General features: G+C 45.0%; 2 protein-coding genes, 1 long non-coding RNA gene and 3 pseudogenes across 4 annotated transcripts; 3 read left to right on the forward strand and 3 right to left on the reverse strand.

Annotated features, from left to right (window-relative positions):
- Positions 1-2,719: 2,719 nt before the first annotated feature.
- Positions 2,720-17,821, forward strand: LOC139179066 (liprin-alpha-1-like). The gene is made up of 8 exons (XM_070778333.1): positions 2,720-3,274; positions 4,461-4,556; positions 5,027-5,191; positions 6,290-6,395; positions 10,135-10,262; positions 14,052-14,131; positions 16,709-16,843; positions 17,617-17,821. Exons 1-8 carry the CDS (start codon positions 3,158-3,160, stop codon positions 17,819-17,821), a joined length of 1,032 nt encoding a protein of 343 aa, XP_070634434.1. The 5' UTR covers positions 2,720-3,157.
- Positions 17,822-18,396: 575 nt separating this feature from the next.
- Positions 18,397-39,378, forward strand: LOC139176094 (liprin-alpha-1-like). The gene is made up of 7 exons (XM_070778334.1): positions 18,397-18,571; positions 19,482-19,749; positions 21,534-21,753; positions 26,760-26,840; positions 27,470-27,621; positions 37,053-37,225; positions 38,537-39,378. Exons 1-7 carry the CDS (start codon positions 18,397-18,399, stop codon positions 38,590-38,592), a joined length of 1,125 nt encoding a protein of 374 aa, XP_070634435.1. The 3' UTR covers positions 38,593-39,378.
- A 7,326-nt stretch (positions 39,379-46,704) lies between these two features.
- LOC139179147 (5S ribosomal RNA) lies at positions 46,705-46,823 on the reverse strand (annotated as a pseudogene).
- A 2,529-nt stretch (positions 46,824-49,352) lies between these two features.
- LOC139178921 (uncharacterized) lies at positions 49,353-66,814 on the forward strand. 2 transcript variants are annotated; one of them, XR_011563330.1, is made up of 4 exons: positions 49,353-49,573; positions 50,995-51,137; positions 52,786-52,949; positions 65,962-66,814. It is a non-coding gene; the product is annotated as an uncharacterized lncRNA (long non-coding RNA). The 2 variants fall into 2 exon arrangements; XR_011563329.1 differs by lacking the exon at positions 49,353-49,573 and adding an exon at positions 49,605-49,948.
- LOC139178907 (olfactory receptor 4P4-like) lies at positions 53,332-54,311 on the reverse strand (annotated as a pseudogene).
- On the reverse strand, positions 62,779-63,685 carry LOC139179025 (olfactory receptor 4P4-like; annotated as a pseudogene).
- Positions 66,815-70,855: the final 4,041 nt, after the last annotated feature.

Raw genomic sequence — 70,855 nt, forward strand, 5'->3', positions numbered from 1 at the left:
AGGATTGACTGACTGATTGGATCTCCTAGTAGTCCATGGGGCTCTCAAGAGTCTTCTCCAACTCCCCAGTTCAGAAGCATTGATTCTTCGGCATTCAGCCTTCTTCATGGGCCAACTCTCACATCCATACATGACTACTGGAAAAACCATAGCTTTGACTAAATGAACCTTTGTTGGCAGAGTAATGTCTCTGCTTTTTAATATGCTGTCTAGATTTGTCATAGGTTTCCTTCCGAGGAGCAAGCATCTTTTAATTTCACCATCTGCAGTAATTTCGGAGCCCAAGAAAATAAAGTGTGTCACTGTTTCCACTGTTTCCCCATTTATTTGCCATGAAGTGATGGGGCTGGATGCTATGATCTTCATTTTTTGAATGTTGAGTTTTATGCCAGCTTTTTCACTCTCCCCTTTCACTTTCAGTAAGAGGCTCTTTAGTTTCAACCTCTGGAGGCATTTCTTATTCCCCTTTCTGTCTTTTCTCCACCATGAGGGTCCCCATTTATAGTTTTTAACAACATAGTTTAACAATAGATTCCTTCAATACATTCTATCCCTTTTTCCCTCTTATATATATATTGTAACCGATCTGTCCTTCAGTTCACTGATCGTCTAACGTCCAATCTGATGTTAAGGCCAGAGCCTGAGTTCTTAAATTCAGTCACTGTTATTGTCAAGTTCTAGATTGGTTTTGATTCTCGGAAATTTTTCCTTTTGTCAAGTATATTTTTGAACAGGTGACATTTGCATCTGATACCTCTAGCATACCTCTGATACGCTGATATATATCTCCTACCTCTGGATCTGGTTCAGTTCTTTTTCTCTTGGTCCTGTTTGTTGTTACACCCTCTTTTGCTTCTTTGGTTGCATGTTGGACATTATGTTTGGAAAACCCTAGAGGTTCTGAGTGATGCTGCCTTCTCCAGAGTTTCCTCTGACGCAGACCTCCAGTGGGGACAGAGCTGTCTGTTCACTCAGGGCCTGAGGGACTTGAGGCTTGGGGGTCCTTTTAAGCTCAGTCTCAGCAGCCTTCACCCACCTTCCCCCCTGACCCCAGGGAGGAGCTTTCCAGCGTCTCCAGTGTCTGGAAGCCTGGGGTGCCTCCCAGGGCCCCATGTTCTCGGCAGGTCCTGAAGCCCACCGTCTCTCCTGAGCACCAGGAGGTGACTGATAGTCAGCGCTCAGCCGGTTTGGGCAGAGTGTTGGGTACGTTTTCTGACATCCGGACTGACTCGTCAGGCCTGCGCTTGACTTTTTGTCTCCACAGCCCAAGGAACCCTCCAGAGCTGTGTTAGCCAGCCCCCTCTGCTTGACTTTTTCCCTTCCTTTTCTTCACAGAGTCAGCTTTGCTCAGATGCCCCGAAGGAACAAGCGGCCCTCTCAGTCTCCAGCTCCCTCACTGAGCTTCGCTTTTGTTTGAAATCTTGGATTGTGGCTGCCTAAGGACCTCTTTTAAACCTTATTTAGCTTTTCTAGCTCTTGGTAGGCTGACCTACAAGATGCTTGCGTCTGTCACTGGAAGTGGAGACACCCTGGGGGGGTCTTCTGTCATCTGAAGCCACATGTAACAGTCACAGTAATTGTCTTGATCAAGTTAATTTGATACCAGGGAAAACAAGAACCAGGGGTCCTTGCTTGGTACCCATGGTTGTATTTCTGGTCAGAGTCCCCAGCTTGCCTGGGCTGTTTCAGTGCCACGTGAACTTGGGAAGGAGGTGGAGCAGGCGGCCCACGCGGCCTGGAGACAGAGGAGCTGGTCTCCCCTCTGCCCTTGCCCCTGGCGGCCCAGGGCAGGCCTTGCAATGCCAGGCTGCTGGTGGTGGAGGCCAAGGCTGAAGAGGGAGGGGTTACGTGACCTGTATTCTGTGACATGGTCACATGTGGGTTTTCTTTTTCAGTTTGAAAAAATGACTGCTTTGAGTCTTCCCTCCAGTTTCACTTTAAGGTGGAAAATGAAGATTTTATTCGTAAAGTTGAGCACAGTGACCTTACAGTCTTTTTGAAAGCAACAGTTGATGTTTTAAGAACACATCTCAGAGAACTCCAGTAGATAAAGCTAAAAAAAGAGAACGTGTTCAGGGTGAACTGCGGGCGGGACCCCAGACTGTACCCTGTCTCTCCCAGAGTGTGTAATTGGTGAGATGGGTGGATATAGGTCCCCAAGCACCCTGGGGACCGAGGTCCTCAAATGACAGCAGAGGTCCGGGCTGAGCCAGGAGCAAGTGGCCTGTGCCCTGGTGAGTGGAGAACCGCGAGGGTGGGAGTGGAGCCAGGAGAGGGGTGGGAGACTCAGGCGGGGTCTGGGAGGTGCTGGCTGTCGTGGCTCGAGGCAGGGACACCCCCTGAACCTCCACCATGCAGTCCCCACGGGGCAGAGTCGTCTGGCAGCCGAGGGTCGAAGTAAAGAGGGCGAGTTCACAGCAGGTTGAATGAACCCCTGTACCCACTGTGGGTTCATTTTAAGTGCCTGGAGTGAGGTTGGTCAAGCCCTTGCTGAGCTCGAGTGAGGGAGTCCGACAGGGAGGACCGAGCTCAGGGTGAGAGTGAGGGGCAGCTAGTGTGGTGAGTCCTCCTCAGCCGAGTGGGTTCTGGGGACGCCCTTGAGTTCAGGGCTGCCCTTTCAGTAGCCTCACTGGAGGCTTGTTTGGGGGGTAGAGGGGGCAGAAGCCCACTTAGAAGACGTGCTCATTCCCAGGGATGGTGGTTTCTGAAGGAGTTTATACTGGTTGGTTTGACTGTGACCCAGTACCTTGCAGGGTCATGTTTGACAGGGGGCCTGAGCTGTGGGCACAGCCTGCCTTCTCCTGCACTCCACACTCAATTGTTGTCTTTTTGGCAGCCCCCCCCCCCTCTCTGCACCCTTGAGAGTGGACCTGAGCCCAGCCCCCCTGTTGCCACGGAGCCCCTTGTGACCGAGTGGGTTCCAGTTCTGGGCTCCTGGGAGATGTGCTGGAGGCGGAGCCTTCATGCCATTTGGTGGTCATAGTGTGAGAGCAGTGGTCATAGTGTGAGAACGGTGTGTGTGAGAGTGGTGTGTGAGAGCAGTGTGTGTGAGAGTGGTGGTCGTAGTGTGAGATTGGTGGTGATAGCTCGGTAGCCGAGGTATCCTACCGTGAAACAGCGGTTGCCCCCGAGTGGGGGGCTGCCCCTATCCGTGAGGATGGGTCGCAGAAGGGCCCGCCTTTGGGCGTTATTCCAGCACTGCAACCCCAAGGCAAAGGCGAAGACTAGGAAGGACTTGGCCTCGGCCCACGTCCTGGAAGCAGAGCGGCCTGAGGTGAGAGCAGCCGGGGGCTGGGCCCGTCAGATTGGCCCTCACCCGGCAAAGCATTGGGGTTGTGTTTCATTTTGTTAGCATGGTTGTGGGCCCTGCCGGCCAGGGCATTCTGGCCTTAGTGGGCAGGATCGACCCCAGCAAGTTTACCTTGTAAGAGGTTGTGCAGTTGCTGCATGGAGGATGGGCGGGGGCCCCACAAGAAGGGAAACACTGGCTGGAGAAGTCACTGGGGCACATGGACTGAGCTATAGAGTCAGTCCTTGAAGCAGAAAGGGTAAGGCCCTTAATGTCTCCCTTCTTGCAAAGAAAGGATATACGGGCTGGAGGAATCTCTGGGGCATGAGGATTGAGCTAGAGAGTCAGTCCTTGAAGCAGAACGGCTAAGCCCATTAATGTCTCCCATGTTACAAAGCACAGACCAGTGTGTCCAGTATTTTAATGACAGGTACCTACTGCTTACGTGTATGACATACACCCTCATAGCTACACATGTCTACTGCATGCCTCTTACAAGTGCTGGGCACTGTTCTGGGTGCTGAACACTCAGTATGTAGTAGTGGATACGTAGCCCAGGATTTTTTTAATTTCTGCAAAGAAAAATAGAAGAACGAAAGACTCCGTGTGGTTCAGTTTGAGCAAGTTCACCACGTGGACGGCCCCGCATGCACGCAAATTGTGGTAAAGTACATATAACATAAATTTAACATTTTAACCAGTTGATTGAATGACTGGGTGGCTTCTGTGGAGTCAGGCTAACAGATGGCTTTGAGGTGCCATCCGCCTTTTTCCCAGAGGAACACTCCAAAGCCTCGTGGCCTTGTAGACCTTCCTTTTTTCCTTCACTTTCCCCAGTGGCTCCAGGTCTGTGTGTCGTGTAAGAATCTCTTTATCCACTTTGTTGTTAGGTTTACGTTTTGGAAAGTTTCTCAAATGTCCCTGGGTCTTGAGAAGGCAGGCTTGGATTCCAGGTTCTCTCCTGCCACGTGCCTGCCAGGTCGAGGTGGAGGCTGAAGGCCGGTCTGAGTTGTGGTCTGTGTGGTCTTGGGGTCAGTGGACCCCTCTTCTCTGGAGGGGCATGGAGATCCTTTGTGTGGAGCCTGGAGAGACTTGACAGGGTCAGTCTTCACAGTCTCGCTCTCTTTTAAATTTATGTTTGCATTTAGTTTCTCATTTAACTGTTTTCTAGGAATTTCCAACTCCCGAAGGATACACCTACAGGGAGCAGCTGTGTAAAAGCAAAGAGGAAATCGCTCAGCTGAAAGCTGAAAGAAACAACACCAGGGTCAGTAGGGGGATTCTCGCGTGTTGACATTTGCCCCGCGGGGGTCACCGCTGGCCTCCGTGTGCTGTCTTTAAACTTTGTCTGATTTTCAAGTCATTTTCCACATCTTCCCACTGAACAGACCAGGGTGAATCAGTTCTGGGTTCTCATACCTTGCTTCAAATTTCTGATGAGAGCTAATGTAATTTTAGTACATATGAGGGGGGAGTTCTCTTAACTTACATTTTTGTCCATGCTACACTTTGTGTGGGATCTTAGTTCCCCGACCAGGGGTTAAAACCCATGATCCTTGAAGAAGTGTGGAGTCTTAACTACTGGACCCCTGGGGAGGTCCACTCTAACTTTCGACTGAACTGGCAGGATTCCGACGTGCCTTAGCATGTTTCCGGCTATAGCGTGAGGCTGAGAGGAGTTATCGGCCCGGAATTCAAGCATGAGGTTGAAGGTGTTCCTTTGGCCCTGCCCTGCAGCTGCTGCTGGAGCACCTGGAGTGCCTGGTTTCGCGATATATTCCACCCGTCGGGATGACAGCAGGCAAGCGGCAGGCGCAGTCCCCAGCCGGCATGAGGAGTGAGGTGGAGGTGCTCAGGGCACTGAAATTGCTCTTTGAACACCACAAGGCCCTGGACGAGAAGGTACCAGCCATCTGGCCGTCCTGGATTTGTACACTTGCTGCTTTGTTAGGCAGATGATGCACATATTTATGTAACTAGTTGACTTTTGAGCGTCTTGAATTCTTGTATATACATTTTTTTCTGTAAGAATTCAGAGTTTTATATGGTTAAAAAGCGTTGCCTGCATACATGCTCAGTCGTGTCCGAATCTTTGCAACCCTGTGGACTGTAGCCCACCATGCTCCTCTCTTCATGGGGCTTCCCAGTCATGAATACTGGAGTGGGTGGCCATCTTCTACTCCAGGGAATCTTCCTGACCCAGGGATCAAACCTGCCCTCGTGCATTGGCAGGCAGATTCTTTACCACTGAGCCACCTGGGAAGCCCCCAGTTAAAAAGTATTAGTTGGCATGAATGTCTCAAGATTTATTATATTCTGTATATCAATTTGCAGTTAAAAACTGGGTAATAATTAATTTAGGAGAACATTTTGTTCTCTCAAACTTAGAATTTAAAGCTGTTAACAAGCAGATTCTCTTGACGTTAAGATCAATGAGAGACATTCAAGGTATTCTGTGACAGTATCCATGTATTAGGGTGAGTATACACTAAGAAGTGTACTAACGTATATGCACACATCAACACACAGTGACTCAGCCCCTTTTATTTGAGTTGAGAGCGTGATTACGAGTAGCACTCGAAAGGTGTAGTTTGTTAGAAGAAGAATTAGGTGCCACACATAAAGAGGTAAGTTTGATCAGTCTTTGTGTAATTTCCGTGAAGGGTTTGTCATTTGAATCCTTTCATTTTAAAAAAGAATGAAGGCTGTAGTGGTGGGCATCAGATGTTATTTATCTTTCTGATTGAGGACCTGCCCACCAGGGTTATTTTAATGACTAGTAAACTAGACTTGTGGCTCAGAGTTGCAGGATCTCTTAAGTACCCCTTTGTCCAGTAGAAGACAAATTCTGACTCTAATCACCTGGTGGTATTCGGGATGGATAGCATCACCATGTATTTTCTTTTTATGTTGTGTTTTCAGTTTAGAGTTGAGTTTTCCAGGTGGAGTTTTGCTGTCTTTACTTATTTCTTAACTCTGATTCAATTTTTTTGGTTTTAGCAGATGATTCTTTCAGAGGAGAATAACCAGGAAAAGATACTAACGGACAGGGTGCTTGATGTACATCATGAGCAAGAAAACATGCCAAGCGCCAATGGAAAGGCAAGTCCTTGGTCTCGCTCTCTGTCTGGTTCTCGTCTTACCATCCAGTCTGTGCGGGGCTGTTGGGACCTCTCACCGATGCACCATGTAGGTCTGAGTGGCCACGAGGGTCCTGTGAGCTCCCAGAGCACAGAAGGCAGTTTTGACCTCACAGATTGCCCGGAAGTACTGTGTTCCCTTCCTCCCAAAACCAGGCTGTGTAAGGCTTCCTTTCCCCCTTAGAGACCCTCCGACGGTTCTCTAAGCCACAAGGAAGACATGGTTAAGAAGATAGAGCTCCAGGAAATCATAGAGAGGCAGTTGTGGGAGCAGAGCCAGATGGAGGAGCGCCTGGCAGCCCTCTCTGCCCACGTGAAACATCTGGAGGAGGACCTGGACACGGCCAGGAAGGACCTCCTCAAGTCCAAGGACATGAACAGAAAACTTGAGCAGGACGTCCGTGAAGTGAGTGACTGCAGCTGTGTCTGTTGTCCTGAGGTGGAATGTGGGTTTCTTGTTCTCCCGGGGATCTCAGCCTTGGGATGGCTGCGTGAGTAAGAGCAGAGCACTGGAGAGACCACAACTGGCTTCCTCCCTGCCTCTGCATCGAGGTCTCTGGGGTAGAAGAGGCCTGGTCCAGGCGGTCCGTTGGCAGTGGACCAACATGAGGGCAGCCCTGACGCTGTGCCGCACCCTGGGTGTGGACTCCTCATTTCCACAAGTTCTAGGGGGCCCACTGTGTTCCTTTTTTAAAAATTCATTCATCCATTCATTCATTTATTGGCGTATAGTTGCTTTACACTGCTGTATCAATTTCTGCTGTACAGCAAACTGAATCAGTCATCTATCTATCTATCTATCTATTTACGTATCTGTCTCTCTTTTAGATTTCCTGCCCATTTGCTTCACCACAGAGCACTGAGCAGACTTCCCTGTGCTGTACACTAGGTCCTCACTCGTTGACTTTATGTGTAGTATCAGTGCTGTATATGTCAACCCGAGTCTCCCAGTTCATCCCCGCCCCCCGCCCCCCACTACTGCCTGTCAAATGTGTTCCTGATGATGCTGAAATTTGCTTCTGATTCACTCAGGCGAGTCTGGTGACACCTGTGGAGCCTGTTCTCTCGGAGAGATGGGAGCATGCTGTGTGGGCTCTGCTGAGGCAGCTTGCCTGGCCATCTTCTCGAGTTTTCTGAGGTTCCGCTCCTTGAAGGGATGTGTGACAGTGATACCGGCGGTCAGACAAGTCGAGTGGTGTTTGCTCACCCTCAGATCCTCAGGCCCGAGCTGTGTAACCATGTGGAATCATGATGTCTCTGGCGGTCATGTCTGCGGGTGTCCTGATTTATGAGAAACTCCCTAGCGGTCACTGTGAAAACAGAGAGTGCTGGGGACTCAGGCCTCTTCCTGTGAGCCTCGCCTCTCCTCTGTGCACAGACAGACAGCACCCACCCGGCCCACCCCTCCCCCGTGAGACCGTCTCAGAGAGAACCCCTCCAACATGTGGTACAGCAGGTGTACTTGTTTAGTAGCTTGGTGTGAGTAATTCTGTGTGAGAACTCAAAACAGAAATATTTGCACAGGTTTGCATAAGCTATTCACACTACTCTTTGGCAACAGGAGATTAGGTGGCAGAGTTTAATACGTATAGAATTCTAGAAAACGCGTTTTCAAGACCTTTCACTTTTAAAGTTAGGACTTTGCCCACATTGGTTACTTAGTGACCAGGGAGGGACCTGAAGTGGATTTTGAAGTGGTGGACAGGAGTTGCACCAGCAGCAAGTTCTGGTCCTGGTTTGAGCGTTTCATCCATGTGGTGTAACTCTGCTTTTGAAGAACTAGGCTTGAGAAGGCTGCTCCCAGTTGTGTACAATTTGACTTCTGTTTCCACTCGTTAATATTCTACTTTAATTCTGAGGAAATTGCATGAGACTTTTCCAACTTTCACTCGAGGAAACGAGCCTCAGAGCTCCCCGTTGGATCTGTTGAAGGTCCCTCCTTGTTCTGGGTCAAGCCCGCCTGTATGGTGTAGCAGACAGAGGTCCTGACTTCATGCCAGATACCTTCCCTCCTGGAATTCTTGCAATAACAGGGTAGTTTAGTATACTTTTTGTTTGCTGTTTGGGTTTATTATGTAGAAAAGAAGCTTGGTAAACCAAGTGGCTGGACAGAACATTAAGACAGATGGGTGCCAATCGTGACCTTTGGGATAGGCGCATTTTTGCTCACGTCCGAGAAAACTGCCGTGTCTAGGACTTTTATTCTGAGGACGTTAACTTTATGTTTGATTTGAAACTTAGGACGACATCAGTAATAAACTTGAAAATGAAATTGCAAATAAGGATTCTAGGCATCGACAGGTAATGGCTTTTATGAACTGTGTCTGACTTTTATAGTAGTGAATTACTGAGGAAGGAAGGTAAAGATCTTTTCATGTGACTCCCACATTGGAAATCAAGTCCCAGTGTAAAGTTCTTATGACCCTAAAATACTGTGTTCAAAAGTGTGGATGTACATCATGGTAAATCAGCTGTACTGGAAGGAAATACATTTTTAAAAAATTGCGGGTGACTGCAACTTACAGGTTTGAATTATTTGGGACTTGGTTTAACCATTTTGTGGAATTCCATTCCTGACTCTTTTGTTGTACTTGAAGGTGAATCTGTTGGCTTGTTAGAGTTTTTACCGAAAGAGTAGAGAGCAGCAGGGAACTTCATGGCAGCTGGCTGCCTGTTGGGAACTGGGGTCACTGTGACAAAAGGCAGGGTTAGAGCTCCGGTCTGATTAGGGTTTGTACTTCCTGTGGCGTGGTGAGCCTTACTCGCTCCTGTTCCCGAGTGGTCTCAGATAATCAGGACTTAACCAGGAAAACCAAATCTGGCTTCTCCAAAACAAAGTGAGTCAGTCTGGTGTGTGCCAAAGTGTATCATTGTCCCCACCACAAAAATAAAATACTAGAAAGCCATTGAAAAGTATGATGGGGAATGCTAATTAAAAGCATCACGATATACAAAACAATGGCTGTAAAAGGCAGATCAGAAAATACTATGTACCATATGCTATTATTTTCTGCGGGTTTTAAAGCATAGCATATTGTTTGTGTACGTACATAGAGGAATACGCACACAGAAAAAGTAAGAAAGCTGCTTAGAAACAAATGCTAACCTCTCAGGAACCTGAGCTTATAGATAGTTTAATTTTTTTCTTTTTTAAAAAAGAATCTGTCTAAATGTTCTACATTGAAAGTTTTTCAGAGTAAGAAGATCTGTTAAAAGAATAATCGTGCATTTACGAATACTAGTTGACTGGCATTTCACCAGGCATGCTCTTATCAGGTCTGTATTTCAGAGGAGATGAAAGCCATATTTTGGCTTACACGCCTGTAGCCATCTGCGGTCGGTAGGGTTCCCTCTAAATGATGATTCTGGTGATGTTTTAAGAAGGGTCTGTAGTGAACCCTTCTTCCCTTAACTTGTCAATAAGAATGAATAAGATTCTACAGATCTTCTTTAATATAGAAGAACTTTTTTTTCTTTTAAGATGTCCTTGGGGAATGTTTAGGAAAAGCAAATACTCTGGCAGGAGGTGTTCTGCTCACTGAGACCAAGCCCAGGAACACTGAGAGAAAATTTACCCTGAGGGAGCTTCCGAAACAGAATGAATCCACTAGACACGTGCATTTAGGTTTTGTCTCAGCTTACTTAAAGCGACAGTGGCTACACCTCTCGGCCTGTGTTGATCCTCTGCTCTCCCTTTGTAGACAGAGGATAAGAACCGCCAGTTGCAGGAGCGCCTGGAGCTGGTAGAGAAGCTGCAGCAGAGACTGCGGAGGGCAGAGACGCTGCCTGAGGTGGAGGCGGAGCAGGCGCAGAGGGTGGCCTCGCTCTCCAAGGTGCTGCTCTGGGATCCTGGGGGGCGGGCACAGGGAGGGCCTGTTCCCCTGCTCTCCCACCGCGCCCCTGCCCGTGCTGCTCAGTCCACACAGGAGCGCAGACGTGGGGGTTGTGCTGCCCGTCTGAGATGGGAGCTCTCCCTGAGTGTCAGGCACGCCCCACTTCTGCATCATCCCTACGTTAATTTCCCTCCAGTTTTGTCCCGAGTTCTGTGTGTCCCTAGGACGCTTCAGCTCCGAGTCACTGCTGCTCAGAGTTCAGTCAGCCACTCAAAGCCTAGCAGGATAGAGACCTAGAAAAATCCCATTCTCGTTTAAGAGATGGCCAAAATAGCTCTGTAATGAACACAGTTTTAAGTTGTTATCCATACACTTGTTAAAGAAGTACCAGCAGGGCACGTGCAGACCCGAGGCCCCTCTCCCCACTCGCCGTCCCCAGGAGCCCACGGGTGAGAGGCCATGTCCTTGGGATGTGGCGCTGCTGGGGGCACCGACCCCATTGCCAGCCAGCCAGCCCACCCTGTCCTTCTGACGGGAAAGGTGTTGCCCTGCGCTGCCGGTGGGCACTGGCTGAACATAGAGAGTCGGGCCGGGTCTGTGCTGACGCGGCTGTCGGAAGCCTTGCCAGGAGCTCAGTGAGCTCCCGAGGGGCCATCAGGTCGCGGGAGGCCGCAGGTGGCCTGTGCTCACAGACCCTCCCAGAGCAGGGTCACTAACAGCCGCCAGGGGGCACCCTTCTGCCTGTGATCTTCCTCTCCAGGCTTGGTTTCTCCTCTCCCCTGGCATCTCTGCTGTCCATCCCCAGTCGGCCTTGTAGTCCGACCTTTTGTCTTCCGGAAGCTCTACCACTCAGGAGGCTAAACAGTTCGAACTTCCTTCCCAGTTTAGGAAGGTAGAACGTGTGCCTCGGGTTTGCCGCTGTCTGCTGCCCACGCGGGCTCGCCACAGGCAGTCCGAGGAGGGAGCACAGCGGCCGTGGGTGTGGGGCCTGGGGCACGGGGAGCACGTCTCCTCTCGCGAGCTGGTCACCAGCATCATCCGTGAGCCATGTGTCACACACGAAGCTGCGCAGGCTGTGTGAGCAGGCATGCGGGCGAACCCAGGGCCCGTGGTTCGCACAGAGCATGGCCCGCTTGCCGCCCCTGCGATCACAGCCCGCGTGCTGTCAGGACAGGGTTGTTGTGAGCGGAGCTGACGCTGTTCTTGGCCGACAGGCAGGAGAGAGAGACACAGCAGCATCGAGGATAGGCTGCGCCAGATGGAGGCCCAATTGGAGGCAAAGAACAAGGAGCTGCAGCGGGTGCCTGTGCTGACAGGGAGGCGGCGTCTGGGCAGGAGACGTGGCTTGGGTGGGGGCCAGCACTACCTTTCTCCACCACTCCCGTCTCTGGCATCGAGTGTGTGCCTGTGTGGCCCCATCTGCTGATCCGGGCACCCACCTCCTTGGGAGCAGGGCCAGAGGTGGTCGCCCATAGGCAGTGGGTAGGAGCCAGGGCTTCCCCACATTCAAAGAGGCTGCTTGTTGCTATGACCAGCCAGTCCAGGGAGCTGCTTGGGATACAGGTGGACCTTCCAACTGCCCCTCAGACAAACCTAGGGGTGCCAGCCCGGGGCCCATGAAACTGAAGGCATGGCACCCAGGTGTGGAGCCTGCTTGCCTCGGACGTGGTGCTGGAGTCCCACATGCCAAACCGCTGGTCCAGACACGGTGTGTGTGTAGGATGGCTGCCTCTAGACAGGAGAACCGCAGTTGCGCTGCAACAGAAGGCGCGTCAGGAAAGGGTGATGGTGGAGGCTCACATCACCGAGTCCTGAGAGAGGTTTCCTGGAAAGGTTGGCCACACGGCAATACAGACCATCCAGGAAATGGAGTGGGGATCCCGGGTCCAGCCTCACGTGTCAGTACTGTCCCCACCATACCTGTGTTCTTGGGCCTGGACTGCAGAGCCTCACAGGCGGACTTCCAGGGGGCAGTGGTTCTGACTCCCATCGTGAGACCCGCGGTGAGGCGCCCTCCCCGCTTAGGCAGAGAGCTCAATATTTCCCGATCAGGTGTGCACTTCTTACTTTCATAACTGCTGCTCAGAGGCTGTTGAGATTGGGATGCTGTTTATGACTAGACTAAGCCAATTCAAAGTCAACTTTTGTTTTGCTTTAAAAATCTTTGAATGCCGATGCCTTATTGTGGAAGCTGTGACAGGTTTTGTTTCCTTGGGCTCAAAAATCACTGCAGACGGTGACTGCAGCCATGAGATTAAAAAATGCTTGCTCCTTGGAAAGCTATGACAAACATAGACAGCATATTGGAAAGTAAGAGACATCACTTTGCCGACAAACCATATACTCAAACCATATATGACAAACCATATACTCAAAACTATGGTTTTTCCGGTAGTAACGTATGGGTGTGAGAGTTGGACCATAAAGAAGGCTGAGCACTGAAGAATTGATGCTTTCGAATTGTGTTGCTGGAGAAGACTCTGCTTTAACAGAAAATAAACTTTTTAAATGTATTATGATGGAGAATTGCAAACATGCACAAAAGTGGATGGAGTAGTATAATAAATGCCCATGACCCGTCCCATCAATTAGTCTCAGCAATTTCTCATACAGAGCCAATCTCAAATAGATCATTCTTTTGTCTTCTCTCCATTTTTTTTAATACAGTAGGTCCTAAAACAGCTTTTTAAACCTTGAAATTGATGCTCATCTTATAAAACACAGACTTGGCAACTTTGTTATTGCATTTAAAAATTGCTTGAGGTAATTATTTCCAGTTTTTTAATATGAATTTTCATATTGGAAAAGACCCTGATGCTGGGAAAGATTGAAGTCAGGAAGAGAGTGGATGACAGAGGATGAGATGGTTGGACGGCATCACCAACTCAGTGGACATGAGTTTGAGCAGATGCTTAGCAGAAGTCGAGTTCTATTTTCCTTATGGCTAATCCACTGCTATAACACGTATAGCACTTCTGGTTTTGAACACTGAATGTGTTTGCATTATAGATGGATTTAGAGTGGGTGGCTGTTGTGTGTGGTTCAGAATTCTGAGTAGTCCTTTCAGGGATCACCCAAAAGCTCAGACAAAGCGTGAGCCATTCACGTGGACTGTGCTGTGCGTCAGAAAGATAATACGAGCCACCTACACAATCTAAAATTTCCTAAAAACCAACGGGCTACTCGACGTCCTTCTTTCACCACGAGTCTTGAAATCCTCTGTGTGATTTCCACATCGGGCTTTGCACCAGCCTGTCTCACGTGCTCAGGGGCTGCACGCAGCGAGTGACTGCCGTGGCCGACAGCACAGAGCTTCCAGATTGAGTTGAGTGACTCACAAACTTGGCCCGTTTGACTTGTTTTACCCCATGAGCAAGTGAAGTGGGCTGTAGAGGAATGAATGTGAGGAATGCAGGTGAGCTCCATGGAGACAGTTTAAAGCAGTGAGAGGAGGGAGGGCAATAGAGTGAGTCATGTCCCCCTGACCTGAAACCCCCGCCTGAAGTCTAGCTTCTCTCTACAGACTTCATCGTTGTGAATGGCTTGCCATGTTTCCTCCAGAGAAACCTTTTCTACACCTGAGATGGAACTTCCTCTTCATTATGGTTTATAAGGGTTAATATTGTTCTGAGTGTTTCTATTTGCTAGGGACTCTTAGAGAACATTTTCTCAGAATTAAAATGTTGGGAGTTGATACCTACTGATATAACCTGTTCTGCACATTTTGGTGCAAGTCACTTTACATCCAAAAAGCAAGCGGTGCAGGCTGTGTCATTTGCTGTTTTGTAGGACCAGCTGATTCTAAACCTGGAAACCCTGAGAGCCGAAGTGGACCAGACGAGACTGCGAGGGGCTCCCTTCCACCACAGGTAGGCTGCTCCCCCGGGCAGCTCCCCTCAGCGCTGTCGAGTGTGACAAGGGCCTGTCTGGTGTGTGGACAGTATGACTGGGTGTTGCTCATGGTCGCACCTCAAGGAGCCTGTAGCTTCGTGGCCAGCGAGAGGGAAGAGACAAGCATCGTTCCTTAGGGTCAAACTTGGTACCACGGAGTGGTAGTCACAGGATTGACAACACTCAAAACCACAGGCAGAGGTTTGGAAGTAGGGGGCCGACCAGTTGATATTTGGGCGTATTCATTTGAGAGGCCTGACAGACTGTGACACTGATGTTTCTGAAGAGTCGCAGAAGGTTAATGACCTGTAGTCTTTTGACTGTGGTGGGAGGAATCACCTGGCTTGTGAATGAGGAGAGCAGATTACTGAGCATCCTGATTTTTTCTTCCTCGTTGTTATAGGGGCAGTCATTCTTATTAAGTATTTAAATGTTTCTTTGGCTTCTTCACGGAAAATGGTCACAAGTGAGAGATAAACTTTAGCAAAGGTTATTAAGTGCTTACTGGTGACATTCATTCATCTGTAGGAAATGGACTACTGCTTGAATCCTGACTTAGGAGACAGTTTGGAGCCCATACGCATATTTCTGTGTTTGTGTGCTTAGGGGATCCTCGCAGTCCAGAGCCCCCACCCAGCCTTCTTCTAGAGAAAAGGAGATGTCATTTGAGACAAAGGCAGAGCCAGAAACTGGTCCTGTGTCTGAAACCATGGTGGGTGGAGTTCCAGGAGAGCACGTGCCCTGCAGAACAGGAGGGGACGTGGCCAGACTTGGTGGCAGAGCTCCTCCAGGGTGAGGGGCTGGGGCTGTCAGAGGTGGGGAACCCCTGCTCCCGGGGTGGACGAGGTGAGTGTGAGGAGGACTGCGTAGACAGTGGAGGAAGAGGAGGTGGACATGGCCTCCTCCTCTTGGGGGTTTTTGGGTAACGAGGAGGGACCTGGTGCCAGGAACCGAGGCCTGACACAATTGGGGGCTTCAGATGGAGAAGCCTGGGGCCTGGTCACCAGTCCCGTGTGTGTCAGTGAGAGTGAGAGACGAGAAGAGGAAGCAGCCGCGGGGCAGGAGGAGTCGCTGTGCTCTGAAGACAGTGGGCCACAGCAGCTGGTGTGAGGGAGGGGTGTCTCCAGGAGGCAGCTCTGGAGGGGTCACAGCAGTGACTTAGCAGCACAGGTGGGGCCTCAGAGTGGGGCTTGTGGGCAGTGTGGGCTGGGTGGGGGGCACTGTGCTGCCTCAGGAGGGAGGGAGTGGGGACTGAAAACTGGCTCACAGGCAGGGCAGGCACGGCGTATTTGGTGGGACGTCCCAGAGGAATTTGTCACCTTGTCTCTGAGACCTTCTCCCGGAGGAAAGAGCTTCGGGTGAGGAGGGGGAGAGAGATGGAGGCTGCACCCCGCGAGGGGACTGGGAGGTGATGGTTGGGGGTCGACCCAACCCGGAGGCCTCTGTGGCCCTCAGAGGACCCTCGAGGGTCCCCAGTCCACAGCGGGACTGTGTCGTACCCCCCACTCAGTTCCCAAGTGTGCTCTAGCCCCAGGCCCTTGGGTGGAAGTGGAGCAGAGAAGGGAACAGTTCTGTCAGGAGGGAGGGGAGATGGGAGAGAAGACAGGTGTGGCTCCGGGAGATTCCAGATTTCCATCTCCTGTGCAGCACAGTGTTCGCAAAACCGTCGAGCAGAGCAGCGTGTGACCCCGAGCAGGCTGAGCTGGTGGTTGGCCCTGGCCACTCTGCAGACGTATGGGGTGTCCTGTCCTCGGAGGAAGACCCTGTCTCCTGAGTTTAGGGAATCCTGCACATGAAGGCACCACCCTCGTCCCAGAGACAAGACTGAGCAGAGCCCGGGCGGTCCTGCAGTGCAGGCGGCTCACAGTCAAGGCGGGGCTGCCCTGCCTCCCAGCAGGCCCCTGCTGAGTGAGCTCCTGGTATCTGCAGGCCCAGGCCTTAGTGCTCAGGGCCTGAGCATCTGTGCTGGGCCTTGTTCAGCCCAGACTCTGGTGACACGCTCACCTCTGCTTTAATGGGAGACACCAATGGTGCTCAGCTCCGAGCTGTGGGTCCGAGGCTTTTCTGCTGCGGGTTGTCTGAGGCGCCTTTAAAAACACTGAGAGCGGTGCAGACAGTGTTCCAGGCAGACCGGTGATTGTGATCCACAGACTTCCCGTGGGAGAGGGAGGTCAGAGCAGGCGTGGGCCGAAGGGGAGGTGGGGTGCCAAGGGGAAAGCAGAGCAGGTGCACGCCCTGCCCTGGGACCTGAGAGCGGGCTCCAGGGGACCCTGGACGCCCCAACCCCAGACAGCCGATCCTGTCCTAGTCAGCTCCACACCCTCGCGTCAGCACTGCCTTCCCCACATTCGGGAGTTTTCCAGCTGCTGGGGATGAGCCCTGAGTGTCTGCGGAGCAGCGGGTGGCCTGTTGCTATTGGAGCCAGGAGGGCAGTGCCCTCCCAGGGACCCTTTTGCTGTGAAATTGCCGATCTTCCAAATGCACAGGCTTTGGCTCGTCTGACAGAGTGAGCTCTCTTTTCTTCTAACAGCGCTCTTCTTCCCCGTGTGTTTCAGCCGACCCCACTTGGGCAGCGCCCCGGACCTCAGGTTCCCTGTGGCGGACCGGCCGGCAGACTCCTTGGGCAATGGGGCGGTGCTGCGGTGCCCCCAGAAAGGCCCCTGGCAGCGCTGCACGATGAGCCTTCCGAGGCAAGGACCCCACCGCCCCCTTCCCGTCCCTGGTGGGCACCTTGTGAGGCACCTGCCCCCTCACACCGTGGTCCTGAGGTGGGTTTGGAACAAAGCGCTGATAGATTGCTTTACGTCTCCCCATTTTCCTTTTTCTGGCTAAGAGTTTACTTTGAAGGCATGCTTTTTTTCCTTAACCAATTTTGATGATTTGTGGCCTACTGTGAGGCCCAGCATGGTACTAATTAGCAGTTTTGAAATCGTCCTATGAGTAAATGGATACACATATCCATCAGCTTATAGTGAGAAGAATTCTCATTGGAAATTTAAGTGCCTTTATCTTTTCACCTCATTCACGCCATGTATTTGTTCATACATGTCTGTGTTTTGAGCTTCTACATTCAGTGAGCAGTTAGTTTGGGCCAGACATGGTCAGAAGTAGGACTCCAGCAGTGAATTAAAAACCGTGTGTGTCCTTTATCCACTGCTACGTAACGAATCATTGCAAAGCTTAGTGACTTCCCAGGGAGCAGCTCACAGTCCCCAGTGCCTGTGCATTGTAGCAGGCGGGCCTGGTTCAGGGCCTCCTGAGGGCAAGGGAAGGCCCCCCCAGGGCTGGATAGCAGGCTTTCAGACTCACCTGGCTGCTGGGGACAGGCCAAGGTCCCTGCCATGTGGCTTTCCCATGGCCTGGGTTTCCTCGGAATACCCTCTGAGAGCGAGAGCGTGGGGTTTAGCCCGGGGCCTTTCACGCCCTGGTCTTGAGGCCGCACACCTTCACTTCTGTTTGTGAGAGTGAGCTGCAAAGTCCTGCCTCGCTCAGGGGCTGAGCAGGAGTTGCGCCTTCTGCCTCTTGAAGGGAGGAGGATGGAAGAATTTGTGGACCCCTTTTTAAACCCGCACAGCCTGTTGAACAGTAATGAGCAGGTAAAGGAGACCAGAGTGCCTGAGTTGTCCAAGGAGGATGGGACGATCGTGTGTAAACAGGGTGGCCAGTGAGGTGACACCAGGAGGGTGACCTTGAACCAGAGACCCGGAGGCAGGAAGAGAAGTAGCCACTTGGAGAAAGAAAAAGGGTCATGTCAACCAGCGGGGACAAGGGAGAGAGCGGGCCACATCAGGGAGGAGCCTGGGCTCAGGCCTGAGCAGCTCGAGGCCAGAGCCTGTTTCCTGAGGTGAGGAGGGCTGCCGGGGCGGGGAGCTAAGAGCCGGGCCTCAGCCCTGTTGAGGTGGACGAGCCCATTGGGTGTCCCGGGGACGTGTCAGGAGAACAGCTGAGTGTTGCGGCCTGCATCCGGGAGAGAACTCATTCAGCTCAGGGTGGACTTTGGGTTGTGGGCGTACAGATGGCATTTAAAGGCACGAGCACGGTAAAGTCACCAGGTGGGTGCCGGTCGAGAGAGATGGGGTGCAAGGGTAGGGCTGTGGGGCATCCTGCATTCCAAGGTTGAGAAGGGGCACAAGGGACTGAGGAATAACCCCAAGGGAAGGCAGGGCCTGGAGCCCAGGGAGAGACATGCTGGCGGGGGGGGGGTGGCGTGGGGGAGGGCAAGGAAGGGAAGGGGCTTGGTAACATGGGTTCCTCGAGCCCCCGGGGAATTGCCCTGCAGGGCAGGGCTCACCGCGTGCTGGCAGAGAAGTGGAGACCTGGCGGGGAGGGGGACCGTAGAGGCCACTCCCAGGGAGCTTTCAGAGACCTGCAGTGGGCGCTGCAGGGAGCCCTGGAGGAGGAATCTGCTGGTTCCCCTTGTGCGATTGGAAGGCGAGAGAAGGGAGAGGACATGCGGACCGGGCTGATGGGGGTGAACCCATAGGCAGCTGGTTCGCTGGAGCAGAGCAGGAATGATGGCAGGTGGTCCTGGAGCCAGCGAATGGGGTAGCCCAGCCCTGGGGCGGGGTCGTGATGAAGACAGGAGGCCAGGGCCCTGGCCACAGGGGTAGGGAGCCAGCAAGCCAGCACCTCGAGGCTGCCCCTCAGTTCCTTTGAGGTTATGTCTGTGAAAGAAGGCAGGACCTGGGTGACAGTGTGGCAGGGGGGATGTTTTCAGAGAGAAGGGTGTGAGGTGTGAGAGCGGGAGGGCGGCACGGGGCCCCGCAGGCACTATCCCATGTGTCTCTGATGACAGAGCCACCCTTGGGGTGCGAGGAGCCATCCCCTAGAACAGCCCAAGGGCCTGTGTCCCGAGAGGAGAGCCGCGGAGGGGCTGGCCCTCCCGTCTCCTGGCTGCCCCTGCTCGCTCCTGTCTGTGGGTGTTCAGACCAGCCTGGGAAACGGAGGTCTGGGAGCCTGGGAGGACGGCACACTCTGGTGAACTGGTCCCAGTGATGACCGCTGATAGGGACCCAGCGGCTGCCGAGCTGAAAGGTTCTTTTTTCTTATTTTCCTCCAGCCTGGCTGATGGAGGCATGGATGTATTTTTGTAATTTTCAGTTTCTGTCTCTGACTCCATCAGCCCACCCTTGTGAATAACCTCATAGGATTGCCTGCCGTCCACGCTGAGACCTGAGTGTCACCAGGCCATCTAGGAACTGGATTCTTCCCCTGCCTGTTTCTTGAGTCCTGTTCGCTTAAGAGATGGCAGTGTCTCATGAGCATGGCCCATTTATCCAGAGTCAGGGCTTCCATGTAAAATTGGGTTCAGTTCCTGATAGACTTGAGCTGCCCTGAATGTCGCTGATGAGACGTGGTCCTCTTGTGCCCAGGTGCAGACCCCAAAGGAGCAGGACTGCGAGCGCACGCAGCAAGCCAGCATGCTGGTCGACGTGGCCCAGGCATTTGAGAGTGACGAGGGCGTGTCTGATGACGAGGGCGACAGGGTCACCCTCTTCAGCTCGGCCACTCAGCTGTCGCCCAGCAGGCAGGCCGATGCCAAGACTCTGACCATGATGATGCAGGAGCAGCTGGACGTCATCAATGAAGAGATCCGGTGGGTGATCCTTAACTCAGCACCAGAAACTCGGTTTCTCTGAGGAGCTGTCTTCTCCTAGGGACGTCTGAGTGTTCCAGAGTAAGAAACCTGACCTCAGGTCTGCGTCAAGAATTTTCAGTTTTGAGATGGCCCTTGATTACAGAGCTCGGTCAGCCGGGGCGTTCTGTCCATGGTGTGGTTTCCGTACTCTGTGGGGGTGGCAGGAGGCGTTGTGGGGTGTCCCCCCTCAGCTCTGAGCACCAAGGTGGGTGAGGTGCCGAGGCGGTGTCCCCTGCGGCCCGTGGACCCTCCTGTGTCCCTCAGAGCCCCCCATGTTCTGGTGAAAAGCCACCTGGTGAAAGCTGGGGTTTTGGGGTTGGCAAATTCCCACTCAGATCTGCATTTTCCTTTTTAACTTAATGCAGTGTGAAGATTGGCTTGTTGTAAGACAGTGGTCCAAGGACATGTGTTTGAGTTTTTCTCATCTCATCAGTATATTTAAGATGTTTTCTTTAGACACCGTCTTGGCAGTTATAACAATTTTCAAAACAGGATAGAATGGAAAGGCCTCCCTCGTGGTGAGCAGGGGGCCTTGGGTCTGGGTGCAGCCAGGTGGCTGGGGGCCCCGAGGCCTGCCTGATGCCACACCCTCACAGCTATGCCCGTGTCCCGAGTCCACCTTCAGAGTGGCCGCAGGCCGGTGACCCTGCACAGGACCAGGCAGAGCTGCTGCTCAGACTGTTCTCACCACGTCAGCCCAGGCCGAGGTGCCCGTTCCTGTCGGCCGAGCGGGATGCTCTGGGGGAAAGGCAGGGGGTGTATGGGACAACCAGCAAACGCAAGTGGTGTCACCTGCCCATTTGATGCCAAGACAGACAACTTTGTGGGCCGTGTTTGAGCACAGATGAGCTCAGAAAGATGGTCTTTCCACGTCCCTGCAGGAAGTATGGAACGGTTATAGATTAATATTTTTATTTTTACAGCAAGTTGTCAGGTAAAAGTGATTTTTCCTTATTCGACAAGTTGACTTGATGTAAATGGTCAATTCTACCCATCAACTTGTTATCAACAGTGAAAAACTTTCCAGATGTATGAGTAGAAGTGAAGCTGGAGAGTTTACTTCCTGTAAGAATCTTGTATTTTAATTTGAAAATCATTTTATTTGCATAATCGTGTATTTAAACTGCTATATAAAAACATCCACCACACCTTAGGGGAGAAGAGCAGAAACTGAATTCTAGGTTAATGCAGCACATTGACATGAATCCAGAAACTCAGACAAAACTGGTGGAGAACTTCATCAAGTGATGCGTTTGTATATATACAACCTTAAAAAAAAAAAAGATCAACTCAGCACTTCATCTGGTCTGGAGACTTGTGTTTAGAAACTGCAGCTTGTTTGTGAATTGGTGTTTTGATTATACAGAGTTCCTGATTCCCAGTGGAAAAGACTTGAGGCACTGACGTGCATCTCTGCCCTGAGAGCAGGGGAGGTAAGGGTTGTCAACTTGAGGTATCTCTTCACAGGAAAGAGAGTTGCCACCAGGGCCCCTTCAGAATGTTAGAGTAAATAAGTGAACATCAAGCGTGAGTGATCAGGGCCAGTTTGTAAGACTCAACGCTAAGTTATTCTAAGTTTGAGAATATTCAAAAGAGGAAACGTAGAACCTTTTGGCTGAGATGTTCATTGAGCAACTGTTTGTGGAATTTGCTAATCATGACACAGAATGCCAGCCCAAATTTATTGTCCAGACAGGTTCCTCTGCTGACAAAGGCAGGTGATGCATTTTATTCTATTTTAGGTTGATCGAAGAAGAGGAGAACACAGAGCAGTGGGCCGAGGATACTGAGAGCAGGGAGGGCAGGGGGAGCTTAGGCAGCCTCCGTCGTTTTAAATCAGTGAGCTCCCTCAACCTGCTTCCCACCTCCTTGCATGCTGGCTCCTGCCCACCCCTGCCCAAGCCCAGAAGGAGGCGGCACAGCCTGGCGCAGGAGGGAGACCAGCTGGGCATCATGACTCTGGTATGTGTCTGCCTCCTCCCTGCTGCATCCCTCCCCCAGCACGCTGTTTTCTGTTTGTTTTTTGTTTTTTCTCTTTATACCCAGAAGAAAATTAGGTACATTTGCTATGCTCAGAGGTCTAAAAGTTTTTAAACCGCCTAGTCTTTAATCATTCCACAATGGCACAGCGACAAATTAGTCTTGATATTTGGACCACTACTTAGCACGTCATCATGAACTCAGCCAGAGCCTGCCTCTGTAATGTTGCACCTGGCCTGTGCTGGGCACAGCAGCTGCAGGGAAGTTTCTGTTCTCAGGGAGCAGACAGCTTCGTGAAAGTAACCATAGGCAGCTCTCATGGCATGGGAAAGCCGTACAGCAGATTTTCCATTGGGGATGCCTGGCTGCAGGGTGCAGGGCATGCGGTGGGTACAAAACCAAGAATCTACACTGGTCTGCTTGCTGATGGACCTGGCCACGTGCTCAGTCCAGCTCTGCGTGTGAAACCAGGTTAAAAGCCCAGGGCCCCAGGGCCCCAGGGCCCCAGGGAAGATGTCGGGCTGCCTCACTTTTCCGAGTCTAAAACTGGGATGACGACCTAGGGCTTTTGGTGACAGAGTGTGCGGCTCTAAAGCACATGTTCCAGCTTTCTTGTGTGTTTAGCTTAGGTGTTGTGAGTGTATTGCTGTTTACCCCATGAAATCACGTGTGCAACATTCTGCTTTGTAACTGGACTTGTATTGTCTCTTTTTTCTGTTACCACTCATTTCATGTTAGCTGCATTGTTAGTCAGCTTATAATTAAATTAACCGTGAATCATTTTAGCGGCCTGTGAAGTGGTAACTAGTCCATTTTGTGGTCTTTTGACACTGTTTTTATAATTGGCATCATTGGCTAATTACTTGATATTTAAAATTCTTTGATGATTTCTCTGCGGATTCATGCTTGATTTCTTTCCAAATATTTGGAAAAGAACAGTTCTGTATGTTTTCCCTGCTGTTGGAGTTCTCTGACAGTGTGTCTGCTTTCATCATTGCTTTTGATTCCCTCTCTCATCCTGTTGTCTGCTTAGTCGTCATGAATCCAGATCCCCACCAGCCCCCGAGGCTGTAGTTTACCTATCCATCTCCCCTCCCCTGTCCCCCCACTTCCTCTGGTCATAGCCGTTCTGTGGTCCACAGCATGTGTCCCCTTAGTTGGGTTTGTGCTTTGTCTTCATGTCTCATTAAATGGTGTTTTTCCCCCATAGCAGTAAGTCAAATTGGTGTATCACTGTGCAGTTACAGGAGAAGGCAATGGCAACCCACTCCAGTACTCTTGCCTGGAAAATCCCATGGACGGAGGAACCTGGTAGGCTGCAGTCCATGGGGTCGCACAGAGTCGGACATGACTGAAGCGACTTAGCAGCAGCAGCACGCAGTTATAAGCATAATATATGTAGATGGATCCTAAACTACATATCATGTGTAATTCATAAATGAGATTGTGCTTACATAAAGAAATGATCCTCTTAAGTGTAGAATTAATGGACTTTTAGATATGCAGATGACATCACCCTTAAGGCAGAAAGTGAGAGGAACTAGAAAGCCTCTTGATGAAAGTGAAAGAGGAGAGTGAAAAAGTTGGCTTAAAGCTCACCATTCAGAAAACTAAGATCATGGTATCTGGTCCCATCACTTCATAGGAAATAGATGGGGAAACAGTGTCAGACTTTATTTTTTTGGGGCTCCAAAATCACTGCAGATGGTGACTGCAGCCATGAAATTAAAAGGCGCTTACTCCTTGGAAGCAAAGTTATGACCAACATAGATAGCGTATTCAAAAGCAGAGACATTACTTTGCCACCAAAGGTCCATCTAGTCAAGGCTATGGTTTTTCCAGTTGTCATGTATGGATATGAAAGTTGGACTGTGAAGAAAGCTGAGCATCAAAGAATTGATGCTTTTGAGCTGTGCTGTTGGAGAAGACTCTTGAGAGTGAGTCCCTTGGACTGCAAGGAGATGCAACCAGTCCATTCTAAAGGAGATCAGTCCTGGGTGTTCATTGGAAGGACTGATGCTAAAGCTGAAACTCCAGCACTTTGGCCACCTCAAGTGAAGAGTTGACGCACTGGAAAAGACTCTTATGCTGGGAGGAATTGGGGGAAGGAGGAGAAGGGGACGACAGAGGATGAATGGCTGGATGGCATCACCAACTCAATGGACATGAGTTTGGGTGAACTCCAAGAGTTGGTGATGGACAGGGGGTCCTGGCATGCTGCGATTCATGGGGTCACAAAGAGTCGGACACGACTGAGCAACTGAACTGAACTGAACTGACACAATATCCTTTCTGTCTTGGTGCTTGTATTTAAGACTGTAAATCTCATCAGCTTTTGCACAGTTAATGTCTCTATTAGACTCGTTAAGAAAGTATCTTCTATGGTTAATAAAATGTAAAGACTGCACCTGCTATTATGCTAGCTTTCATTCTTACATATTTTCACAGCGAACTTGCTTTAATGAATTTATTGTGAGAAGTTTTAAATCAAATTCTATGTCAGGATTTTACATTAATGTCCAGGAGGTGGTTAGATTTGTTCAATGTTAAAATAGATATTATGGTAACTTCCTCATCAGTTAAATTAATAATTTAAAGTATAACATGTTTTTGATTAAGAGAAACTAACTTATAGAGAAATTTGGCTGAGAATAGACACCTGTTAAGGCCCTTTGTTGTATAGAATGCTATGCTTTAATAAATCATGATGTTGTAATAGAATGGTATCTTCCTGAGTAATAATTTATACTGTTTCTCTAGTAAATCTTGAGTAGCTTATTTAACTTCTGTGGTCAAAAAAAATGTTCTGTTTCCAGTCACATGTTCTCTAAATCTTTATGTCACTTACATGTTTGCCATCATTTTTGCTTTACTGTATTTGCCTCTACGGATTCTTGAAATTTTAGCTTCAAAGTCGCAATAAATCTGGTTTCTCTTCATTTCTTTGCGTGCATCTATCAGCCTAGTGATTTAAGGAAGCAGTGTCGAAAGGTAAACTATTTAGTAATGTAGCACGCCTTTGTTTCTCTGTGAAGTATTAAAGAGTCCTTATCATTTAACGTGAATGAACACTGTGTGGTTATGTCCTGGTGAATAATTGACGTTTTAATGGAAGTGATGAAACTCACCCACCACTTAAAATGTGCTGATGGTTCTGTTGGAAATAGGTCATTCGTTGGGACAATTGTAACAGTTTGCCTTTCTCCCACTTGTTTGCCTTCTGATCATCTCATGCTTGTTTATAATAGACATAGTATTATTTCTTATTTTAAAAAATTTCTATACTTATGTTTTTGGCCATGCTGCACAGCTTATGGGCTCTTAGTTCTCCAAGCAGGGATCAGACCAGTGTGCCGGCAGTGAAAGTGCCAAGTCTTAACCTTTGGACCACCATGGAATTTCTGCTTAGTGTTTTCATGTAAGAAATGACTGAGGCACACAGCCATCCATCCTCCCTTCCCCCTCTCTTCCCTGTTCTTCTCTCTAGGCCTCCATCTCCGCCGTCGGCCAGGGGGGCACAAAAAAGAAGAGAGAAAAAAAAAAAAAAAAAAGAAATGACTGAATCAGAGCCATAGATGTTAGATTTGCGGGAAGCCAATTTAATGATGGTGGGTAGGAGTGTGCAGGAGACTCTGTGTGCTGGGCATGTGCTTTCCGAGTCTGTCTTCTCATCCTCAGGTGAGGTCCAGGCTGCTGCTATCCCCATTCAGCAGACATAGACACTGAGGCTTAGCGAGGCCGGGCATCGTGCCCAGGCTGTCACACCCAGCAGCGTGGTGCGGACTGGTCTGATCAGAGCCTAGACACTTAACCATGGTGCTGTCCAGCCCGCTTTCCTCTAGAGGCTCTCGTGTCCATCACAGCATCCCTGATGGAGGGAGCATCAGGAGGGAGTTCTGCCTCTCCCCTCAGGTCACTTGGATGAGCCCCTGTTGTTGGAGTCCAGTGCCCCAAGGGCTGGCCTTCCTTGTTCCTCTCCTGCTCCCAGCACACTGACCAAGCACTCCTGGGCCTTCCCGCAGGACTGGGGTGGCCGTGCTCCAGTTCAGGCAGCTCAGTGCCCAGGAGACCTTCTGCTGAGCACAGCAGAGCAGCGCCGTCCCCCTGGGGTTGGTGACCTGGGTGTGCCGCTCGCCTGCTCTGTGGCCTGCTTTGCTCTCCTGTTCAGCGAGGACACGGCACTGCCCTTCCTAGCCACATGTGGCACCAGTGGGGCAGCTCCCATCCTGGGGGAGGGCAGCTGGGCTGCAGACCCAGAGGCCTTCCTCAGGAGGAGGCCCGGGGGAAGGTGCTGGCCTGGGCCCTGACTCTGAGGCAGGTGTTTGTCTCCACTGAGTCCATAGTCAACCCAGGTGTGTCACTTCCCTGCTCTGTTCGTTGTTGTTTTCTGATTTTTATAAATGCTTCTTTTTACTTGACTTTGAGATTGATCCCTGTTCAGTTCCATGTGGAAAATTTCTAGCCTTTGTAGCCTTCTGTTGTCTGAGGGTTCTTGTTAGAGCTCAGGGGAGGGAGCCCAGTTTATCCAGCTGCTGTTAAATGAGTTCAGCTGTATTTTGCACTAAGTTACTTTGTTGTCACCAAGCTCCTGTGGGGCTGCACGGGATCAGTATTCCTTACAGAATCCCACCAAAGAGGCACAGGTTAGTTGGTCAAAACAACGCACTCATTGTTTATAACAATACATGCCATGCATGTTTCCTAAAACCTCCCCTGGTTTAACCACACACCGAAATGTATCAGTGAGACCTGTTTGGACCCTGTAGGGTTAATCTGTTCCCACACTGTCTTTCCTTTCCTCACACCCAGGACCAGTGGAAACGCTGGGAGTCCAAGAGAGATCATCTTATTCTTCTTTTTTTTTGATTAGTTTATTTTTTAATTGAAAGGTAATTGCTTTACAGAATTTTCTTTTCTGTCAAACCTCAACATGAATCAGCCATAGGTACCCATATATCTCCTCCCTTTTGAACTTCCCACTGCTCTAGGGTGATACAAGATCATCTCTTAGTGAAGACCTGGGGGTGCCTTATGGAAACCACTGTGAGCAAATGACACTCAAACTGCATGTAAGTACTTCAGTGGGTAGTCCCCAGTCTGTATGTTACTGAGAAATATGATCCAGGCACACGGTGTTCGCGTGGAGGGGTTAGGTACCTTTTCTGTGTTTCTGTTGTTGTCATGGCTTCCAATAACCTGCATCATCACTACAAATGATCTTGGATGGTGGCACAAGCTGTGTCTTTTTCTCCTTCAAACAGAAAGGTCTGGACGCCTTTGCTGAGAGGTTTTGTACTCTAGCTGTGGTGCTTCTGAGCAGCATCTGGTGATGAGCACAGTCCTTTCATCAGGGCAGTTCATGCCATGCAGGATTCATGGTGCCAGCATCGCTCTGCTGTCCTGCCCTGCAGGGTCATCTGGTCGCTGGATTCCAGGGAGGGCCGAGGACGGCTGCAGGGAGGCTCCCATCCGGGGTCTCTGCACTCAGATGCTCTCACTGCCCCATAGCCCCGCATTTTTTGAACAAGACAGTCCTTTAAGATGGCATTAAGCTATAACAAGGGTTTTTTTGTACTTGGGGGAAAGCATAGCTAATAGATCTTCAAATAAGTTTCTGGTTATAATGTAAAGCCTGTGTGATTGCCTTTTTCAGAACAGTCTATTGTTAGCCAATTTGACACTTACCTCACTCCCTCAGCTGCCAGCTATACGGGAAGAGGTAGGAGATGACAAGACCTCCATCAAATGTGAAACCTCGACCCTCGCCTGGCCGCGGTCCCTTCAGCTGGGCCGCCTGCACACGGGGGCGCTGCGCACAGCCACCCATGAGGACCTCAGGGACGCCCACAAGTAAGCGACCTGTGTGTGCATCGTCAGTTTCAGGAGCCCTGCGCTGTGGGAGCGAGCTCCGCCTCTGGCAAAGGTCATGAGGAAGGAGGCTTGGCATACGCAAAGGCGGGATCAAGCCTCAGGAGTCTCCCTGGAAATTCTCGAGCAATCTACCCCCAAAACCAGAGTCTGCCTACTTTCTGCTTTGTGCTTTCACCTACACCTCTGACTTTACGGGGGGCTGTCCCCCACTACCTCTCTGAAAAAAGTTAGCTTACAGCTCCAGTTAATAATTCCTGGGTGTGACTGTTTAACCTACAAACGCCTTTGGAAATCCTCTAGCCTGCCTGAATAGGTTTTTCTGGCCACATGTGATTGTTCAGAGCCTCCCAACTGTGAGAGGCAGGAGATGTTCTAAACTGTCTAAACACAGATTCTTTTGAGTAGTTAAAAGATTGATTAGAAATTGTATTGGTGAAGGGATTTTCACTTGTTGGGCCAATGTTTGCTGCTAAGTCTCCATATCCCTTACCTGCTGTGTCCCTGGCAGTGTATTGATTAATATAATTGGTGTAAATAGTAGCTTTAATGTTTGTAACCTGGGACCCTTGAGTTAATTCTTTTTCTTGTTGTAGCCCACCACACCTTTGCTCTGTAGGAATGCAGCTTTATCTAATGCTTTTGGAGGGTGGCTCCTGACCAATCACCTTTAGAGAAAAATAAGTTTTCTGAAGAAAAGGTCTTAAAATGTTAACAGGCCTCCGGGCCAGAAGATGATGCAAATCACCTAAGCTTTTGCATATGATAAGTTTGCAGGAAGAAAGCCTGGTTTGCTGCAAGACTCTACCCCTTCCCCCATTATCCTCTGTGCATAACTTAAGGTATAAAAACTACTTTGAAAAATAAAGTGCGGGCCTTGTTCACCGAAACTTGGTCTCACCATGTCGTTCTTTCTCTTACCTTCTGGCTGAATTATTCAGCCTCTTTTCTCCACTGAATTTCCTCACTGAGCTATCCTTATCTCAGCCTCTTTTCTCCACTGAATTTTCCTACTGAGCTATCCTCATTCTATTACTCTTTATATCCTTAATTAACGTTTAATCAAGCAATTGTTTCCTGATCTTCGCCTACGCCGTCTCTCCTTCGAATACCCTGGATCAGCCGGGGCTGGTCCCCGGCAAGTGGCGCCCGAGACAGGGATTTTTGAAGGTAAGCTCCCCAAAGCAATCAGAGCCATCAGCCCTATTGCTCCCCGTTCTCGGAACAACTGGGTCACCAGCCCTCTTGTTCCCCCACGGAGCAGTTTGGGTGACCAGCCCTACTGCTCCTCCCTTGGAACAATTTGGGCCATCAGCCTACTGTTCCTCCCCCGGAACAATCTGGGTCACCAGCCCTATTGTTCTTCCAGTGTTCGGGACGGCTAGGACCCCACTCAAGGGTGCCGCGGACCCCCCTGTAGGATAGACAGGGCGAGAGGAGTGGGAAGTGTTGAAAGTGTTAAAAGAGTTAGACTTAGAGAGAGAAAACGGTTTCTAGAGTTAAAAGGCCAAAGAAAAGCCTGATCTTTTAAAAGCTAAAAGCTTTATCTTCTATTATACTTAATTTTCTGACATGGGTAACACGAAACTAAGAATGGCAACTCTTTATACAAGTAATCTTGAAACTGTTAAAGAAGCTACTGTTAATTTAGATACTTGGGTGAAGGTAAAAAACAACTAAAAACGTATCCTATAAATATGATTAAAAATGTTCTGGACCCTCGTCATGAGGCTGTGGGATAGTCTATGGGAGAGGCTATAGCGGTGGATGGTAGTGGGTCTCCACCTTCTGCATATTTTACGAAGAAAAGGAGGGAGACTGTGCTCTACCTCCGGAGGAAGGAGAGGGCTTACAGGACGCTGCGGCCGGGCGCCCTGGCGAGCCCCCTCCCCCTCTACACAAACCTTTAAAAATTTATCCAACAATTTCTGATTTAAGGTGACTACTCCACCTCCGCTTGCACTTCCCAGGGCCTAAAAATTCCCCAGTTTACATCCAAAGTCTCTCAGAGCATTGCCTAAAGCTGAAAAAGATAAAAAAGATTTCTTTTAAACAAAGGAGCTTTTAAAAAATACACAATATACAGAGCCTGCTCCTTGCAGAAAACCCCCTCAGGGGGGCCTCACCCAAACAACAACAACAAAATAATAATAAATAAAAAGAGAAAAAAATAAAAAGAAAAAAAAAGTGAAAAAGAAAAAAAGAAAATAGAGAAAGATGTAAAGATAGAGAAAGAGCTAAAGAGTGAAAAGGAGAGGAACGGAGAAGGAAGGAATCAGGGAACGCAGCAAGATAGAGAAAGGAAGTTTAAAAAGTAGATAACAGAGAAAAAGATAGGGAGAAAAAAAAAAAAGATTAGGGAAGAGAAGAGGGTAAAGGGAAAGAAACAAAGGAAAGAGAAGGGTAGCGAAAAAGGAAGGGGGAGAGAAAAGCAGGAAGAGAGGAAGAGAGAGACAGACTGTAAGAGACGCTGTGACCAGGTGCCCTGGCGAGCTCCCACCCACCCTGTGCAAACCTTAAAAAAAAAAAAAAAAAAACAACTTATCCACCACTTTCTGATTTAAGGCCATTGCTGCCGCCTCCGTTTGCGCCTTCCAGGGCCCAAAAGTTCCCCACTTTGCCCCCAAAGCCTCTCAAAGTGTTGCCTAAGCCTGAGGAAGATAAAAAGTTTTTTGAACAGTGGAGATTTTAAAACAGACTGCGTGCACATTATGCAGCGCTCTTTGGAGAAAACCCCCTCAGGGGCGTCTCACCCAGGCCAAGAAAAAAGCGAACGGTAAAGGGATTTAGTAACAATATTAACCCTGATATTCCGGTTGCTCCAATTCCAATGGGAGTGGCTGGCCCCCTGCCTGAGGTCATTGTAGGACTTGTGCTAGGGTGTAGCTCGCTTTCTTTTCAAGGAATTTGGGTGGTGTATGGTGTAGTAGATTCTGATTATATTGGAGAAATTAAAGTTTTGATCTCGCTGCCTACCAAAACTGTGCAAATTAATAAAGGTCAAAGAATAACACAGTTTTTGCTTTTACCTTAGTATCAGACAGGAAAAAACTTGACTTCTTAGGCTAAGAGCCACAGAGCATTTAGATCTAGTGATCTAGCCTTTTGGGTGCAGGAAAGTACAGCTCCAAGGCCTTTAAAAGATCTTTTAATTCAAGAAAATAAAATGTCAGGGCTATTAGACACAGGAACAGACGTCTCTTAACATTGCTGGGAAAGACTGACCCAGCTCCTGGCCAACACATACTACTAAAAATGAGTTGAGATTAGAGAAACTGGTATGCGGGGTGGGAATGCTGTAGAGAAAAAGGTGAGGGAGAGTTTAAAACCTTGAAGAGTAGTGAGTTTCCTGTTGTTGGAAGTATTCAAGCAAAGATTAGATGGTTGCTTGTCATCTAAAAAGCTATAGATCAGATTTAGGTTACAAAACGATAACTGGAGAAGCCTATAAAGATGTTGTGCAACACCTCTTTACTTGCTTCTCATATTTAGGTTGGCCAAAAGTTTTAAAAAACTGATAATGCCCCTTTGAAGCTGTGGAGAAATTGTTTACTAACTTTAAATGATTTCCAAAAATTATTAGGGGACATTAATTGGATACGCCCTCATTTAAAACTGACTACTGCAGATTTAAAGCCTTTATTTGATTGCTTAAAAATTAATCCTAATTCCAGTTCTAAGAGAAAGTTGACTAATGAGACAGAGTTAGCTCTTGTTGAAGTGTATGAGACTTTAAATGATCAGTTAATTAGGATTAATATTACCAAAAAATGAGATTAAATTATTCTTCCAACAAAACATACACCTACAGGGTGCTTGTGACAAAAAGGCCCATTGGTTCCATCTACCAGTGACCCCAAGAAAAATAGTTTTATCTTATCCCAGCTTGGTGGCACAATTAATTATAAAAGGAGGAAAAAAGAAGTGTGGAACTTTTTAGAAAAGAAGTAGCAAATATAATAATTTCACTCAATAAGGATCAACTGCAAGTCTTTTACAAAATAGTGATGATTGTCAAGTTGCCCTGATAGATTTCAGGGGTCAAATTTTGTTTCATTTGCCCTCAAGCCCCCACAGTAGTTAAAAGTTCAAAAATGTTAGATTGGCAGTTTGAGGATACCTGTGGAACTTTCCAACCCTACGTAGTTCCTATGCTCCCCTTTACCCTATGGGGGAGGGACGTGCTGTCTCAAATAGGAGATACTCAGAGAAGGGTTTTCTCAATTTCTTAGTTATCAACAGGTGGTACAATTAACAATACTTTATATACTGCTATAAATACGTAATATAAATATATTTGCCTAACTACAGTTTGCCTAATTAGGTATGGGTATAAATAAAACATAATAAAGGTATGCCTAATTCTATTTATAGATCTGTACTTACTTAATTTGTATATAAATCAATATATGTATTATATATATACTGTATAATTAAATGTATATTGCAGTAATATAATGTGTGTGGCTGATATTAATTGGTATGGATTGATGTGCTGTGATATATGTTCTGTATGCTGTATAATTATATTATATATGTGTGACATGTATTATTACAGTACATTGGTTTGTGTTGGTTGGTATTGGCTGTGTGCGTGTTGTATTGCTGTAATATATATGAATTAATATATTATAAGATTAATTCAAGTATATTGATTTATATATATTGTATGTCAATAAGTTTATACTTGTTGCCATATATAAATACATTTTGCATTTAGGTATATCTGTATATCAAAATGAGATAAGGAGGTTATACATTTATTATTTAAATTTATAGAGACCTAAACTAAACATTAGACCTAAATTAACATATCTCTAAATTTATGTTGTTAAAATGTAAATTTTAAAAAATTTTAAAAATTAAATTGACAACTGCTCGACAATTCCTTTGCCATAAAACCCCCATAGGTGTAATTGGGGTGGCCAGACAAAAAATTGGTTTTATAGCAAAACGGCCCCCTAGAGTGGGTCCATCTTCCCGCTCAAACTAAAAAGGTAGTGGCTTCTTATCCGGGATTGATAGCTACTTTGATATTAAAGGAAAAAAGTGGAGCATTAAATTATTTGGTAAAGAGCCATCAGAAATTGTAATTCCATATAATAAGGAACAACTTGATGCTCTTCTAATGTTTGAAAATTGGCAGATTGCTATAGGAAACTATTTTGGTCAAAATTTTTGCATCATTTACCCTCGCATGTTTTGCTGAATTTTATATCCAGACATCCAGTTATTTTTTCTGTCAGATGTAAACAATCTCCTATTCCAAATGCTCAAATAGTTTTTACTGATGGGTCAGCAAATGGTAAAGCCTCCATAGTTACTAAAAATCACCAAAAGGTTTTAGAAACACAGGAAACTTCAGCTCAAAGCGCTGAAATAACAACAGTCATAGAGGCTTTTCCTATGTTTGCAGATGAGGAATTTAATCTTTATTCTGATTCTCAGTATATTGTCAGGTTGTTTCCACACACTGAAACTGCGGGTTTTGTCTGAAAATAAAACTACCATATTTCATTTGTTAACTAAATTACAGCAACAAATTTGGAAAACAAATAAAATATTTTTCATTGGACATATTTGGGCTCATTCCAGATTGCCCGGCCCTTAAAATGCCTTTAATGATTTGGCTAACTTGTTAACCAGAAATACATGGCTACTGTGATTGAGGAGGCCAGAGCCTCTCACTCACTTCATCAATACGCTACTGCTTTAAGATATCAATTCCAAATTCCCAGAAAGACTGCTCGAGAAATTGTGCGTTCTTGCTTATATTGCCCCACTGTTTATAATAGTCTACCTATGGGAGTTAATCCTCGCGGTCTCAAACCTAACGTACTCTGGCAAATGGATGTAACTCATATCTCTTCATTTGGAAAACTGTCCTTTGTTCATGTAACTGTAGATACCTTTTCTCATTTTATTATTGCAACTGCTCGTACCGGAGAGGCAGTTAAAGATGTAATACAACATCTCTTTACTTGTTTTTCATATTTGAGCCTGCTAAAAGCTCTGAAAACTGAAAATGCTCCTGCGTCTAAGTCTTTTCAGGAATTTTGTATAAAGTTTCAAATTAAACATAATACAGGCATCTCTTATAATCCCCAGGGACAGGCCATTGTTGAAAGAGCGCATCAAACATTAAAAATCCAAATTCAAAAACTAAAAGAAGGGGAGTTTAAGTATAGTTCTCCCCATCAAATCTTGCAACATGCTCTTTTCGTAATAAATATTCTAAATACTGATCTGGCTGGAACTACTGCAATGCTTCGTCATTGATGCCTGGAGCAATTAAATGCAAAACCATTAGTCAAATGGAAGGACCTCCTCTCAGGACAATGGAAGGGTCCTGACCCATTATTAACTAGCGGTCGAGGATGTGCTTGTATTTTTCCACAGGATGCAGATTCTCCAATTTAGATCCAAGACAGGTTGATTCTCCATGTTGCAGACCCCCAGACATCCAGTTCCCCCATTGCTTCGATCACAAAAGAGAAGCCCGCCAGAAGGGGAGGCAAGATAAACATTGAGATCCTGGCACGACCGATGGGGCTGCTGCAGCGCGAACTCCAACCAGAAAAATAATTCTACTTATTCTGTTTTGGCTTGTCTACCCTCTCCTTATGTTCTTCTCTTTACCAATGATTCTGGAAAACTTAATGTACATGTGACTTTCACTGGTGGACCCAATGTAGTGACTTGTGAACAATGCACGCTCTCATCTTGTTTAAACCCTCAATATAATGTTTGCTCCTTTGTAGTGTTACAACGTCCACCTTATCTTATGATGTAACCACTTATTGATATGTTAACTATAGTCTTGCTGTGTTACAACAACTACAAGATTTAATGTGATCACGACGATTTGTGGGCCTTACTTATTTTAGGAATATCAGCTTTAATAGCAGCAATTGCTTCTGTTACTGTGGCAGCAATATCATTGACTCAACAAGTGCATACTGCCCAATATGTTGATACTATGTCTAAAAATGTCTCTTTAAGTCTAGCAACACAGGAAATTATAGATAGAAAATTGGAGATGAGAATAGATGCCTTAGAAGAGGCAATAATGCATACTGGGACTGAGTTACAGGCTTTAAAAGTGAAAATGGCTCTGTCTTGCCACGCTGATTACCGGTGGATATGCATGACATCTTTAAAGGTAAACGAGACAGATTATGAATGGGAAAAAATCAAAAAACATATCTCAGGTGTTTGCAACAGCTCTGACATTGGCCTGGACTTAGGGAAAGTTCATAATCAAATACAAGCCCTGGAACACTGCCGACTGGATTTTACCACCGCTGGAGCAGCTAATGACTTATTTCACACCTTCTCTAACTTTACTTCTGGAAAAAACATTCTGTCTAATATCTTTAGTTCTAATTTTGCTTCTCATAATCATTCTTCCTTGTATTGTCAGGATTCTTCGGCAGAACATTCAAAAGCTCGCGACTGAGCTGCCTCTGGCTGTTTTAAGAAATAAAAAAGGGGGAGATGTGGGGAGCGAGCTCCGCCTCTGGCAAAGGTCATGAGGAAGGAGGCTTGGCATACGCAAAGGCGGGATCAAGCCTCAGGAGTCTCCCTGGAAATTCTCGAGCAATCTACCCCCAAAACCAGAGTCTGCCTACTTTCTGCTTTGTGCTTTCACCTACACCTCTGACTTTACGGGGGGCTGTCCCCTACTACCTCTCTGAAAAAAGTTAGCTTACAGCTCCAGTTAATAATTCCTGGGTGTGACAGTGTTTAACCTACAAACGCCTTTGGAAATCCTCTAGCCTGCCTGAATAGGTTTTTCTGGCCACATGTGATTGTTCAGAGCCTCCCAACTGTGAGAGGCAGGAGATGTTCTAAACTGTCTAAACACAGATTCTTTTGAGTAGTTAAAAGATTGATTAGAAATTGTATTGGTGAAGGGATTTTCACTTGTTGGGCCAATGTTTGCTGCTAAGTCTCCATATCCCTTACCTGCTGTGTCCCTGGCAGTGTATTGATTAATATAATTGGTGTAAATAGTAGCTTTAATGTTTGTAACCTGGGACCCTTGAGTTAATTCTTTTTCTTGTTGTAGCCCACCACACCTTTGCTCTGTAGGAATGCAACTTTATCTAATGCTTTTGGAGGGTGGCTCCTGACCAATCACCTTTAGAGAAAAATAAGTTTTCTGAAGAAAAGGTCTTAAAATGTTAACAGGCCTCCGGGCCAGAAGATGATGCAAATCACCTAAGCTTTTGCATATGATAAGTTTGCAGGAAGAAAGCCTGGTTTGCTGCAGACTCTACCCCTTCCCCCATTATCCTCTGTGCATAACTTAAGGTATAAAAACTACTTTGAAAAATAAAGTGCGGGCCTTGTTCACCGAAACTTGGTCTCACCATGTCGTTCTTTCTCTTACCTTCTGGCTGAATTATTCAGCCTCTTTTCTCCACTGAATTTCCTCACTGAGCTATCCTTATCTCAGCCTCTTTTCTCCACTGAATTTTCCTACTGAGCTATCCTCATTCTATTACTCTTTATATCCTTAATTAACGTTTAATCAAGCAATTGTTTCCTGATCTTCGCCTACGCCGTCTCTCCTTCGAATACCCTGGATCAGCCGGGGCTGGTCCCCGGCACTGCGCCTCTTGTCTTGAAAGAGTTGCAAGGATGATTTTAAAGGAATACCACTGAGTTCGGTGCCTGTGTTTAGTGGTGAACTTCAGGTGCTGGGGAAGAAGAGCTCAGTGACCTCAGTGATTTTAGAAAACGTCCATCTCTACAGATTGACTCCTGTGGGAGCTTTCTTCCTGCTCTTGGTAGAGGTCTGCCTGGCCTGGGGCACGTTCCTGATGGTGACGGCCCCGTGCCTCTCGGGTTCGCTCTTGAGGGTCCCTCCCTTTTCTGCAGGGGTCTCCTCTCAGGAGACCCTGTCCCCTCCTGTGACTGACACTGTCCTCATTCAGACCACTACTTGCTGAGCTCCCGTCCTGAGCCAGGCAGCACTCGATGGGGAGCACGTGTGGTCACCTGACCAGCAGCCCTACACGGTGACCTGCCACGGCCGCGGATGGTTACCCTGTGGGAGGCGGGGGGACCTACCCAGAGCAGGGGAGCTCGTCTTCTCCTGGAGCGTCATCACCTGCCGAGCAGCGACTCTAAGGGAGGGTCAGAGCGCCCTCTGCACCAGCTGGCCTGGAGTCAAGCCCTCCTCAGGGGAGAGCTCGAGGCAGAGAATCTCAGCTTCCCGGTGCGGTTGTCTTACGCCACGAGCCTGCATTGCTTGTGTGGAGTGTGGTTGGTGAAGGAGACTCCAACTGTCAGCTGCGAGGTTGAGGCGCGGGTGTTGCTGGGTGCCCGTTTCTATCAGTAGCTCTTGTGGAGGGGTGTGTGTTTGCACAAGGGTGCCAGTTAAAGGTCGTTTTCTCTCCCCGAAGCTCCACAGGCTCTCAGGACAGCCCCAGGAATAACCCCAGCAGCAGCACCAGCAGCCAGGGCTCGCTGCACAAAGCCCCAAAGAAGAAGGGCATCAAGTCCTCCATCAGCCGCTTGTTTCGCAAGAAGGAAAAGGGCCGGCCTGAACACCCCAGCAAGGAGGCGTTAGGACCAGGTGGGTGCTTCACCGATCAGAGGGAGGAGGGCCTGCAGGCATCTCCCTTCTGTGTCTCCCCTGTCGTCCCCATGAGGCTCCTGTCAATCACGCTGGGGGTCCTCCTGGGAGCAGGAGTGGAGGAGGCATCTGTCTTCTCAATGGGTCTGAGATGATCGGCTGAGTTAATGAGTGGATGGTTGGATGGATGGATGAATTAAGAGTGGATGGATGGATTGATTAGTGAGTGGTGGATGGATGAACAGATGGCTGGCTGGATGGGTGGATGAACGGAGCATGGAATGAATAAAGCAGATGATTGTACTCCAGTGCTAGAAACATATTCTACGAAATTGATTGAGTAGGAGCTGGGCGATGATTGTTTCATCCTAACAGTGACATGTGTTTGGAAACGGCCTAAGTGCTCCTCAGTGAGGGGTGAGGTACAGTCTGTGGACACCCCACAAGGAACAGCCCGCCCTCCTTCCTGCCACCTTCCCCATCCCCAGGAGCTCATCAGGGGTTCTGCCCACGCCCCCCACCCCACCCCACAGCCACACAGGTCCTCCTGGGGTCCCCTCATCACACAGGGTTATCATCAGGCCCCCATATCACTCAGCTTCCTCTCCTTGAGGACAGCGTATGTTCCTGCCTCTTCAGCCACAAATGTGTTGAGTCTCATTTGTGCTGGGTGTGGGATTTACAGGGGTAAGTAAAGCAGATGTGGTCTAGAGCACAGTTAAGTGACAAGAGAGAAAAAGGAGCAGATTATTAAATGCTGTCCCTATTAGTAGTAAATACAATGCTGAGATGGATGGTGCATTGATTATGTACCAGATGCCGTGTGTGCCCCTTACCAAGCAGGTGCTGCCCCCTCCCGATTTACAGAGGAGGACACAGTGACAGTCACGTGGTTAGGGAGCGGTGAGGGCAGGTTCACACCCACCCAGTGGGACCAGACACTTTGCCGAGCCCCAGCCACCTCTCTCGTGGATGAAACAGGAATGAGATGGCTCTATGGCATGATGATTCAATGGACATGAGTTGGAGCAAACTCCAGGAGATAGTGAAGGACAGGAAAGCCTGGAGTGCTGCAATCCAAGGAGTGACAAGAGTCGGACACAACTGAGCGACTGAACTAAAACCTGAGTGTGTGCTGACCTGGTTCAGTCGTGTCTGACTCTGCGACCCCAGGAACTGTAGCCCACTAGCTCCTCTGTCCATGGGATTCTCCAGGCAAGAAGACTGGAGTGGGTTGCCATGCTCTCTTCCAGGGCATCTTCTCAACCCAGGGATGGAACCCACATCTCTCATTATCTATTGCATTGGCAGGCAGGATCTTTACCCCTAGTGCCACCTGGAAAGCCCCAGTGAATGCTGACAACTAGAAATGCAGAAAATAAGGGCTGCTCCTAAGTTAAACTGGAAGAGCAGCAAGCACAGGTTGTAAAGAGGAAAACACACGATGAGCGACAACAGCACCAACAGAAACAAGGGATGCGTTCACCCACAGAAAGAAAATATCTGTGCCATTCGGAAGAGGAGCCCGTCAGCCCTTGGAGGGACAGTTGGAACCAGAATGGAAACTGAGGCCATGGTCAGCAGTGCCCACCACACGGCCTGGGTGGCGTGGTGTCACTCACCGGGCTTCCTGTATCCCCAGAGCTGCTGGCAGTAACATCTCTGAGTGCCAGGCCGGGCAGCGTCCCCGAGTGAGCTAAGGCATCACTGCTCTCCTTCCAGTGCTGCTCCGGGGCCCTCTGTGGGCGGCCACCCTCATCCCCTGCCCTGCCACTTGCTGGGGCCCGGCTGTCCCCCTGGAATCCTTTCAGCCCTTGAGCTTGGGTGTTCCCAGCCCTCTGCCACACTGGACTGGGACGCAACTCAGGACTTGGGCTTGAGATATCAAGGAGACCGTGAATCTGGAAGGACACCACCCTGCGGCCTGTGAGAGAGCAGGAGAGCAAAGCCCCTACGGGGAGGAAGCAGAGCTGGGGGAATGTGCCCACAGCCTCCACTGCCTCCTGCACAAGTGCTTTTTCTTTGTCTCTCCTTGACCTGAAACAAACCCCAGCTGCTGCTGCTCTGCAGGTGATTCCTAAAGATGCACCTTCTGCCAGAGCTATCGTCCTGCTGCTCTGGGGCTGCCTGAGTGTGCTCAAGAGTATCAGACAATTAGGGCTGCCACACCTCATACTGGAGTTGGGGGGCCTGATACTGGGGAAGGGTCGGAGGTGGGGGGAGGGTTTGAAGGTCAGGGAGGGCCTGATGCTGGCCTAGGGCCGTGACGCTGGACTGGGGTCTGATGCTGGGGGAGGACCTGATGCTAGGGGAGGACCTGATGCTGGACTAGGGTGCATCATTTGGGTCCCCGTCAAGGTTGCCCTCGGACACCCCACCCTGTGACTGATGGCGAGCCTAGACATCTGCACTTTGTTCCCACCCTCGGCCAGCTGCCCACGCCTCAGCAGCAGAGGGGCCCTGTCCCCGCAGATGCTGAAGTGATGGAACCTCTTATCTCCAGAGCCAAGGGCGTGAACACACCGTCGGTCGTCCTCTAGGGACACCTATGCTTCCGCCTTCTGGCCTTTCCATTGCATCCGTCCGTTTCTCTTAACAGAATGTCCGTGTGATGACACGGGCTCCCATTACCAGCTCTGGTCTGTTCTCAGTGAGAGTACAGCTTACCCTCGGCACTCTTTATTGGCCCTGGGAAATTTTGCTTCAGTACTTTATTGAAAGAAAGCAATAAATAATACTGTGATAAAAATAGTTCAAAAGTAGACTGTACATACTTTGTCACATATTCGGGAAGTTCACAAAAGATTAATAGGAAAATAGAATGATAACAATGAATTGTACAAGTAAATTAAAGGCGGAACCCACATGTAAAGAGACATGCTGTCTCTGTCTACCAAGATACCAGCTGCATAATAAATACCACACTGTGACCTGAACGCATCTCTTGCTGGCTTTTTTAATGTGCCACTGAAAAAGTAAAAATTACATTTGCTACTTATACAATCCAGAATGGCTATGTCATCACAATCTAAAAATGTACACCTAGGTCCATTCTTTAAACATGTTTACAATCATGTAAAAAGATGATTTACATAAAAATAAGGCCTTTGACAGAGCTACACTACCCTGTCTGTCTGGGAAGTGGCACCTTCACTGTCCAGCTCGATGGCTCTGCAGCGGGTGCAGGGCATCGCGATTGGTCCCCAAAGAGTCTCACCAGACAGGAGGGATCCAGGTCCACAGATTTTCATAGTCTTCTAGGCATCCTTTCAGCCCAAATTTCATTAGAAGCTCACATTTAACACCCAGTACTTTTAAATCACTTCACGCTGCAGACAAAAAGCATTTCTTGCTAGAAAAAGTACAGTTTAGGCCAGTCGTTAACATACAACAACAATTGGTTGAAATTAAGTTTGCTTATTTCAGAGTGATTGTTGGAGAGCTTGGTTACATTCTGGAAGGATAATAAAGCACACCGTGTCATGATGATTTTACAATCGCAGGAAAACCCCTTCTCTCATGGTTTAACATTGAAAAATTAAACAAGAATAATTACAATAAATGCATCATTTACAAAAGCCCTGTGTTTGTTCATAGGATTTATACAGACAAGCACTACAGTACATTCATTTGAAAGACTGAAATCAGGTATCAGAACATGAATTGGTCTGAAAGGATATTCATAGCCTGAATAGACAAGAAAAAGGAAGTAATTATATAAATGAAGTCATAAGTTTACATAAATATCAGAAACATTAAATTCTAAAATATTTTCTCTATGGTATTCATGAATTTTTCACTAATTAAAAACCCTGTAATATCTTCGGGTCCATGTAACAAGTATTAACAGAGTAAAGATTACATCGAGTTCAAAATGTAGTCTTTGTTGTATACTGGATGCTGTATAAACATCTGGAGAATTCGTGCAGGTAAACTGGAAACACACACAGAAAAGTCCTGGGTTGGCAGCTGGTGCCCCAGCCCCTGCCCCTCCTGGCACCCCCACCCCCCACCCCATTTGGGGCTTCAGCTGCTTTGAGAATTCAGAGAAACATGGAGGACCAAGCAGATCAAGGAGAGAACTCTGTGGCTGACTTTATTCTGACATATAGCTAAAAGCTGCTGGTAAAAAAAACCTCAAAAGCCCAATCCAGCTTTCTAGCTGAGATGTGAACAGGACAGAGCAGACAGCCTCCTGCCCTCAGAGTTGCTTGAGCAGGGCTGGGCCCTAGGGCCGGACCCACCAGAGGACCACCTAGAGCAGCACCTGCAAGGGAGGGTGGCCCCTTAGCGGTGGCCGAGCCCCAGATGCCGGTGCACCTCCGTGTGAAACGCTGGCCTCCACACGGAGAGGCCCAGGGCAGGGCAGCCTCGTGAACCCTGACGCTCTGGGCCCGCTTCCCTCCGAGAACGTGCACGCAGGGCATGGCCGGCAGCAGTGCCGCTGTGGGAGGGATACCCATGCGTCCCTATGCCAGGGGCCTTGGCCATGCTCTGACCACTCTGGCGGCAGTGGGGCACCAAGGTCACGTTCTCTGCTGTGAGGGTTCTCCCAGGCTAACCTCTGGAGACCCACTGACCCTCCACTCCCTGGGGCGTGGGCTCCCTGCCCCCGCAGGACCAGGCCGGCCTGTACTCACCCCGAAGCACATCAGGAGCAAGTCCTGACTGTAGCAGAATCCAGCCCCTGCGTTCCCGCCACGCTACCTGGTCCCATGAGCGCGGGAGGAAGGGTGCAAACACAGAGTGCGGTTAGTCGTGCAACGTCACATGGGGCACGAGGACACACAACGCACACCCGCAGCAGTGCCCACTCCTACTGAGGGTCTGGGGAAACTTCTAGAGGGTGGATGAGCCAGAGAAAGCGAGCCTGGGGGCTGCCACGTGGGGGTCCCTGCCACCCGGGGTGGGGGGAGGGCGGTCAGTGGCACATTTGATGACGTAAACGCGGTCATGGGGACAGATACTCCACGTCGGCAGCTTCCAGTCTCTCCTTAGACCTACGGATTCACAGAGCTCCACATTCACAGATTCTACACAGTCTATTGTTATTCAATTTTACACTTACCTCATTCCCTCAGCTGCCAGCTTTACGAGAAAGAGGTACAAGATGACAAGACCACCATCAAATGTGAGCCCTCGAGATCAGACGAGATCAGGCGCGTTCAGGGTGGTATGGCCGTAGAAGGAGGCGGCTGCCGCCGGGCGCCCTAAGAGCCCTGCGCTGTGCCTCCCTTTCGCTCTGACCTGCCGGTCGGGCCAGCCGGCCGCACCTCACCACGGGGGGCGCGCGATGTACTTGAGCCGAACGACCCGCGACCAGACTCCGGCCGGCCAATGCCGCCACGCCCCTGAACACCGCCACCCTGCGGCCAGCAAACGCCTGGCCAGGTTCGGCAGCCCGGAGGGCTTCCGGGACCCCCAGCGGCATGCCGGGCGTGCGTGCGTGCGGGGCCTGGGGGGTGGGCTGAGGGGCGCGGAGGTCTCGGCGCCCTCCACCCCGGGCCTCTCCAGGCCCGGCCGCGCTCGGCGAGCCGGGCCTCCCCCTATCCCGTTTGCTGCCCAGGGCCACGCGGCCCGGAGGTGTCTGGCTTTCGGCCCCGCCGCCGCCCGACCCCCGCGGCCCTCGGGCCTCTGAGCCTCCTGTGGGCCTAGGCGCAGCCCAGCCAGGGCCCTGAGTGCCCATCCTGCCCGACACCTGCCTGGTGCCAAATCCCACCGGGAGCCACGGAGGCGCGGTCCACCCGAGCGCCTCAGCCCCGCCCCTTCGCCCTACCGAGGCCCCCCACCCCTTTCCCCCACGCCCCCGGACAAGCACACAACCTTCCTGCGAGAGCAGACGAGCGACAGGCAGGCACACGGACACACAGACAGTCGACAGCTCGCCGTCGCAACCTCGTCAACCAGAGCCATAGCACCTGTGAGAGGCCGGGGCCAGAGGATCGGACGGGCCGCCGGGTGTCAGGAGAGACAGAGGCAGAAAGAGATGAAAGTTCAGAGATAGACTCCAGGACTGTGAGAGGGAGATACAGATAGACAGACAGACAGACGCGTGCGCGTGCGCACACACACACACACACACACACACGGAGGCAGAGACAGGGAGACACAGAGCAAGTGACAGAGAGACAGCAAACAGGAGACAGACAGGGAAGAGAGGATGGCATCGGATCTGAGACAGACACACTGGCACAGCCCGTGACGCACCTCAGAGGAAGGCCACGAGGAAGAAGCAGCTTCCCCAAGGGAGGGGGCGTCAGCTTTGGGCCGGGCCCGGCTGGACGTGGTGCCCTGGGGCTGGCGGTCACCCGTGGGGACCCCAAGACTTCCTCGAAGCCGAGGTCTCAAAGGTCCCCTTCGGCCTGGCTACCTAAGGCGAGACCCAGCCCCCACCCCCAGGCCAGAGGGTGAGTGTGTGAGAGTGTGTGTGAGTGTGTCGGTGGGTGAGGGTTGGGTCGGGTCGACTTGGGGCCGGGTGGATACCCAGAGTGGAGGGGGGAGGGTGTGGAGGCCGGGGGTTGGGAAGCTTGCGTGTCCTCTTGCTGTCTCTCTCTCCCTCTTTCTCCGTCTCCCTTACCTGTGGTTTCTAGCTCTTGACCTGTCTCGGCGGCAGGGTGTGTGTGTGTGTGTGTGTGTGTGTGTGTGTACCTCCAAACCCAAAGCAACTTTCTATGGAGACATAGTGAAGGGTAAATGCATTCTTACTCATCTGATATATCCTAAAACACTGAACATGTCTGGACTCAAACTTTCAGGGCCGCCTTCCTGCCACCTCTGGCAAGCATTGATGGTGCAACTGTAATCCTCTAAAGGACCAAAAGTCCTGTACAAGTCCAGACATCTGCTCTGTACAGTCTCTTCCTACAGTACAGAAAAGTATAGAACAGAATAACACATTCTTTGTTAATTGTACAGATGAATCAGCTGCTATCTGCTGCCTAGTCAACATGGTCAACATGAGGGAGTCAAGCAAGAGTTCCAAATCTCTTGAATGTGGTCCTTGGAAATACTTCTGTTCTTAGTTGCTCAGTTGTGCCCAACTTTTATGCTACCCATGGACTGTGGCCCGTCAGGCTCCTCTGTCCGTGGCATTTCCCAGTCAAGAATACTGGAGTGGTTTGCCATTTCTTTCTTCAGGGGATCTTCCCAACCCAGGGATCAAACCTGAGTCTCCTGCAGGTGGATGCCTTCCCATCTGAGCCACAATACAACTAACTGCCTAGTCAAAATACAAAGAAAAGAGCTAGTGTTCTACTAAGTGGAAAGATGATTTAAGAAACGGAAGCTTTCCTTTGTTGGTATATTTGAATCTTTATTTAGTTTTATTTTATTTTTACGATTAAGGCTACTTGAACAAGGCAATGGAGAAACCCCAGAGTTGAAAAGCAATTGACTTTTTAAAAGACCCATGTAGCAGGTGAAACTTTCTTCATTTTATAGAGTTGGTTCAATGCAAAATCTTTATTCAACAAATATGACTCTTGTGAACTTTATTTCAAATCTCCACGATGAATCACTAAGGCATCAAGGAAGAAAGGAGTAGAGGTGGAGAAAAAAAGAGCAACCTTTCCCCTTGGCTCCATCTCAACCAGCTGCTTAGTTCCTTCATCTCATGGACTACGATCTGGGATAATCTTGTTTGTCTGATTTTTGTTTGGGGACCATTTCTAGTCACAGGGCTAGAAACAGTGGAGGGGGTAAGCCCTTCTTTCCATTCCACATCAGACCCAAGTGGGCAGTCCAGGCCCTGCCCACTGCATTGAGTCTGTAGCAACAGAATCACCAGTGATGCTGGTTAACAATGCATATTGCTGGAATCCACTCCATTCGCTACTGACTCTTTGAGGTGGTGGTCTGGAACCTATACCTGGAAACTTTCTTGATGATTCCAAATCACACCAAAGTCTGAGGACTATGGAAGATCTTCACATTTCTGGAAGAGCCACACACCTCCAGAAGGAACCACAAGACTTGCCTGAAATCGTCAAGGTATAAGTATTGGACTGAAAGTTGGAAGATCTCCACCTTTGCTATGTAAGTAAAATGATCTTTCTTTGAAATGAAAATGGATAATACTAAAAGTTCACATTGTTCTAGAGCATTAAAAAAAAACAAACCTGAATTATAGAAATCTGATGTACGAGTTCCTGGAAAGCAAGAACCTATATTTATTGATATGTCTTCATGCCTTAGATCATGCCTTGAATATAGTGTGCACATCAACAGAAGAAAGAAAAGAACTGAATCGACAAAGATACAAAGAGATCAAAAGTGCTGAGCCAAGTGAAAAGTTGAGGCTTCACAGAACTTTTCTGTCTTTCACACACTGAATAAATATTGAGCACCTACTATGAGCATGCAATATGTTTCTGGAAATAGAATGCTGAGAGAAGAAGAAACACAGTTCCTTCTTTCACTGAGACTAATCTAATGATAAATAACAGGCAGATACTTTGAGAACTTCTATAGGGGCCTCTTCCCTCACCAAAAACTGGGTGTCAGAGAAGGCTTTTCAGCCTAATAATTGAGTTGAGATCCATAGGTTGAACCAACGTAAACCAGGGCTGAGATGCAGGAAGAATTTCAGGCAGGTAAAATAGCATCTTGGAAGGCTACGTGACAAGGGAACCTTAGTACATTCAAGAAATGAAAAATGCCCTATGGGATGGAACCAAAAGAGTGCAGAGGGCATTCCTGTGAAAAGAAATCAGAGAAGAAAGTGGGGACCAAGCAATGAAGGGATTTGGTCATATCTTCTCTATGATGGGAAAATACAAGAGCAGTTGGAGCAGGGAGGTGATAGAAATGCATCTGCATTTTAAAAAGGTCATCTTGCTCCACATCACTCATGATTGGACAGACTCAACTCCAAACTACAACAAGGTTCCACTTCACATTAGTCAGAATGGTCCTCATGGAAAAGTCTGTAGATAACAAATGCTGGAGAGGATGTGGAGAAAAGGGAACTCGCCTCCACCTTTAGTAGGAATGTGAGTTGGTAGAGCCACTATGGAAAAGAGTATGGAGGTTCCTGAAGGAACTAAAACTAGAAGTACCATATGATTCAGCAGTTCCACTCCCAGGCATATATCCACCAAAAGTATACATGCACCGTCTGTGCACATATATCTGTGTGTGCGCGCGCGGGTGCGCGCGAGCTCGGGCATTCGCCTGCGAGGATGGGGGGTGGGCGGTGGGGCTGGGGGTAGGGCTGGGGCTGGGGCTGGGGCTGGGGCTGGAGCTGGTGCAGCCCCCCGGGATTGCCTGAGGCACGCCAAGGGAGCCCCAGACGGAGACCCGAGGGACGGTCGTCTGGTTTCCTGGAAGCCAAATGCGGAGGGGCTCGCGGGCCGCGCGGAGGCAACCCAGGTCTGCAGCGGGAGTCGGTGCCCTGGCCACCCACCCCCAGGAGGGGCTGGGGCTGCGGGAGCCCAAGAGTTGGGACTTGGGGCGGGGGCTAAAGGAGAGGGAAGGCAAAGAGCCTACAGCATCCGGTATTCCCAGGCGGTCTCCCACCCAAGTACTAACCAGGCCCGACCCTGCTTAGCTTCAGAGATCTGACGAGATAGGGCGCGTTCAGGGTGCTATGGCCTTAGACGGAGGCTGCTGCCACCTGGCGCCCTAAGAGCCCTGCGCTGCACCTCCCTTTTGCTCTGACCTGCCGGTCAGCCATTCCGTCTACAAGTAATTTTACTCCCTCCCCTTTCTCTCCCTGCTTTCTGAGAGTCTCTCTCCTTCCATACTTGATGGTGTAATGAATGGATGCCTTAGATCATTTTCCCTGAACATTTTTTTCTCTTTATTTTTACATTGATTTCTATGAATTCATCTTCAAGTTTATGGATTATTTCTGCTAGCATCTCAAATGTGCTGTTGAACCTATCAATTTTTCATTTCAATTATTTTAGTTTTCAAATCCAGAATTTATGTTAGTTTTCTTTAAAAAAAATAATAATTTGTAGCTCTTCATTGAGTCTCTCTGTTGACTTAGTATCATACTGTCATCTAATTCTTCAAACATGGTTCCATTATTTCATTTTGTAGTTATCATTTTGATATTTTATCTTTTGACCTTCATACTGAATTTATACGTGATATACTTATATGAGTTATCAGTGGTATGTTATACAAATGCTTTACTCACCACCATTACAACATTAGAGTTTTCTGAGTTTAACTGTATACTTACCTGTCCCAGCAGGTTGATAAAGAGTCCAAGCCTAAAGCCCCTTTAAGGAGGAGGCAAGCTTGCTTTCTTTTTCACATTCTTTTGCTTAAGACAAGTAGGCATTGTAGGGAGGAGTATCTCAGGTTCAAGGACATTCCTCTTTTTGAGCTTTGGATGTATGTTATAGGAAAGGGTCGGCAAAACGCTCACATCCTTGAGATGTTTTTTGTCTATTCTCAGAGGCTAGTTGAGAAGTATATATGGCCCCACTTAAATTAGTGAACCCCTTCTGATGTCTGTGTCAGAAGCTTTTTCTGTCACCTTCACTTTAAATAAAATATACACAAAGCTCTGAGTGACTGAGACTGTCTTTGACCCCAGATTAATATCTTCTTCTTCAGACACCATGAATCCAGTGGCTTTGGTCACCGTTGACTGCTAGGTTATCATCTTGGGGGCTTGTCCAAGATCTTCGAGACAAGGTAAGAACACTCAGAGTTGAGATTCTTTTGCTCTTTTACTGTGGTCTCTACTACGGAGAAGGCAATGGCACCCCACTCCAGTACTCTTGCCTGGAAAATCCCATGGGTGGAGGAGCCTGGTAGGCTGAAGTCCATGGGGTCACTAAGAGTTGGACACGACTGAGTGACTTCACTTTCCCTTTTCACTTTCCTGCATTGGAGAAGGAAAGGGCAATCCACTACAGTACTCTTGCCTGGAGAATCCCAGGGGCGGGGGAGCCTGGTGGGCTGCCAACTCTGGGGTCTCACAGAGTCGGACACGACTGAAGCAACTTAGCAGCAGCAGCTACTTTACTAAATCAGAAGCATGTGGACTGAACTTATTTTCCCCAGTCAGCTTTTCCTGGTCCCTCTGACCATTTCATATCTGCTTGGGGAATTAAAGTTATTAACCTTGTGTGCCGGATTGTAGACTTTCAAGGGACTGGCAATCCATGCTGTTATTGTGCTTTTCTAGCAAGGCCCCCATTCCAAGTTTTATAGGACACTGCAGACAGGAGCACTTTAGGGAGCTAGCTGGAGCTCTAGCTCCAGGGACATCTCTCAGACTGGAAATCACCATCCTGACCCCACAGACACTCAGGAAAGTTCTTGTCATGGCTATGCCTCTGGACTATATGGATTGAGGCATTGCTGGTGAGCATGAGATTCCTGAGGACACAGATTGGGACACCCCAGATTTGGGCAGATTGAAAGTGCATTGGGCTTCTTCCCTTAGTAGCGCTAGCTCTTAGCAGAGCAGACGAAGCCCTCCAGTGGCTCTTGTCTCAACTCCTTAGGTATTCTTTTTGTACAGTCTGATGGACAGGAATAAAAAGGATGATGTTGGCATTCCATGAATATGAAGGATTAGTTTTTCCTCGCAGGCGGGCCCTCCATCGCCTCCTTTGTTATTAAATAGACTCGTGTGGCCACTGTCAGGAGGATGTCTTGGGTTTTCTGTTCATCCCTTTATGACTTGCCACTTATACTGTTATGAGGAATGTGTGCAGGTACACAGAAGTTGGGTGCTTCCCCTAGTGGTCTTGGCTCGGCAAGCATCCGGAAAACTACTCTGTTCCACCCCAGGTGGTGCTGGAATAAAAGGGAAATCAAACCAAGGTTTTAATGGTGAGGACCTGGACATCAATCTGGGATGCCATCAGGTCTAACCCTGGTGCATCTCCACCATGCCTGGGTGGTAGAACGAGGGGGGTTGGGAGTAGGACACCTCCACCTGTAAGAGACAGGTTAGCTCTGGCCAGGGAAGGAAGCTTAGGTGGAAAATCAGTCTCCAACCCTGTCTAGAGCAGGGGCAGACACCTCTGGTAGAAAAAAGCCATGGCACTGGGTACTGCTTTTTTCTCTCTTACAGATGGGGCCTAACAGTCCAGAACCACCCCCCTTGAATAATATCTTGAAAAACTGGGATAATTTTGATCCTCAAGGCCTAAAAATCCCTTATATATGAGGTTTCTTTGCTTTAAGAGAAGACCTCGCCTGCCCAGAGAGATAATCCCTGCTGGGACATCTTATCGATCAGTCTACCCCTGTCATCAGAGCCAATTTGAGCACTCTCTGGTTTAAATTTTAGCTATGAAGCTATGACTACATGAAGGAGAAATGACATTTTGAACCCTGAATGGCCATGTGTATTCTTTAGACTCCGGAGAAAACTAGGTAAAATGGAATCTTTTTGAAATTGCAAAACTGGTTCTTTTTGCACATGTAATTACTAAAAGTTTGACTTGTGAAAATACTCTTTTGGGGAGCTCTGATCCTGCCTGAAAAACAGAAACATGCCTGGGGAAAAACCTGAGTTAACTCTTATCATGTCCTTGAGATACACAGCCCACTCTATCTGGGACTCCAGCCATGAGCTGGGACTCAAGCCAAGAAAATAAAAGGGACAAAGAGACATTTTAAATTTCAGGTGGAAAATCTGAGGTTTCTGTCTGTCCAGATTTGTTTGTGTCTCGGTGTGTCTCCATCCTTGGAAAAAATTGCTAAAGGCTAAGTGGTTCAATGAGCTCTAATTAATTGGCCTAAAGAGAAGTAAGTGCTTACAAATCAAACAATTCTAAATTCAAGAAAATTAAAGTAAATGAATTGGAGGCTTGTGTGAACTGGGAAATAATCATTATTGAATTGATACATGATATTGATGTTTGCTTATTGATCTAATTAACAGAGACATTGTGAAGATACTTTTATAAATGATATAACTTTGGGTGATTTATCCTTACCAATCTACAGAATGATGATGTAAAGTACAAGTCATGGTTTCTGAAGAAAAGTAAGATGTGTGTTTTTAATAAAAAGTAATAAGGAATGGAGTTACATTCTATTAAGGAAAAGCAAAGTAAGTCTAAACGTACAGGTGGCTGTCTTCTAAATGGACAAATGAAGTGATGAATACAGAAAGTGTAAACAGGTGTGTTGCAAGTGAAAGAAGAGTTTTGTGCATGGTATAAGTTTGTTAAGACATTAAACTGCCTTTGAAGTCTTATTGTTACTATGACTAAGTGAATAACTATTGTTTCACAGTGAATATAAGCTGTTACCAAACTCGAATTTGGTTTTCTCTCACTGATTAAAAGAACACAGTTTTCTTGGAATGTGGCTTTTGATAATAGACTACAGCACATATGGACAAAGCTCCTTCTGCTTCTACAAAAGTTAACACCTCTTCAGGGAATTTAAAATGGATTAAAAATGGCCATAAACCAAAGAGTTGGGGCTATGAGAGGTCCAAGATGGCCACTTGGCTTTTCCTGGCTCCCTGACAAACCTCATTTTTATTTGATAATGCCTTTCCTGGCTTCAGGATTAATATCTCAGAATAGAAAAAATGGTTAAAAGGTGCTTTCCACAGTCTCCAGTGATCAGGGCACCCACTTTGCTGGACAGGTCACACAGACGTTCACAAAAACTTCATGAGTTTCTTCGAGACTATTGCTTTCCCTGATGTCCTTGGTCATTGGGCAAGGACAGCAGAACAAAGGGATCAATTGCATGGGATGGAGTAGACTGCTAAATATGACCACAATTTTCACGACTTTTTGTCTGACATATTGTTGACTTTTACTCTGTGTTTTCAGATATAAAGAAGCACTTCTCCTCGAGTTACTGATCATTTAAAACAATCTAGTGATTTACTCCTGGGGGTAAAATTATGCCTTTTTTCTCCCTGCCTCATCCCTCCAGAAACTGGAGACACTTGGGTTCTGAACAGCCTTATCAGGTAAATAAAAAGACTGTCTCCTGACATATACAGAAATCTCAACTTATACTGGGGAGCTCTAAAAGAAAAATCCACCTAACTGATGTCAGGCCTATGGCATCTATTATGTTTCATTGAATATTAAGTTCCAGTTTTTTTAATTAAGGTCTGTATTTACTAAGACTCACTCCTTAGATAGTTCCTTGTGGTTATGTTACATTGCTAAGAGGTTTAATTAAGTTGTTAAAAAGGACATTCTGAGTTTGTTTCTAAAGCTTATCTCAATAACCAGTCTTTGAATAAAGATCAGATGCTCAGGATCTACAACCAGGATATCAACAGCAAGCTATAGTCATTTAGCAAACTAAGTCAGATGACATGGAGATGTCACTGGGCTACACCTAATAGAAGTTCTTGACTTAACTTCTTACTTATGATTCTACTATTACTGCTATTGTTTTCTATATTGCCTGTTTCAAGAAGTGTTGTTCCTTACATTATCAAGTGTGTGACTGAGCCACTAAGTGAGTCACTGTATGACTTAGCTGTAAAAAGAAGAGAAGTGAAAAGCAAAGGAGATAAGGAAAGATATAAGCATCTGAATGCAGAGTTCCAAAGAACAGCAAGGAGAGATAAGCAAGTCTTCCTCAGTGATCAATGCAAAAAAATAGAGGAAAACAACAGAATGGGAAAGACTAGAGATCTCTTCAAGAAAATTAGAGATACCAAGGGGACATTTCATGCAAAGATGGGCTCGATAAAGGACGGAAATGGTATGGACCTAACAGAAGCAGCAGATATTAAGAAGAGGTGGCAAGAATACACAGAAGAACTGTACAGAAAAGATCTGCATAACCCAGATAATCACGACGGTGTGATCACTGACCTAGAGCCAGACATCCTGGAATGTGAAGTCAAGTGGGCCTTAGAAAGCATCACTACGAACAAAGCTAGTGGAGGTGATGGAATTCCAGAGGAGCTATTTCAAATCCTGAAAGATGATGCTGTGAAAGTGCTGCATTCAATATGCCAGCAAATTTGGAAAACTCAGCAGTGGCCACAGGACTGGAAAAGGTCAGTTTTCATTCCAATCCCAAAGAAAGCAATGCCAAAGAATGCTCAAACTACCGCACAATTGCACTCATCTCACATGCTAGTAAAGTAATGCTCAAAATTCTCCAAGCCAGGCTTCAGCAATACACGAACCGTGAACTTCCAGATGTTCAAGCTGGATTTATATTTTCTTCTTTTTTGTAGCAAAGTCAGTTGTAGTTTATTTATTCCTTGATCATGTATACTTAATGTCAAACCCAGTTAAAATAGCAAGAGTTTGTGTGTGTATATATATATATACACACACATATATTTTCCCCAATACTTACAATGTTACTTCACAAACAGATCACACAGTGACTTGCGTTTCAGACTGTAAGACTTGCCATGTAGACTATAAGGCTGGACTTTACACTATGTTGTATTTAGATCTATATATTCTTTTCACTTAAGTAAAATAATCGCAGTTCACAAATACACACAAAAAAATCTCTAGGTACTTGATTAAAAGAAATCTAGAGTTGTAGGATACGAGGCTAGGTATATAGTTCTGAAAGGAGTTTGCAGTATGTGATTGTTCTTATTTTCCTATAACTGCCTTTTTGTTTTTGTTTAGTCGCTGAAACATGTCCAGCTATTTTGCATCCCCATGGGCTGTAGCCCACCAGATTCCTCTCTCCGTGGGATTTCCCAGGCAAAAACACTGGAGTAGGCAGCCATTTCCTTCTCCAGAGGATCTTCCTGGCCGAAGGATTGAACCTGTGTCTCCTGCATTAGCAGGTGGGTTCTTTAACTGTCTTTTACCTTTTAACATATTATTACCTTTTATACCTTGAGGCCAAGTATTTTGAGAGCGAGGTCTCCCCCAGGTTTAGCCTTCAATACAGGCAGGATCACTCTCCCTCCAGATTTTTCAGTGTGTTTTTACTCTGTAAAAAGTTTTCTTTTCTTTTCTTTTTTTTTTAAACAAAGGGGATTATTAGTGAAAAGTGAAATCAAGGAAAATGCATTGAGAGGAAAATAAAGAAGGAACCACTGAAGGCAAGCTGTTGTTGGAGGCTTGGCTTTTACACATTCTGAATGATTTTCCCATTAGCAGGAGAGAATCAGCAACAGAGGGAGTGATGAGAAGACAGTCACTGGCGTCAGAGACAAATGACCTTCAGATCATTAAGCTCCCTTCCCAGAACCTTTTATTGCACCAAACTCTTCTTATGGAATTTTTCATCTCCATGTTTCTAAGTGTGTAGATAAGCGGGTTGAGCACGGGGACAATAATTGTGTAGAAGAGCGTAAACACTTTATCTTTTGGTAATGTGGCAGGTCTAATGTAAACAAAGATGACAGGTGTGAAAAAGAGGATCACGGGCTGTGATGTGGGAACTACAGGTGGAAAGTGCTTTATGGTGGCTTTCTGCAGAATATGTGCACACATTATACAGAATCAAAATGTAGGAGGCCATCAAAACCACAAAGAGCACCAGTCCCATCAAGCCAGAGTTGGCAATGACAAGAAAGCCAATTTTGTGTGTATCAGTGCAGGCTAGTTTCAACAAAAGATATGCATCACAGAAATAGTGATCTATTTCACTGGGGCCACAGAAAGGTAAAACAATCGCAAGAAGAAAGAGACCAAGAGAATGAAGAAGTCCCCCTGCACACGATGCTATGAGAATTGAGTGACGTTTTTGCCTGTTCATGGTGATGGCGTCGTGGAGAGGTTTGCTGACGGCCACATAGCAGTCACAGGCCATCCCTATGAGGATGAAGACCTCAATCTCCCCCCAAAGAAGTGGGTGGTGAAAAGCTGTGTCATGCAGTTTTTATAGGAAATGGCCTTTTTCTCCATCAGTAAGTCAGTCATGAGTTTGGGTGTCACAGTGGAGGTGTAGAAGAGGTCTGAGAGTGCAAGGCAGTTAAGGAAGAAGTACATGGGCTGGGTGATTAGCTGACTGCATGTAATAGAAATCACAGTGATCAAATTCCCCAACCAAATAGCCAGGTAACAGAATAAGAAAAATAAACAGCAGAGGATCTGGACTTTCTTGTCCATAGAAAGTTCTAAGAGGATAAATTCAGTAACATTATTTCTATCTTCCATGATATGATGTTCAAGAAAGTTATCTGAAATGACAAAACCAATGAAACGAATCATTGATGAGAAAATGGAAACCTAATATCTACTTAAAATGGCACCAATGCCTTTTAAAGACAAGTTATTTTGAGACCCACTGAAATCATTTTCATTTAATATGAGTCTTTTGAATATCTAGTACTAATATTCTTCTAAGAGCTAAGAATACAGTGATAAATTAGACAAAGTTCCAGTTTTTATATAATTTAAATTATTTTGTGAGGAAGCAAGGAATTATATTTGTCAAGAATTTAAAAAAAAAAGAGATAATCTTAATAGTGTTAAGTAGAATGACATATAATGTGCCAATTTAGGATGTAAAATAGAGGCAACTGTAGAATTTGCTTGATTAAGTGGTTTCTAATGAAATTACAAAATTGGTGTAGGGTGTGTGGGTGGGTTTTGCAGTGCTGGCATAGAGTCAATGTTAAATAAATATCAATTAAATAAAAATCTGGAAAGTGAACAATGTGCTATAATTTTGAAGGAATAATACAATAAATAATCATCCTTTAGTCAGGTAATTCATGATAAAACTGAAGAACAAATCATTTTTATGAGTGGACTCATAATCCTTTTTGACTTTTAAGTTAGTTAAGTTGCTCAGTTGTGTCTGACTCTTGGTGACCCTGTGGACTGTAGCCCACCAGGCTCCTCCGTCCATGGGATTCTCCAGGCAAGAATACTGGAGTGGGTTGCCATTTCCTTCTCCAGGGGATCTTCCTGACTCAGGGGTCAAACCCAGGTCTTCTGCATTGCAGGCAGGTGCTTTAACCTCTGAGCCACCAGGGAAGCCCTTTTGACTTTTAAGAGGAAATAATTCCTTCATGTGAAATACTCCATGAAACTTTCATATTTCTTAAACTTTATTTGTAGCATCTCTAGGTTAATATATTTACAACTCTGCTTTTCCTATTTGTCTACATTTCTCTTGCAAGATTATTTCCTCTTTCAAAATAAATTAACATTCAGAAGTTATTTGAGTTACATCTTATCAGACTGTAATTATAGTTGCCTAGTTTGGAAATAATATACTGAGAAATGGGCTCCTCTAATTCCAAAATAGTTCCCCCAAACACAATACAATAAACAAGATGTAGCACTTCTTCCCTTAATTTCTTAGACAATTCACCCACACAATCTGCATGACTATATAGAGGAATCTCTTCGGTTCTCTAAAATAGAAACAGTTATACCTGTATTCATGTAATCATCTGGTAAATACACTATGTAAGTAGGCAAAATAGCTAGTTTTTTCCTCCCACTTTGTTGCTTAATTGTTCATTCCCTAGGATCCCAGGCTCCCATTCATAAAACAAAAGTGATTAGATAATCTCTGAAGATCTCCCCAGATTCCAATAATGTGTGACTTCTGATTCTCCATTAATTTGGGGAAGACATCTGTTTACCTCTCTCCTGCCTTCCCTTCTCTGCTTGATACATTGAAACTATAAAAAGTAACAAGTACAGTGGCAATTTCATTACAATTCCTGTGCCTCAGTTTACTTCTCTGTAAAATCAAGGTAAAGATAATATCTCTTTATATGGTGATTTTTTGAATAATTAGTTTCTAAATATGAAATTTCTTAAAGCAATATCTGGAAAGTACTATATATTTAATAGTTATTGGCCATCCTCAACAATTACTAAGGGCTTCCGTGGTAGCTTCGCTGGTAAAAATCTGCTTGCCATGAAGGAGACCAGGGTTCAATCCCTGGGTTGGGAAGATCTCCTGGAGAAGGGAATGGCTACACACTTCAATAAATATTTTTGCCTGGTGAATTCCATGGACAGAGGAGCCTGGTAGGCTATAGTCCACTGGGTCACAAAGAGTCAGATACAACTGAGCAAATAACACACACATGATTACTAACTATAAGATCAAGGCCCCAGAGAAAATGTGAGTACACCACCTCAGGAACTGTACCTTGTACTATCCTTCCCTGAACAAGATAGGAAATATTATTAATATTAATATCAGAAACTTCAGAGATAAGAGTTGTGTTCAGACACAGCTCTGATACTCAAATGCAAGACTCTTCACCTCCTTAAATACTTTTTTCCTTCTTCCTTAAAATAAGCATGCAGTGCCTAATTTACAGGATTACTGTGGAATGTAAATAAGCTTACATATACAGAACTTGATGCTCAAAAACATGTTAGTTTCCCCTCCTTCCTCTTGGAACCCCCATAGTGTTATAAATTTAGGAGGTCCTCACACTATTTGAGTGGTAGTAGAGTCTAGTAATTAAGGTTATGAGTTCTGGACCTACATAGAATGAGATACTGGCTCCAAAATTCACTTGGAGCATAATCACAGATAAAATATATAACCTCAGTTTCTTCATCTATAAAATGAATAATACTGTAATTAACTCTGGGATCTGCTGTAAAGATATGATGAGTTCACTTATATAACAGCTTAAGACAGAAACTGGTATATATTAAGATAAAACATTTAGTAAATATTCATTGTCATTGACATTATATTTGTCCTATCAATGGGTACACTGTATTATTCTTACTTTTTATTTTGAATCGCTTACTTAAAATATGTAATGTTGTAACATGGGATAAATATGGATAAGACATAGCAGAGTTTCCCTGCCATAAACAATGTGCTCTTTCTTACCTGAAGGCTGGGGTTGCTCACTGTGGGGAAACATCCTGTCATTAAGCCAAATCGTTCTCTTTGGTCAGGGTTGAGCTGACTTTCCACATTTCTGAAGATAAATGTACTGCTTATTTCATCCAGTTAATACTTTTGTTTTCTTTCTTTTGAATTAATTAACCTTATTGATGGACAGGTGCTGTGATTCATGGTGTCCTAGTCGGACACGACTGAGCGACTGAACTGGACTGAACGACTGAACTGAACTGAACTGAACTGATCTGAATTAGACAGATATTTATGTTCCCCTTTGATAATTTTTCTTCATCTCAACTAAGGAAAAAGAAACCTACCACTTAAATACTATCCATTCAAATAGCTTCTTTGAAAATTTCATCATATATTTTTGCTTCTGCATAATCTTAGAAGCATACTGGTGTTTTGATTTTAATTTTTTAAAATACATCTTCAGTTCCTTCACTGCAATACTGTCCACTTATCTGCTGGGCCAGTGCATTCTTCTTCATATTAAACTTTTTTCCATAATGGAATCCAAAGAGCTAATAATATGATTAAATTTTTGAAATATGAAAAGACAAATAAATCTAGCAATATTTTGAGAGCTGCTGAGAGACATGGCACTGATAATTTTAAGAGCTCATGTACAAATCACAAGTCATGATAGTTGAAGCCAGGTTTTCCCAAATAGTAAAAATAGCATTTTAAAGTTTCTGGAATTTTTCAAAGGTTAGTTAGAAGGCTTAGATCATAAATACAATCAGAATGATTCAAATATTCATTTTAAGGAAAATCACTATTATAATTACGAACTGGATTTAACTTACCAGCTGCTTAACTCATCAGACAGATTTCTTATAAGATGAGGCTTCATACCTAAGATAAAGTCAGAATTTAAAAAACTGGAATTTCCATGCAGTAATCCATCTCTAATTGCATAAAATCTTACAAGAGAACTTGTGAGTTCCACTGCTACAGATATGTTTGGTAAATTGAACTAATTTTGAGATTTTTTTTAACATGCAGTTTTTCCACTTCTAAAAAATAAATATGTGTCTCTCTGATATTTTGCCTTTGTCTCTATAGAAAAGTGACATATATACATATATATGTATCAGTTCAGTTCAGTCGCTCCATAGTGTCTGACTCTGCGACCCCATGAATCGCAGCACGCCAGGCTTCCCTGTGCATCACCAACTCCCGGAGTTCACTCAGACTCATGTCCATCAAGTCAGTGATGCCATCCAGCCATCTCATCCTCTGTCGTCCCCTTCTCCTCCTGCCCCCAATCCCTCCCAGCATCAGAGTCTTTTCCAGTGAGTCAACTCTTTGCATGAGGTGGCCAAAGTACTGGAGTTTCAGCTTTAACATCATTCCTTCCAAAGAAATCCCAGGGCTGATCTCCTTCAGAATGGACTGGTTGGATCTCCTTGCAGTCCAAGGGACTCTCAAGAGTCTTCTCCAACACCACAGTTCAAAAGCATCAATTCTTCGGCGCTCAGCCTTCTTCACAGTCCAACTCTCACATCCATACACGACCACAGGAAAAACCATAGCCTTGACTAGACGGACCTTTGTTGGCAAAGTAATGTCTCTGCTTTTGAATATTCTGCTTGATGTTAAATTGGCATTTAAGGAGAATTCTGACAAAATGTGTAATATAGAAAAGATCTCAATATCTCTAAAAATATAGAAATTTCCCATCAGTATACTTTGCCAAAGACGTAAATCATAGCTTCAATTTCTCAATTTCTACCTAATCAATAAATATGCCAAAGTTCTTAATTATATTTCCCTATTGCATCAACATCCAAAGCACTGAGATCAGACATGGGACATGGAGACTATGAGGAAATGGAGTATATGATGACTATGGACATGGAGTATATAATGCTCATTTGTCAGGACGGGGCAGAATCAGTTAGCTGAGGGAGACTGAAGTGAGCTGCCATGGGAAATACTGAGAGCCCTACAGCTAGAATTAAAAGTTCAGCGAGTAGACCCAGGATTTAAGACAATTCTTCCTGGGGAGGAAAAAAATAAGCTTGTTAGGGCATTATAATTTCTGGCTGATGCCTGGAAAAGACTCCTATGCTTTACTCCTTTATTCATATAAAAATATTTACTATGTCCTAATTCTAAAAGGTCTGACTTGGACAAAACTTACTATGGAGAATGCATTTGTTGCTGTTTAGTCACTAAGATATGCCCCACTCCTTTGCAAACCCACAGAATGTAGCCTGCCAGGCTCCTCTGTCCATGGAATTTTCCAGCAAGAATATTGGAGTGGGTTTCTGCAATATGTTTCCTTCTCCAGGGAAACTTCTTGACACAGATCAAACTCACATCTCCTGCATTGGCAAGTGGGTTCTTTACCGTAGAGCCACCAGGGAAGCCCTAGAGAATATATTTAGTGGTGAACAAAACAGCCTTTGTCCTCAGTGAGGCTGGAGACTAAGGAAAGAGATAGACAATGAAATAAACAAGAAAATAAGCAAATGTATAATTACAAATAGTATATTTTAAATAAATGAATAGGAAGTTGTGGGTCATTTCTTTTTAATCTATACAAATTTTAATCTATAGACATTTTAGTCAAGTGTAAATCTTGGACATTCTTATGTTATACAGACATTTATTCCTCAGTTGCCTCTTGAATTTTACTTTATGTAATTCCATAAGACAATTGTATTTTCTCATCCATTTTTTACCTGCAAATGTAGTATTTATATTTGTTGAAAGTTGAAATCATATGATTGAATTCTTATTTTTAAAAATTTACTTAATCTTTATTGTTTGTCTAAAAGCTTCTAAGATCTTTTCATGTACCATTGAATTTTTTAAAACAGTCAGTGGGTATCTGTGAATGGATCTATTTCTATAGTTCTTTAAAGTTTACCATTTGTAAAAGGATACATTTTAAAAGAGAATATTATTGAATTTTTATGCAAATGATGAATGGACACATGTCAAAGATTCTATTGAATTTATTATTAATATTTAATGTAGAAACCAGTAAGATGTTACCATCAGTTCAGGCAACAGTTTACCACATATTTTTCATCAGTAAGGGGTGCTAAAATGAATTTATAAGTTGATGCAAAACTAGTCAAGTATCCAAAGGGCTATCATTACTTGCATTTCACCTGACACAATTTGAATTTCTATGGCCAGACATTGTTGACATTGATATTATTTTGTGTGAGTCAACTTCTCTATTTTGAGTTGTAAAATGTCTTAGCCAAAAATACTGAAAGATAGGTAATAACCTGAATGCAAGAACTAGTAGGTCACTCACTAAATTACAGAGAATCTCACTGCTCTTTCTTGATATTATATGTGCTATTAATGACTTAACTGAAGAGAGAAATATGGCTGATGCTCTTGAGAAGCTGAGAAGGGAGGAGATCACAGTGCAAAAGTGAAGGAGTTAATCATAATTCCCTAGTTAATGATTAATATTAACAATGAAGTGTTTGCTTGCTTATCTTATTAAACTATAGTTTATTTACAATGTTGTATTGGTTTTGGGTATATAGTCATGTGATTCAGTTCATATATATGTGGTTCATATGTATGTATATTTTCCATCTCAGATTACTTTTCATTATAGGTTATTATAAGATATTGAGTATAGTTTCCTGTGCTATACAATAGATCATTGTTGTTTATCTATTTTATATTTGGTAGTCTGTATCTGTTAATCCCAAACTCCCAATTTATCCCTCCCCTCCCCCTTTTTCTTTTGGTAACCATAAGTTTGTTTTCTGTGTCTGTGAGTCTTTTTCTGTTTTGTAAATAAGTCCATCTGTGTAATTTTTTTTATAAACCACATATTAGTGATTATATGTGTTTGTTTTTCTCTTACTTTACTTAGTAAGATAATTTATTGGTCCATCCATGTTGCTGCAGACTCCAAGTATTTTAATAATCCACATTCACAACTTTTGTTCCAAGAATAAAAGTAAAACAGAAACATTCGTGTTAATTTTTGAAGTTTTATTTGTCAATAATACAAGTCTGGTTGGTTGGAGGATAGGGCTTCTGACGCAGAGGGAAACTTTGAGGGTTGGCTGGTCTTATTAAAGACCCTGCTTATTTCATACCAGAAAGTGATCTTTCACTTTCCTGCTCTGTTATGTTCTCTGATATGTATACTGTGCATGCCCTATCCAGGAGTTTTCAGAGAGCTGTCAAGAAGTAGGTTTAAAACAACAACAAGCAAATATGTTAGGATCTTTCTATAAGAATTTCTAGCACATAATATTTTTAGGTTTATTTGTTGGGCATTTTCAACTGAGTCATAGGACTATGCTATTTTTCTTTTTTATATTATGAACCCATCTTAAGAATCCTCAACATTGACAACTCATTTTTATCTAACCTGGCTCTCTCTACAACTTGAAAATAAATTCTCATGCAAGTACATCATATCCATGAAGCTTTGAGATTTTTTTGAGAGTTTTGAGATTCTACTCATTCCTAATCAGTTATCCAGTGGCCTGATCTTGCTCCTAGTCATTTCTGACATTGGGCAAAGGTGCTCCAGGGTGACTTTAAATTCCTACTGGAAAAACTGCTATTAACTTGAACAGTGCCAAAGATGTGATCATTGACTTTGAGTGATATTCTCCACTTGCCCACTCTAAGAAAAGATTAATTTCACCAGTAATAGGTGCCCATTGCACACGGTGCTGTGCTTAGTCACTCAGTCATGTCCTACTCTTTGTGACCCCCTGGACTGTAGCCTGCCAGGTACTTCTTTCCATGGGGATTCTCCAGGCAAGAATACTGTAACAGATTGTCATGAGCTCCTCCAAGGGATCTTCCCACCCAGGGATTGAACCCATATCCCCCACATTGCAGGTGGATTCTTTACTGTCTGAGCCACCAGGGAAGCCTAGTAATAGGAGCATGACATTAATATGAGCCCCATTCTCACACCCTCACTGTTGCAAAGGAAAGTTATTATCAGAAGGGTTACATTTCTGATGCATAACAGGAGACTGGGCAATAAAATAGCTCATACGTGTTGAGCACTTACTGTGTGACCAACAGTGTTTCAGTCCTGCACGTATCCTCACTAGACTGGGTGCTGGGCTATTATTATCACTTGATGGATGGTTTGTTGAGCATATGTCCCAGTCCTCATAGTTAGTAAGCAATTCTGAGTCCAGAACACATGCCCATAACAAATATACACTATCAGGTGCTAGAATTAGCCAGAGTTGCAGTTCACGTTTACACGGACAGAGTTGGGAGAGACAGTTCCTTTGAACAAAAGAAAAGAGATTGATGTGGGACTTAGGTAAGAGTACTGGTGTTGGACATATGAGAAGCTCCAGATCACCGTTGGCTACAAAATTATCAGAGTAGAAAGCTATATTTTTAAGAAATATAGTTGCAGGTCCAAAATTTGGTCTTTTAGAATATTCTTTAAATGATGCAAGTAAAATGTTGGAATTATCTTCTAAATCATTGCTACCTGGGACTGGCTTTATTGACTAAAGTCACATACAAGAATGGGCTGTATAGGTTCTCAGTGTTGATTTGTATTACATGATGCCTTTGATAGTCTACTGCTAAATATCTAAATTGATTACACAGCCAAAAGATCAGAGGGGAAGAGGAGCTATAAATAAGAAAACAAGAAAACTAGAAAAGAGCACAGCAGAGTCTGGACAAATCCAGGGAGTTGTAAGCTTTTGCTCATACTTAAATCTATATATTGCTAAAACAAAATGAAACAAAAAAGCATATAAGGCAAGCGTTATACATTTTAAAGTCTTCATTGTAGAAAATCCATATATTCAACCAAGTTCAGCAGTGAAAATCAGAGGTATATTTTAGTTCATTTCCTTTCTTACTGTGATATGGCACCAGAATTTCTTTATGTCATTCTTCATCTCCAAGTTTCTCAGTGTGTAGATTAGAGGATTGAGCATGGGAGCAATGATAGTATAAAAAAGAGCGAACACTTTGTCTTCTGGTAAAGTAGTTGCTGGTCGAATGTAAATGAAGAATAAAGGAGCAAAAAAGAGAACCATCACAGTGTTGTGGGAACTGCAGGTGGAGAGAGCTTTGTGGCGATTCTCTACAGAGTAGGACCTGACAGTGGACAAGATCACAGCGTAGGATACCAACAAGACCACAGAAGTCACCAGGCCCATGAGGCCCGAGTTGGCAATGACAGGGAGACCAATTCTGGTGGTGTCAGTGCAGGCCAGTTTCAGCAAATGATACACATGGGCCACAGTAGGGTAAAAAGATTGCCAGGAGAAACTGACCGAAGGAACGCAGGAACCCCCCAGCGCAGCAAGCAGCTATCATGGCAATGCACTTCTGTCTGGTCATGATCAGAGTATAGAGCAGAGGTTTGAAGATGGTCACATAGCGGTCACAGGCCATCCCTATGAGGATGAAGACCTCAATCACCCCAAAGAAGTGCATGGTGAAGAGCTGTGTCATGCAGCCATGGTAGAAAACGATCTTCTTTGCTGCCAGCAAGTCAGCAATCAACTTGGGGGTCACAGTGGAGGTGTAACAAAGGTCTGCGAGGGAGAGGTGACTCAGAAAGAAATACATGGGCTGCTTCACAAGTTGACTGGAGGCGATAGAAATCGTGACAAGTAGGTTTCCAATCAGAATTGCAACGTAACAAAGTAAGAACAGTAAAAACCAGAGAATTTCAATTTCCTTTTTCTGAGAAAGTCCTAAGAGAATAAATTCTGTGATGTTATTCCTATTTTCCATGACTCAGAGCAGTTTGTAGCCACTTGAAATTAAATAGTTATCAATCTTTACAAATATGTAAATACAATTATGTATATTATTCCTTATTATGGGCATTTTAAAATGGAAAGCATTCAAAACTTGAAGAAAAAGATTTGATTTTTATTTGAAAGGCTTCCCTTGCATTCTTTTTGTCCCTCTCTGGAAAATATTAATTCCTGATAAACAACTTTGATACCTGATTTAAAAACTAACCCTGTAGAATGCAGCATATTTATGCAACCATTCTATTAGCATGTATTATCAAACATAACTGGATAATAGGCCCTGGTTGAATTCAAAAATGGTACTGTAGATAAAAATCAGTCATCCCTTTCCTATTCTCACTATTTGTTATTGAGAAAATAGACACAGAAATGAAACCTTGAGAGAAAATTAAAAAGCACTTATATGTGGATAATGCTATATGTGAGAAATTTCCTTCCATCCATCCTAGGTGGAAATGTGATAAATAGAAAAAAATCAACCAATTTGGAATCATGAGGTATATCAGTTCAGTTCAGTCCCTCAGTCATGTCTGACTCTTTGCGACCCCATGAACCACAGCACGCCAGGCCTCCCTGTCCATCACCAACTCCCAGAGTTCACTCAAACTCACATCCATCAAGTCAGTGATGCCATCCAGCCATCTCATCCTCTGTCCTTCCCTTCTCCTCCTGCCCCCAATCCCTCCCAGCATCAGAGTCTTTTCCAATGAGTCAACTTTTCGCATGAGGTGGCCAAAGTACTATATACATGACCAAAATCAGCTATATATCTGTTGTACCTAATTTACAAATATTATTAATTTACAAATGTGCTTAATTTACAGATAGAATATTATATTTTATAGTCAAACAAAAGGATAACAAGCAAAGTATAATTACCTCTATTTTTTCAAAAGGTATCACCTCAAACTTTAAAAATATTTGTTTTTTACGTTCAGTAAGGCATTTGAGGTTAATAGTAGGTTTCACTTGAATTTTAGTCTCATACAGTGTCTTACTCACTTGCATAAATTGGCTTCTTTCTAAGCGATGTACTCAAGCTGTTCAACTCTTCCTAATAATCACTCATCCTGAAAACGTTTGCTTCTTTCTGTTCCTATATCATATGTCTTAGTATCTCAGGCTGGCTTTTCTCTCTTCCATTCCTGTTATTTTTACCTCCTCCTCCTTCTAGTCACTGCTGTAAAGTAATGTAAAACCAGCTCTAATAATATGCTCATAACTATTATGCCTTTGAACAAACCAATACCTTTCTCCTGGCAGAAGTTCAAGAAGCATAGACTAGGGAGAACTACTGAGAATTAATCATTCCACTAAATCACACCAAAATTCTCTACTTCAACTATATAAAACACAAGGCCTTAATATTTAAAATATTTTATTTCATTTACTCCAAACTTCAGAACCAATATATCCACAATTTATTTTCAAATCTGTAATGCTCCTCTCCTTATTTTTCATTTTCAGTGAAATTGCCATTCAAATCTGTGTACATAAAGTAGGGTTTGGAAGAGAAAAACTGCAAATCTATCTAGTGTGTGAGAGTCAACATCAGTGGCCACAAAATGACATTCAAGTATGTAACAACTGAATAGTGAAGAGAGGATATTTGTAGTGGTCAAATAAACCATCTCATTCAACTAACAATTACATTTTAGGCTTTTAAAATAATTCCCAATAATTTTAAAAAATTCAGGGCTCTATTCTAACTTCTCCCCTAAATTATATTCTTCTGATTTGGTGGGAAACACTGTAAGTTATATATTCAATCACAGATTATTCTTAATTTAATACTTGACTTACTGCTTGAATTGATCAATTAACTTATATCTTCTCAGCATCTTTTCCCTTACTATTTGTCTAAAATCCTACCTCTGAGATTCTTTATCAGATAGCAGGTCAAATCATATTTGAAAAAGACAATGTAAATGCCATTTTGGTAAGTGTATTTGCAGACTAAAAGTGGAAAATCAATGAAATGATTATGAATTACCAAGAAAATAAACAAAAGCTTTTAAAATGCAGATTCTTTTGTCTTACCAATACTTGAATATTTCAGACAGATTGAAAATTATTTTAAAAATTTTAATCTTGAAAATGCACTCAGTCTAGGCCATTAGAAAGAGAGGGAATATGTGAAAAATACCTAAAAATTAATTTGCATTTTAAAATATAAAAACTGTTTAATGCATGACTCAAAACCATAATCTATATTCCTGAATGACTTGAAAGCATTTTCCCTATTTTCAGGTATTTCTATGGAAAATAAGAAAGCGTGCCTCCATCAAAGGAAACTATTAGCAAGGTGAAAAGACAGCCTTCAGAATGGGAGAAAATAATAGCAAATGAAGCAACTGACAAACAACTAATCTCAAAAATATACAAGCAACTCCTACAGCTCAACTCCAGAAAAATAAATGACCCAATCAAAAAATGGGCCAAAGAACTAAATAGACATTTCTCCAAAGAAGACATACAGATGGCTAACAAACACATGAAAAGATGCTCAACATCACTCATTATCAGAGAAATGCAAATCAAAACCACTATAAGGTACCATTTCACACCAGTCAGAATGGCTGCGATTCAAAAGTCTACAAATAATAAATGCTGGAGAGGTTGTGGAGAAAAGGGAACCCTCTTACACTGTTGGTGGGAATGCAAACTAGTACAGCCACTATGGAGAACAGTGTGGAGATTCCTTTAAAAACAAAATAGAACTGCCTTATGATCCAGCAATCCCACTGCTGGGTATACACACTGAGGAAACCAGAAGGGAAAGAGACACGTGTACCCAAATGTTCATTGCAGCACTGTTTATAATAGCCAGGACATGGAAGCAACCTAGATGTCCATCAGCAGATGAATGGATAAGAAAGCTGTAGTACACATACACAATGGAGTATTACTCAGCCATTAAAAAGAATACATTTGAATCAGTTCTAATGAGGTGGATGAAACTGGAGCCTATTATAAAGAGTGAAGTAAGCCAGAAAGAAAAACACCAATACAGTATACTAATGCATATATATGGAATTTAGAAAAATGGTAACAATAACGCTGTGTACGAGACAGCAAAAGAGACACTGATGTATAGAACAGTCTTATGGATTCTGTGGGAGAGGGAGAGGGTGGGAAGATTTGGGAGAATGGCATTGAAACATGTAAAATATCATGTATGAAACGAGTTGCCAGTCCAGGTTCGATGCACGATACTGGATGCTTGGGCCTAGTGCACTGGGATGACCCAGAGGGATGGTATGGGGAGGGAGGATGGAGGAGGGTTCAGGATGGGGAACACATGTATACCTGTGGTGGATTCATTTTGATATTTGGCAAAACTAATACAATTATGTAAAGTTTAAAAATAAAATAAAATTTTTTAAAAAGGAAAAAAATTAAAAAGAAAGCGTGCCTCATTTGTCTATAAGCGTCATTTTCATATTTTAAAATAATAATTATATCAACAGAAGGTATTCTTTAAAATACTGGACTATTTGGAAAATGAAGCAAAATATTGTCTCCTTCATCTCGTTGTACTATTTTCTAACTTGTTGGCATGAGTATACCACATCCCTTTTTTGTATTTCAGTTTAGGCATCAATAAGCAATGGGAGTTAAACTATATGTTTAAGGATCTCTGCTGGACCCTAACTCCTTGTCCATGGTTCCGACATATATTTTGAGGAGTTAATAGCTGGATTTTGATGACTATTATTTTCCAAACAAATCAGAATAAATTTACAACTCCCCTCCAGGTTATTGTCTCTCATTTCCTTTAAGATTAACTGATCCAGTCTCAGAAAGAAACACAACTCCTCCAGCTTTCCTTTTCTTTGGATCCTTTATAGCCTGATATTTTAAATTCCCTTTATCCAATCCAAGTATATAGAAGGCTCCATCATCTATAGTTCAAACTTAAGTGTTCTTCTCTGGAATCCCTAATGATTCCCTGAAGTAGTGAACCTGGACTAGCAGTTTCAAACCAATCTTTGCTCAATACTATCACAGTGTATTAAACTCTGTGAAATCTACTACTTCCAGGTAGATTTCACTAACTACAGCCCACCATGCTATGGTTACTCAAATATTCTAAGTCTTGGGGTTCTTAGAACTATCTACCTTGCTTCATATTTTTTTTCTAATAATTACCAGATACTGTTAAGTGCTTTAGCTTATCTCTCTAAAACAATCTTATCTTGGTGAGAGTTAGGGCCAGTGCCTCATTTTCTCCCTAACCTGGACATAATGAAAAACAAAACCAAACAAAATTTATGCCATTCAAATCTATGTTGAACAGTGAATGTTTGACTTTGGAACAGATCATATAAACTTTCTGAGCCATCTTACTTGTTTGATCTCTAAAGAAAGGAAAATAAAGCTCATCTCTTTTGGATGAAGGTTCATCTAGTCAAGGCTATGTTTTTTTCTGTGTCCATGTATGGATGTGAGAGTTGGACTGTGAAGAAGGCTGAGCACCGAAGAATGGATGCTTTTGAACTGTGGTGTTGGAGAATACTCTTGAGAGTCCCTTGGACTGCAAGGAGACCCAACCAGTCCATTCTAAAGGAGATCAGCCCTGGGATTTCTTTGGAAGGAATGATGCTAAAGCTGAAACTCCAGTACTTTGGCCACCTCATGCGAAGAGTTGACTCATTGGAAAAGACTCTGATGCTGGGAGGTCTCGATGGAGGTGAGTCTGAGCAAACTCCGGGAGTTGGTGATGCACAGGGAGGCCTGGTGTGCTGCAATTCATGGGGTCACAAAGAGTCAGACACGACTGAGCGACTGATCTGATCTGATCTGATCTTGGATGTGGGAAAAGTTATTAACCAGTTATCAATTACTATGTGTCAAGAATTGTGCTAGGTGAAAAAAAGACTAAAATCATTCAGGAGGCGTTATTGAAATTCTCATTTAGTAAGTTAGTTATCTAGTTCTCCCATAATAAGGTTGTGACTGGATAATGACAAATTATCAAGGATTTGATGAATTAGGTTATACAAAACACTCCTCATTTAATCAATTATATGGCACTGTGTCTCATCATGAATTAAATTATTAATTCTGTTGGCTTTCCCATTATACCCTCACTCTATACTTTGATTATTTTAAGTATTCAGTATGCATTTGTCAAATAAATAAATTTTATTTCAATATTTGATAGAATGAAATGAAAATTCATTTTAATTACATGTCATTATCATTATAATTATTTTGTCATGTATTTAAGAGACATAAAAACACAGAATGCTTATAATAAAATTTACTTTAGAATGATAGAGACTCAGAAAGATCATCTTAGAATTGCTGTCAAATTTTTCCTAATATTCTGTTAGAAAAAACCATTTGAAGGTCACATAAATCCATCCCTGTAACCTTCCCCCACTTCTCACTCCCTTGGCTTACTGTGGAGACTAGACCTTTAAGAGTAGTCTTATATATTAAAACTCAGTCACTTGCCCTAAAACCCTGGTTGTCTCCAACCTGGGTGGTCTCCAAACTGTACAGAACTAAATCTTCCCATGTACTATTAGCCACTCTCATTTATTCTGATATTTATTCAGATCATATTCATTAACCTCCTCTTTTAATAGACAGCCCTGTCTTGGCCAACTTGTAATAGAATAAGTGGTGTTTTTAAATACAGGAGTGAGAAACTCAAGCTACAAATATGGCACATTCAGGCAATTAATAGAAAGTTAGTGCAGAGTGATTTAATATACTTTGTACTTCTTGAGTTTTTCCTTAACAGATTTTCTGTATCCTTTACTGGAATTTAAGTCACAGACTTTCTGCTTTACTAGCTTCCCTTTAACATTCCCCAAGTTATGAAAAAATGTTTATCACTGACATTTTTATTACTTTATGCAATTGACATAGGAAGGGTAAGTTATCACACATAAGTTGTACAAAAAATGTGTAGCCATGAAAGAGATGCTCTGTGTTACCAGGTAGATAGAGCAATAGTTTCAAATGTTGACTGTATGAAAATGTGGTTAAAGTTTTTTAACAAACATTAGCCAAGGGGCAAATGATCATTAAATTATATTTAAATAATAAATTCTAAAATCATATTGATCTGATTAATTGTGGATTGATTAAAGAAAAGTTAATTCATGTCCAACTCACTTGGCTTAAATCTCAGGTACATGTAATATTTCACAGTACCATAATGTAAATTAACCAGTAAATTCTATGACTATGAAGTAATATGTCTCATTATACAAATAATTCTCTAGAAATCTGAAAATAGAAGTTACCTGCTCTCTAAGGTAAAGTGTCCAGCTTTTTTCTTAAGCAAATTCAAAAGGCTTTTCCCAGTTTTATTTTAATGTTTAAGAGAACAAAATGGTGCCATCATTTATGTTGGCAACTATTCTTTATTTCTCTTTAAATAACACTTTTATTATATTCTATGGTGAACATTAAAACAAAGACAGCATAATGTTCCTATCTGATTTCTAAGCAAGTTTACTAGGGAGATATTTAACTTGCAGACATTTATTGCAGTATCTCTGTGAGTTTGGAAATTCCCTTTGGGATAATGTGACCAAAGTGAAGCTGAACTTTTCTGAACATTATTCAAAGACCTAAAAATAATTATATCGACCAAATCATATTTTCCCTATGTGTATATGGAAACTAAGTACAACTTTCATTGGGGGACTATTGTGAGAAAACTCAGATGACCTGGAAAGAAAGCTCATAATACGCACACCTCAGAAAGAAGAGGCAAAGAAAGAGAAGGAAACTCTTTCTTTGTTGCAGGTAAAAGGAAAACATTGATGCTGCCTCAATTCAGTTTGTGGAGCATGCTGGCTATTTCAGCATGCATCTCCTGTAGTCTATCAATAATAAAACCACTTTGAAAAGTTACCACAATCTGTTGTCCATTTTTCCTCAATTTCTTTCACTGTTGATTTTTCTGTCCACAGTTTACCAAAATAGCTCCCTTATATACCTCATCCCTGTAATGGAAGGTAACACCAAGTCTTTTTGTGGTTACTTATGTTTTTCTTATTTCTCAGTAACATTTGGAGACAATATTTTCTCTTCTCTGACAGCATTTTATTCAAGCTCCAGAGACCATATTCCTCAAATGTTCACATTTTTCAAAAATGGCACTTGTAACAAATTTAAG

Source organism: Bos indicus, chromosome 23, assembly GCF_029378745.1.
Source record: "Bos indicus isolate NIAB-ARS_2022 breed Sahiwal x Tharparkar chromosome 23, NIAB-ARS_B.indTharparkar_mat_pri_1.0, whole genome shotgun sequence".
NCBI classification, from domain to species: Eukaryota; Metazoa; Chordata; class Mammalia; order Artiodactyla; family Bovidae; genus Bos; species Bos indicus.

What these genes read in the sequence shown, in the direction of transcription:
- LOC139179066 (XM_070778333.1), top strand. Translation starts at nt 3,158, where the DNA reads ATGGGTCGCAGAAGGGCCCGCCTTTGGGCGTTATTCCAGCACTGCAAC. An exon ending in TGGAAGCAGAGCGGCCTGAG is followed by an intron (nt 3,275 to 4,460) that starts GTGAGAGCAGCC and finishes ACTGTTTTCTAG; the next exon opens with GAATTTCCAACTCCCGAAGG. An exon ending in GGGGCTCCCTTCCACCACAG is followed by an intron (nt 14,132 to 16,708) that starts GTAGGCTGCTCC and finishes CGTGTGTTTCAG; the next exon opens with CCGACCCCACTTGGGCAGCG.
- LOC139176094 (XM_070778334.1), top strand. Translation starts at nt 18,397, where the DNA reads ATGGGTTCCTCGAGCCCCCGGGGAATTGCCCTGCAGGGCAGGGCTCAC. An exon ending in GTCATCAATGAAGAGATCCG is followed by an intron (nt 19,750 to 21,533) that starts GTGGGTGATCCT and finishes ATTCTATTTTAG; the next exon opens with GTTGATCGAAGAAGAGGAGA. An exon ending in GACCTCAGGGACGCCCACAA is followed by an intron (nt 27,622 to 37,052) that starts GTAAGCGACCTG and finishes CTCTCCCCGAAG; the next exon opens with CTCCACAGGCTCTCAGGACA.